The 72,089-nt window shown below is 39.4% G+C and overlaps 3 protein-coding genes across 3 annotated transcripts; 2 read left to right on the top strand and 1 right to left on the bottom strand.

Annotated features, from left to right (window-relative positions):
* Positions 1–10,278: 10,278 nt before the first annotated feature.
* Positions 10,279–19,767, top strand: LOC140229003 (protein NDNF-like). The gene is made up of 4 exons (XM_072309265.1): positions 10,279–10,411; positions 14,811–15,038; positions 17,336–17,454; positions 18,214–19,767. Exons 2-4 carry the CDS (start codon positions 14,848–14,850, stop codon positions 19,602–19,604), a joined length of 1,701 nt encoding a protein of 566 aa, XP_072165366.1. The 5' UTR covers positions 10,279–10,411; positions 14,811–14,847; the 3' UTR covers positions 19,605–19,767.
* A 23,801-nt stretch (positions 19,768–43,568) lies between these two features.
* LOC140228428 (deoxyribose-phosphate aldolase-like) lies at positions 43,569–54,602 on the top strand. The gene is made up of 8 exons (XM_072308647.1): positions 43,569–43,599; positions 45,551–45,648; positions 46,531–46,678; positions 47,134–47,232; positions 47,919–48,053; positions 48,902–49,030; positions 49,876–49,988; positions 51,532–54,602. Exons 1-8 carry the CDS (start codon positions 43,569–43,571, stop codon positions 51,736–51,738), a joined length of 960 nt encoding a protein of 319 aa, XP_072164748.1. The 3' UTR covers positions 51,739–54,602.
* A 5,736-nt stretch (positions 54,603–60,338) lies between these two features.
* Positions 60,339–67,067, bottom strand: LOC140228427 (tetraspanin-14-like). The gene is made up of 4 exons (XM_072308646.1): positions 66,909–67,067; positions 62,338–62,581; positions 61,203–61,293; positions 60,339–60,744 (listed from the first exon to the last, which is right to left on the bottom strand). Exons 1-4 carry the CDS (start codon positions 67,065–67,067, stop codon positions 60,339–60,341), a joined length of 900 nt encoding a protein of 299 aa, XP_072164747.1.
* Positions 67,068–72,089: the final 5,022 nt, after the last annotated feature.

Here is a 72,089-nt window from a genome sequence, read left to right as displayed (position 1 = left end):
AACGAGGAAATTGGGGCAGGTGGTCCATAAATTGAAATCAGATTTTTTTTTTTTTTGAACGCAAAGAAATGCATGCATGTTGTTTATTCGTACACTTACCAACTTTATCCAGTCGTCTTAGATCGTTCCTGTAATCTGCAAAGCGACACTCCTCACATCACCATTCAAGAATTTCTGTCCAACTGGAGCTCGCTATGTTTCGATCTAACGCGGACGGCGCGAATCAAAACAAAAACTCGAACGTATATATTGTATATAGTTAACGTTCTCTTCGACCACCACATGAAATTATGACGTCATTGTAGTCAACGAGACGGTTCGACCAGTCAATGAGAGTATGTGGATTAGTGTACGACCGTCTGTTGTGTTCCTCCATCACACGGCGGTCCGCGTTGTGCTATGTGACGGAACTGACAAAAAAAAAATCCATCGAGGAATGTGAGCATTTGATGATAGAGGCCTTGGAAAACTCGAGCCGAATGTAACCGGCGTTGATAGCTTCACCAGTTGAACACTGAATTTTGTACCTTCATTGATCCTTCGCCTGATCAATTATAGGCTTGTTTGTCTCGCGGCAGATAGTGATAGACGCGAGAAGCATTACTGAACAAAAGTAAAATAATGTAGTTTAAAATTTCATTTCGCCAAACAATGCCATTGAAGATAAGCAATCTTCTAGACCCCAAGTTGTCATCTTCACGATGTTTCTTTTGAATTTTACAATCTTTCGAAACGAAGGACCGCTATACTTCCTTTTCTTCTTTAAGCCAACTGCTCAGTGAAAATGACGCTTCATGCAGCGTTACAAGATGAGCGGTCGTCGCAGACAGCTCGCAGACGACACCCCAGTCGAACCTGTTTAGGGCGGGAAGTTATTTCCCGCCATGGCGCTCAATTTTCCGATGCACTCCAATTAAGTTTGGATAATGTTCGAGCGGAAGGCAATCTTAAGCGGAACTGTCATAATTTTGCTGCTGCCGGCGCGAGCTGAAAGGGATAACTAAAAGGAACGATGCGATCTGCACTTCCGATCATGAAAACCTCTCACAGAAAGATGGGCGCATCCGGAAGTATTTCTACCGGTTAGACCAGGGTCATTTCCTGCGTTATCATTAGAAGGCATTTTCATGCTCTCTCTTTGTCATTTTTTTTTTTTTACTGCACTTTAACTGTGATGGTGATGAGGACCAACACATGCAATTAGAAATGTCCTTAAGGTAGCTAAATAAGGGAATTTTCTCCCTACTGTTTTTAATTGAGGGGGATGTCATCCCACTTCCTTTGGTACTCCCAAGCAATTGGTGAGTAGTGATGACAATGCGAAATCTTTCACTCTTCCGGTCACCATATTATTGATGAAAAAGTTTGTAGTGATGCGGATATCGTTTGCAATTACATGTAAGACGGATTTTTTCTTTTAATGGATTTCCCGTGGTTCAAGTTTGGCAGAACCGTCGGCCTCTATTTGCATTTCCTCTTTCTATTTCATCCTCCCCCTCCTCTCTCTCTACCTCTCTCTCTCTCTTTGAGTTTGAGAAGTCGCTTGAACATGACAGTTCTTTATTTCCTTCTGTATATCTTTTGTCTTCTCTGATTGCCTGGGTTTCTAGTGTCAATTTAGGACAAATTATCATTTGATACTATACATGAGCAGAGAAATAATGTCTACATGTCTTTTTATCTAATTTTAATGAGATAGCTGCTCCAATTTGATTTCGAGCAGTTGATTTAAAAAAAAAACACACATATCAGCAACTATATCTGCCAAGACTGGCGACATCACCACAAATGGCATGTTACACCTCATGTCCAGTCTGGGAATATTCATTTTTGTGTCTCAAACACTTTGAATCTGTGTTGGTAATTCTACTTTAGTATTAAATTATACCAGACGGTGTTGCGACTGTGAGACACGACCAGACTATTATTTTTCGATTTTCATCAATCTCGTTTCTGCGCTCCTTTGATGGCTCAGTCTCCGGAATCCTGACGAATCTTGGTTCCGACCGGACCGCCGTACGTCGAGACACAGTCTCCATCGATAGCTCCACCGGACGCCCCGATTTGAACCCTGACATTTCCGGTATCGACACCGACCAAACCCATCAATACGAATGTTGTATCCCTAATCGATAATTTGTGAGGCGGGAAGATATGTGGGTGACGTCACTAGATGGTCTTCCCTGCCGGGTTTTTGGATAATTGGCAGAACTGTCAGTAGCAGAATGGCAAATAATTTCCATGTAAATTAGTCGCACTGACTCGGCTGAGTGTTGTAGAAGGTCATTGGTAACGCCTATGAGGACCATTAACTGGTGTTGCGTAATTATGGCGGTAATGAGATAGATGCGTGAATATATCGGGACTATTAATAGACGACAAGAGACCCAAAATATCCTGAAAGGCGCTCTATAAAATCCAGCCGTGCAAGTGCGCCGATTCACAAATGTGTATCATCACATACCAATCACATCCGATCGAATGTGAAAGATGCGCCAACAGTGGAGTCAACTTCATGTCTCAACAAGATCAATCGGCCCGTTGGTAAACTGACGGGAAAAGTACGTCTCTTTTCCCTACTTTTTTTTTATCAAGCTACTTACTCCTCTTTCTGCCGTCAAGGAAGCGATAGTGCAAACCATCTCTTGCTCCGGGCAATGTGTGCCTTGCTGACTGGTGTAGACTTTCTCGACTGTCGCTTCAAATCGCTCCGCAGTCTCGTGATCTTAGCCTCATCACTGATAGGGTGTTTAACAACACCTCTCGATAATCAGCCGCTATTATTGCGCCCCCGGGAGGTGGAGATTGAAAACAATTGCCGCGAGCAGGAGTCATTCAGAACATTTACAGTGCCGCGAAACTGATGAATCTGGCACCAATTTTCTCGAGAATGTCGAACTCTGGAAATACATCGTAGACAAACGAGAGGGAAAAACGAGAGAGACAAGGTTCAACTGTTCCAAGTATTCTTTCAGGCTTACGATAAAGAGAGGAGCAATTTCTTTAGACAATAATTGCGGCCGGAGCTGCAGAGCCATAGAGCAATTTCATGCTCATTTCATGAAGGTTATCTCTATTCTTGTACAACAGTGCACAGAGCCGGCTGTGACGAAGCCAAAGTGGATCATTTAAATTTATTCTATTGCTCAATTGACACTCACTGATCTCCTCGGTCTTGCTCAGCTATTTGTGATCAATGCTTCGCGCCGACTACTCGTCCAAGTTCGCCAAGGATTTTACTCTCCACTACATCGACGTTTAGAAGAGGCGCTAACCACTCCGGACAGAAAAAACAGAGTTCGTTCCGGACACTGTCATGTAAGTTGGTCAAGTGGTCAGTCAGTTCTAGTTATTTCTAATCGGCAATGATTAAACTCTAGATGTCATGTATAAATACAAATATTCCATATGCAGACATTAAGGGTGTTCACTTGTTAATTATACAGGAACTTGCGTGTCATGGCTTTCGTTTATTTGGTACTGTCGTATGGTGGATAATACTCTTGACTTTAAATGGAAAGTCTCGAGTTCGAATCAACTGCCTAAGTCCTCAGACGAGATGTTTTTAACCACCTTGCCTCTCTCGACCCAGGTGTATAAATGGGTACGTGGTATAACTAGGGTAATAATAATGGGCCCTCTGGAAGAGACGAACCTGGATAAAGAAGACCACATTATCATCATCATCATCATCATCATCAATTGCCAGAGCTAGGATGCAAGACGTGCCACTGAAGAGAAGCAATGGGTAAAAGTTTCCTTCTTTCTCACAAAAGCGAGTATACTCGAGATGAAGTCTTTGAATCAATTCATAAGGGAGATTTTCTAACAAAGCGAAAAATACGCATCAAGGGATGAAAACATTTTTTTTTCTTAATTTCCATCGTGAAATTTGATGTTCTACAAACGTAAAAGTAAATACTGTATTTCGGATAGAGATTATTGCCTTGGGTAGCCCAAGCAGATCTACTTTGGTGATGGAGGAAAGCCAACATTTTCGACTCTCTTCGAGTTTTAAGTATTTGGGCCATTTAAAAGTTCAGTGATGTAACGGTGATTCATGCTCTTCACTTGTTCGCCTTTGACTGACTTGAAAGATATATTGCATGTCATTCAATTTCTTTCTACCCTTTCTGCCTTTGCTCCGCTTTCTGAATACCTCCGTAAGAGATGCTCTCAAGTACACATACGTTACATGTGTCCAGCACAATTTGTTTCAAATGCTCACAACAAGGACAAGTTACGGCAGAAAGTAGGTGGCCGCTGAAAGTCGACGAGGCTTGAATTAATGCGCCCTAGCGAGGAATCGGGGTTATTCTTCAATGAGCAAGGAGAAGTCAATAACCGCTGCGAAATAGATTTGACAGTGAAAGTCTCGCGACATCTTAACTGGTGTCGTGAATGGTCAAAATGATGCGTCAACACGGGTGTTTTTCCAGGCAACCTGAATTCAACAACACTTCACTTTCCTCATTTTGCCGTGGTGCTGCTTCGGATGTTACAAAATACCCTTACAATGTTTGATTTTTGTTTCCATGAATAATGTATAGCCCCTCTCAACCCTTTCCAGCTTCCGTTTTTGCCGGCTTCACCACCGTGCCAACGGCGCATCTCCCCCTTTCTTTCCATTGAGATGGATGAAATCCAAAATGGCTGCCAGACCACTCACTGATATGGGTCCAGACGACATGCACGGTCAAGGCACGGTATTGGCTTCTTGGCGACATGTCGCCACCACTTCGCAGGGCTGAAGTGGCCGGATGCGTCGCGGGGAAAAAACAAGGAGGATGTTATCCTCTCCCCATCCCCATTTTTCTTTAGTTTGCCATTAACTTGAATCACTCATGTCACGTCCCAATATGAAAGCCGAGAGGTGACAGTAGTACTAGTCCGCGGGCGTTAATGTGAAGCATTTTTCGTGTTTGTTTGTGATGTGATAGCCAGGGTCAATTCCATTTGGTCACACACACACACACAAACACACAGCAAATCCCCGAAATTACGCATTCTGCTGTGAGTTGTGAAACTAAAATAAATAAGGCCTGTTCAGAGGAATGTGACTTGTGATCAAAATCAGTCAAAGTGTATGCTGTACTTTTACCCTTTTGAACAGAAAAAAAAGGTGTTTATCTTTAGATTAGCATATATGATAATATAAACGTTTGTTATTATTTGTTACAGTCTTCCATCCAAAAGCTCCACTTTAAATACACGATGATGATACCATTAGATACTGCGGGGAAGAGAGGAAGGACCATAACTAGGTTAGTTTATAAAGTGTACTGCGTGACATCTAAACAAAAATCGGAGAAACAAGGATGTGGCGATGAGGTTTGTATTTTCAGTCACTCTTAAACTCGCCATTTATGGCTCCCACGCTAAATCCATCAACTGCAGTGTTTCTGTAAAGGCTGTTATGATTATGAACAGTAAAGGACCTTCAAAATGTCGGTTCAACACCCTGATCTACAGTCCTGATAATGGATAACTTTATTTATTTTCAGAACCGTTAATGCCACTACCTTCATCAAATCTGTTTACTCTTCTCGGCTTCAAATGCGGCATCATCTTTGCCAGTGGAACCACTTCATCCTCTTGTATCTCTGGTCTCCCTGGGTCATTCTCCCCTCATGTTACCCCCCCCCCCCCCCTCCCCCCGCCACCTGAGATTCTGGATTCTTCAAGTGTTAACCCTCTAATCTTTGCGATGGTTTATCCAGTGTGGCGGGTACATCTCGCTCTTTTTTTTTTTATTTTTTTTATTTTACAGTCAGCACCACCACCATTAAGGCTACCAAATATTACTTTAGACCCCCATCTACTACTTCTACTACTATCACCACCACGACGATTACAATTACTGCTCCTTTTAAAAACTACTTCTACTTCTACTCTTGATAGCTTCCCTTCACTGCGTTTACTTCCGCTATCTCTCTCAGTATTGCTGCAGTCAGATTTTCCGTAGATAGGGCAATCAAGGATTCTGTACTGTATTTGTCATAATCCTCCCGCAGATTTTATCCCAGTCCTCCGTAATGATAAGGTCCTCTTTTTTTATGGATTGTGCATCACACACCATTCCATCATCTCGCTATCCTGTAAAATAAAGCAGCAGTAGCAATAGCAACAACAACGACCAAATTCTCATCTTGGGGGAAATCCCCGAGGCATCATTAATGGGTCATCGTACATTTCTCATGGCTGAGGCTGATTCCAGCCGCTGCGGATGACTTCCCATCCGAACTGTGACGTCATCATCCGCACGGCGTTGTCGGAGGGAGAAAGGAGCTAGCTTGCCCAGTAATTAGTACTGCTGGAATGCCTTATGTGTATGTTATACCGAGCACGCATGTGTATTGTTTTGCGAATTACTATGCAGCGCAAATATGATTAATAAACAGGGTGCTTGATGTCTGTTGACCGACCTCTCAGACAGATTCTGGTTCGTGGCGACCCTTTTCGTGCGGAAGACCACCAGTCTGAGATGCGTGGTATGTAATGGCTGGATACCGTTATCTTATAATTTTTCTTCATGAATGTGGTGTTGTGTAATGTTATGCCTTGCTGTGCAATTCATGTATTGTCTTCCCATGATATCTTATCACACGTCGAAGCTCTTAACCTTTTGTGTCAAGTTGGTATCGATGGTATGTGATTTCGCCTGTATCTGTAGAAGATGCAATGGGCTATTGTGCGGAAGGTCGTTGCCATTCACGGGACCTAAATGACGTTTTCTTCACGGGGTGTGTTGTCTTGCTCCTGCGTGATCCTAGGTCTGGTAGTTCCGCTAAATAGGGAGGGCACTGCTCAAATGTCTTAAATTAGTGATTTCACAGCTTTCAAGAATATACCTAAAAAATCACTTCATTAATAAAATGAGAGGAATTCGTATGTAGCATACTAGGACACGGAGATGACACGGAGATACGGTACATTTTCAAATTGATATGTTTCAATCTGCTCCGGCGTGAGCAGATGACTGTGCAGAATAGGTTTGATGTGTCATCGGATCGATCAAGAAATGATTGTGTAGATTTCGTTGTGGGTATGTGTGAGTGTGCGTGTGTGGCATCATCCACACAGTACGATTATCATTTTGTGGACCCCTCCGGAAAACAAATATGCCATGTCTTCATGGCCTAGTATAAGTCCCTCCACCAGTATCTTACTGAATTATCGAAGTGTTATCATTATTTCCTAAATACATTTTGTTCACTGTTTTTATTTTGAAATAGATTACCTAACCGTACCATTTTCAATCTGCTTGCAAACGATATGCGAATGGCGTGTTGAGGTGGTATCCCCGAACGGGTTAATGATAGGAATCTGGGTAATGATATCGAGTCACAAAACCTAATAGGTGATTTGCGTTCAACATGGGTAAGAGTATTTATGAAAGAGGATCTGTATCAGATAGTACCCCATGCAATTCTTTAAGAATGCTTCGGACAATAACTGTGTTATCAAACTTTAGCTGAGACATAACTTGTCGTGTCAACCGAAACGCCTCATGCTAACAGTTTATTTTGATTCGCTCTCGCGCCGACATGTGTACGTCGTGTGGATTTAACGCGAGAAATCCCTTACCGTTTTAAAGCCACAATCAGACTACGATCGCTTGAGGGCGAACTAGCTGTTCAAGTGCCCCTTTTTCCCCTCCATACAGGCCTATGAAGTGCAAATGATGAAGCCTTAACCGCGTGTAATTGCCAACAGCTCATAAAGATAAATATCAAAACACGCCTTGCCATGAAGCCGTCACTCACTGTGTGGTGTGTGCTGGGCCCAGTAGTACGGTCTACCATGTAGGTCCCCTCTGTACTATCACTCGTGCCGTCCACACGATAGATACTCACCGCTTGTCGTGCCGTCCACACGATAGATACTCACCGCTTGTCTGTATTATCCCGTACGCAGAAATCAACCTTTCGGCCAGTCAATTTCTCGAGAAAGCGCTGACCACAGTTCCATCAGCGGCGAATGAAGTTTGAGTTAACGAGCGATAAGCGATGCCAGTGATATGATAATTCGTCCGGTCCCGCGTGTGTATGTCTTGGCGCGGTGTTACTTGACGTAACTGTTCAAGCTCCCGTTCACATTTTTGCCAGGCGAATATCCTTGGAGAAATATTCTAATTTTTCCCTTAAAGGGGAATTCGGACCTTTTCAAAATCAAATCAAAACTATAGAAGTTATAAAACTTCAAAGAGTTTTACAAAGCAGTTCTCAAACGATTGATACGAATAAGCAATGAGTGAGCTGATAATGTCATGACCTCGCAGCTTTCCATTGACCTTGTACAGACAAAGTATAAAAGTAAAGTGAAAAGTGGAAAGTGTAAACGTATAAAACGCAATGTTATTTCTGGATGAATAACTTGAATATATTGAACAGTCATGAGCATAACTGAGTTTGAACAAAAATTATACAGACAATCAAACAAACAAAAAACCTGAAATGTCATAATCTTATGTACAAACTGCATAGCAAGTTGTCATCATCAAAAGCTCATTCTCAGCATACTGCTCAAGAACTGTTTGTGTGAAAATAAGCGAAATTCAACAATTCATAACTTCCACAACATTTATCCGATTTTGATCAAATTATCATTTAGTTTGCACTTCAATGAATCCCCACAGATTGTGGGTGAGGATGTAATGTTTAAAACGCCCGTAAACAGAGATATGTCATACCTTGATAATGATATTGGGCAGGAGGTGTCTTTTCAAATCTTTGAGCAGATTCTAAGAACTTCCTCCTCATCTGTCGAAACCAAGGTCTATTTTTAGGAATAGTAAGTGAAGATCTAGGGTTTAGAGACTCAATTTCAAGATGCTATGATTTCAGTAGTTGCTAAGTCGACAGTTCCCGTTACATTTGTGTTAATACTGACACTAGACAGGTTAATTTCCTTTAATGAAAAAAAAAAAACATTAATGATAAAAACATCGACATACAACAGTATCTATGAACACTCAAAAGATTAAAAAAAAAGTCATGACTTTACATTCTTATTTTGCTTATTCAAAAATGAAACGACTAAAACTGGAAAGAAAGGACCGAAATTGTGCGGAAAAGTGTAAAATTATGAATTAAGTCCCCAGTGATAAAGCGAGAAATTTTCTACCTGCTTTTCTTCTCTTGAAAGAAAAGGATTTTGACGATCAAATTAATCAAAGACTTGATGATCAAATCAATTAAAGACAGTGCACTGGTTTGTTCTCAATAAGGCAGACGCAACGGCTCTTGAGTCTTTCTGGCATCATCTGCAGCCTTGTGGCTTGCTGGAAGCGCTTCCATCCCGTATCTTGCGTTTATGCAGACGGGGCGAGAGTGCGGCACTGTTTGTTGCTTTAGTAGACATTGCGTAAAGTCGATGATGACATGTTAGTATAATAATTTGTGCGCCCGTGCCAGGTAGATGATCTTGATATACACACACGCACATTGCTTGCTCGCCCCTCTTTCTCTCCGAGACCACTCGCCTGACGGTGTGCTCGGCGCACTGTCTCTTAACCACCGCATCTTCGCCGTACTCTCAAACACAACCAAAACAAGTGCAACTGTCTGCACAAGAGTGTTAGGTGCTTTGCCCCTCCATTCTAGTAGCCATTTTTTGTCCTGTTTGATCACCTTTGGATATAAAATATTCATTTTCACGAAAGGGGAGAGCGGAAGTGCAAGGTGACGAAGCTGAAGCCAAAGCGAAGCGAGATGGAGGTGGAGAGAAAAAGAGCACGCAGATGAAGGAAGACATCACCGGGCTAGCGTCCGAGCAAGAAACAGCATCATCACGGGTGCTGGAGAAGTAGCATTAAGCTGAAGAGAACATGATCTTAATGAATGCACTGACACGAATTCCGGACTAGAAAAGAAATTACTGCATCTGTCTTCCTTCTGACTGCCCTTCGGTTGATCGCCTACCTGGATCAATCCTCCGCTCCTCTTTTGAACAGAATGGACGTCCAATCGTTCATTGGTATTCCGTTTCTAATAGGAATGTGATTTACTTTTTTTTTCTCTCCATAATTATGAGAGGCGGACGGTCCAGTTAGTCTGCTGTGAAATTAAGGATATTATGTTCGTGACCATGGAAACCAACACTCAGTAGGATGAGTGTATCACAGTCGTATGTCAGAGGTGTCTGTATAGAGCTGAGCGCACGACGCTACAAATCTGTAATTATGGTCAATAAGCTCAGATTCGGATTTCATATTTGATGTGGCGCGGCTGTGGCTAACAACTGACCTGCATTTGTACCATCCCTCCATCCATGTAAATGTCGACTGTGAATTCAATTGTTGGATTTGGATCGCAGCCGATCATCTAACCAGGGTTCTACCACGGAATACGCCAACTGCATCCCCTTGCCTTACAATTCAATAAACAAAGAGCAAATCTGCACTGGTTCTGTAAGTATAGCACGAGGAAATATGTAGGTACATGTGGGTTGATATCTGATTGATGTTCGTGTCTTCCGCAATACAGAACATTATTACTACTCCCAGTGCAATGCTACCATTAACACTACTACTCGTGCTAGTTTTCACCTTTGCTTCTGTCACCTTTACTACTTCCGACGGGGCATATTCCAGATCTACTGTCTCCCTCTTCTTCTCTTGTCGTTATTACTGCCAATGTCATTACCGCAAAACTCACCCTTCTGCTACTTCTATTGCATATCTTATGTACTCTATGGTATACTACATCTGACTACTTTCTAGGTACTGCTGCTACTTCTACTTCTACTACTACTACTACTACCACCACTAATACTACTGCCGCTGCTGTTGCTATTGCTGCCGTTATAACAACTGCCACTGCTTCTACTACTACTACTACTACTACTACTACTACTACGATACTACTACTACTACTACTACTACGATACTACTATCATGCTAATACTACTCATAACAATATTACCAATACTACGACTGCTCATGATACTGTGAAAGCTGCTGTTATTTGATCGAGGGCTGTGTTGTCTATCTACCGTACACCTGTTGAGGACAATTGAGAATCCAGGTGTTTACATAGTAATAGTATACCTACTTTTATTTGACCGTGTCTTCTGCCATCATGTTGCGTGTAGAGTGACTCTTGATCTGTGATGAGAGCAATGGAGTTAAGATGTTATCAGAATCAGTGCCTGAGGTTACCCTTACGTGATTCAATTGTCCTTTTATACTTCGGAAAGACACTTTCATTCAGTAACATTAGCAGTTGACAATTTGAACTGTCTTTGTAAAGTCCGCAGCTTGGGTTTAAATCTGACCGGCTTGAGCTGAGGCTACGGTATCTTTTCAACAGCGTGCATGGTATTGGTAAATTGATGTCGGATACTTGGCCGGGAAGATCTCAGGAAGTGAAACATTCCATTCTTTTACTGCGTTTTGTCCTCTCCAAACTTTGGAGCAGTCCTTCCGGGGACACTAAGTTACATCAAGTTACTATGGTTTCGTTTCAATCAGTAAAGATACCTCAGTTTTTGGCAATTATCGTGAAATAATTTGTATGACTCGTTTCCAAGGTTCTTGGAGCAGGAAGAACGTTGATGATAGCAGAGGGACGGGATTATACGACAGAAATGTCTTGGTCTCAACCAGCCGTTTGAAGCGTGACGAAGAGGTTTTTCTTTGTCGTTTTTATTTCTCAGTGCCACAATCCGTCTGATATTAATGCACTCATTAACCAGATATGTATATTAAATACACACACGCACACACACACACACACACACACACGTGTGTGTTCTACGAATGACAGCAAACTGCACCATTGTGTATCGTAGTAGATGTGCATGGGTGTGCGTTTGCGCATGCGTGAGCGTAAAATCACTCGTACCGAGGAGGTATGTACCTCCTTGATAGTAGGCCTACATCATTCGTTCGTGCTATTGTAATGCAAGCCTGGTGACGTGTTGTTAGTTTTTCCCCTCTCAGGCTCTCCCTATATTGCTGATGTTTGTTTCTTTGTCTGAGATGCACACAGCTACAATTCTTCAGGGAATTTTATCTCTAAAATTGGCTGCGATGATGTCTCTATCGTTCGGAAGCGCGGGATATGAACACGATGAATCGATGGACTTTAGTTTCGACTTCATACATGCTCCCAATAGTCCCCTGGACGAATTCACCCACAACTCATCTGCTTTCTATATGCGCTTAGTCGGTGCTAATTATTAGCCACAGACGAAAATGAGTTTATTCGAGGAACTTTCGCTTCTCCGCACAAAACCTCTGTAAAGTACAATTAGCGTCGAGAGGAGATGCGCTATGTATGACATCAAGCATCCGTCATTGGGGGTAGTGGAAAATTGAATTATTTTCTGCAGTGCCCTATTCTATCTTAACATGCCTGAAAACATCGCCTAGTCTCCTTCAAAATTATAATCTCTCCCCGAAATGTTTGATGTGAAAGTTGCCGCACTATATGACCAAAGATTTATACTGTGAAAGCCTTATACAAGGCAAGTAGTCATTCCACTATCGAGTCTCCTCAGGTTCTAACCTGCTTTTGTGGTTGTCTTCGTGCATAAATCATGGAGAAAACCTAGAGGGAGATATTCCTTCAGTTGTCCAGAAACGTGGCATTGGTAAGCACTGGATTTTGAAGACAACCCGACATACACTTGCATGCACTGCTGTCGTTTTTAAGTATTATTTTCTGTTTTATTTTTGATTGACGTAAAGAAGAAAAATAATATGTCATGATTTTGAAAGTATGGAATATCTTTTAGGAAGAGTAAGTCCGCGCACGCTCATACCATGGAGCTACTAACAGAGAGCTCCATGCTCATACTAGTACTCTCTCAGGTACGTGCAAAAATTGAAACCGTGGGTGAGCGCCGCTGTGAATAGATTGTGCCACATTACGCAGCTAAGCAACGAGCCGTGGGTGATTTCATGATCGTCTGTCCCACGCTCATAATCATCATCCCCCATCGTGGAATTGCTCATACCGATGTTTCTTTCCCCTTGGCAAAGGAACACGCGAGAAGTGACATCCCCCCCCCCTTTTCCTTGCTTGTTTGTTTGTTTTTGGGAAGACATTAAATCGCGAGAGAACGTTTTGAATGAGAAATGATTTTCTAGAGATGTCAGTCTGATGCACACCTGGTCAATGACCTGCACGTTCGTGATTCTCCTCCCTCCCATCTCCTTTGCCCGAACCCCCCCTCCTCCCCTCCCCTCCCCCTCCCCTCCCCTCTCCCTCATCCCGCTCTTCCTCGGCAGCCCGCTGCCCCTGCTTTCGATGACCAATAGATAATGACGCGCTAATGTGTGCCTTATCACTTATTCACGACTCTCTCTCTCTCTCTCTCCATCGCTCTCCGCCTATACTGTATCTTCAAGGAGTTTCGGATGCAGACCGATCGCAAGTACTCGCTCAGCGACATCTTTGCCTTGTTTCCATTACTCTAAAAAGAAAAGACGTTTGTCCTGCTTTCAATCTCCTCGCTCTCTTTTGGTCTTCTCTACCGCTCTTCCCCCTTCCCCCTCTCTCTTTCCCATATTATGATATACTCTTAGATGCCGAAGGTGCAGAAAAGGGGATTATACTTTCCATTAGTCTCCAGAGCAACATTTTCTTGTCTCCCCCCCCCCCCCATCCTTCTCTCTTCTTGCTCTCGATTATTCTTCTCTCGAATTGGACGAAGATGGTTACGCGCATTCGCGAAGTCAAGATTGTAATAATCATACTTTGCTTTTGATTATATTTTCCCTTTTTTTTTGGGGGGGGGTTGCTGATGTCTATCCTATGACGAGATTCCGATAATGCTGGGACGTACCCGTCTCGTATCTCGTGTTTCTGCTGCTGAATAGATTTCTATAGACACAATGGTTTTTATCAAACCACCTATGACATGGCATTGTTTGAACTCATTCCCGTGCATTGATGTATTTACATTTGATGTTCTTAGCGTAATTAACCCTTCACTTCAGCTCATCGGGCGCACCTTTACATAAATTTTATGAACATTGATTCATTTCGGACGCAGTGGGTTAATCCATTTTTGTGTGATCGGGGGCATCGCAATGTTTATTGTATGGTATCTGTGCCGTATTTTCATCACATATCATGGGAATGCTTGTATGTGTATGTTCTGCTCGATTACTGAATGTGGGTGTTGAAGGGAGTGAGTCATCTGTGCGCAGTGCTCTGTGCGTGTGTGTGTGTGTGTGTGTGTGTGCGAGATAGGGCGGGAGAGAGAAGGTATCGAGTGTGCTTACTGGTCAAGAAATCGGTGATGATGAGCAATGCAAATGACGAGGTCTTCTAAAGTCGTGCTACACTGGAACTAGGGGAGCGTATTTTTGTCTTCATTCCCATAGTAGAATATGTTACATTTTCTTTCCTGCTGTGAAAGGTAATCGCCCTCTCTTGCAAGTGATCCGGTCTACTACACTATCGTCGACGACTACGTCTTGGTGACGAAGCAGCAGTCGTGACGAAGTTTTACCAAAATTGGACAAGCGTTTGACCATGAAAAATGCAAAGTTGTCCCGCAATTCTCCTTGATTTTTCCTTTACTGATTGACTCATTTTCCAATTGCGGACGATTAATCATCCACTCTAGACATTATTACTCTTATCATGACCATAAATCTGCTGTCGTGATGTGTCTATACTATCCAATGAAAAAGGGCATAGTATTAGAGATTCAATGGATTTCACTAATATCCTGTGTTGCTGAATAGTTAAGATATCATTGTTTGATGTTACCAAACCCGCGAACCAAGTTTTTCTCATTGTAATCACTGATAACGAAAGCTTATTTCTTCGCCGATTGTTTCTTTCCTCCAGACTCGTGTTCATCATCCTCTCCATCCCAGCCGCCGTCATGAACTCACTCCTCAAACCGCCGCTCACCTTCTTCCTCCCCCTCCTCCTCCTTGTCTCCCGCGCCAAGCTGTCGCCCTCGCAACGGTTGCCTAGCAACATCTTCGACGACCCGGAGCTGTTCCACGAGAACGGTATCATCCCCAACGGAAGGGAAATGACGGACTACGCTTTCCCTGACAGATCGAAAAGGTGAACCTCCAGACTATCAAATTCAAAAATGTGATCCAAAAACATGTATAGAAAATATGGTGTTACTTTTATCAAGTGCTCTTGTAACCCCCCCCCAAAAAAAAAAAAAAAGTGAAATTGACAGGTTAAAACGTATGTTGAATGATCTGTGAGATCGACAGCTTTTGTTCTTTAAGTAGAAAATTTAAAGGAAGATTCTTTCCCAGTGCGATGCTTGTCTGAATGAAAGCAGGAATTTGAGATCGACGTCGAGGTTAAGATTAGGATTGAATCAAAGCAATTCTAGGATCAATTTGGAAGTATGAATATCAGTGCGTCTACTAGCAGTCAGCACGTTTTCTGGAAAGGGACACTGGGCAAAGGCGACTCAGTCGCAACGATAGCAGTGGCTATAATAACATAATAATTATATCGGCATAGGTTTCCAAGCTCAAATACATTTTTGCTTCAATTGACCCTCAATTTTCACGAAGGATCGCTTTCATTGCGTGTCACTTTATTCCATTTCATTTATTCATTTCATTACGGATGAAAGTGTCTTTGTAACTTTCAAGTTGGGGTCTCGTGCACAGTGAAACATACAGAGGGTAGGGCAAAGATTTATATTGTCTTGGATAACAGTAGAGATGCTAATTGGTGATGATAATATTTCATACGCGAACATAGATCATGCACGTGCAATACTCATTGACACGTGATGACTAAACCCCAATCCACGATCCAATTAGGGTGGCGTTGTGGCTGAACCAGTTTTATGGGATACATGGCGTATATAGAGCCATCGCGTTCTTCGGAGAAAAAGACACAACAATGGCCGATCATCCCTCCTGGCTCGATCCAGGGCCGAGAGGAGGTTTATTTGTCTTGGGCCATATTGCAATATCACTCCAAAAATTGTCATCCCATTAAACAGTCGTTGTTGGTAATGCTTACACCGTCGCCGACCTTTGACCTTACCCTCCTTCTCTTCCCCTGCCTCAGCGATGGTGGTGACGACACCCTGTTCTTGGTCGAGATCATCTTGTGCTCCACTTTCTTTTTTTGTTTTTCTCTCTCTGTTTTTCTATTCCTTCGTCTGGATTTTTTTTTTTACTTGTCGACACAGGAGTTGGCGCGACTCCAGGGGAACCTGTGCGCTTTGCAGCTGTGGGATTAGTGATTCAGTGTCCTAAATTGGCCCCTAGAATTATGGAGACTTCAAAGAAAAACGATGTCAAATATGTATGATATCAGAACAGTTTTCCATGACAAGGAATATGCTTGACATTGAGGCATTCAGCATAAGATCAAGAGCCCATTGAAAATGTGGCAATAACACGTAGGTTGCGACGGCGTTGATTTAGAAAAAAATGTTGTCCAACCTTTGATAGGTGCACTTCAAAATTGCTGTCTCGGTCGGGTGATTACAATATCTATTTGGTTCAATCCCTACGAGGCATATAAATCTCTGTAACGCATACAGTAAGGCTTTGACATATCTGTACTAGACGCATAAAGAAATGTTTATTTTTTCTAAAATTGGTGAGGATGCACGGGTACCTCTTTCTAACTTCTTTGCAAAGAGTGGTCTCACGCAAGATAGATCCCAATAACGTTGCCAAGACCAAGAAGAATCTTTTGTTGTCTTCCAAATCCAATATGATTGTTGGATCACTGCCATTTGAATCACTATACAATGTTCTTAACCGTCTGGTTTGTTTCATTATTTCCGTCGAATATTTCTCTTCATAACGTTCACATTTGAATGAAATTATATACGTGCTAGAGCATATTGTTCGAAAGAGATTCTCGACAAACTTTAAGTAGAAGGTCCTCCATGCATTCGATGATCAGGTCATAATATTCTATTGGATAAGTTATCTATTATGTGTTGCGTAATTCATATGACGTTTTATTGATGGAGTAGGCCTATCAGATTGTACGTGGATCGATGGCTGGGGAGTAAGCGCCTTACGCATCTATAATACATATTTGTTTTGTTTTGTATCCGCGTTTTCTGATCTCACTCAAATTCAGTCGAATCACGTCATGGTGAGAATCTTTTGAAGAGACGAAAACAAACCCTCATGATAAATTGAACGAGAACCAGCAATGTGAATATCTATCAGGTCTAACCTTCCCATGACTGCAATGTCCAAACCTCCACCATATTCCATGCAATATGGTTATCAACGGTATAGCAAGAGGCTTAAATGGAGCAAACATAATTGACGCAATAAGCGACAGGTTTGTAAGAACACGAATGGATTGGACACTCATGGATTTCGATGTTCTTCTTTTTTTCTTCTTTCTCTCAGATATTTCTTCTCTGTGGAAGAGGACAACACACCAGTGGTCATAGTTGTAACCCCATGCTCAGCCCGCATCGAATGGAACCTATCCCTGCTCGATCCCCCGGAGGATGGTAGTGGATCCAGTGAGTAGCCCTCCGTCTCCTTTCAGATTATCGGATCAGATCGAAACTTAGACACCACATCAGGTTTTAATTACTTGTAATTTCCAGAGTAGAATCATACCAACAGAACAGCAATAGTCGCACTAAAATCGGACATTGAATAGGAAGGTTTGCCATCTTAAATTGATAACTCGTTTTTCCAACAAAGCAATGCTATTTGTTTCAATTGCAGACGTAAGACGTTGTAAGATAGACACGTTAGATAACTTGAACATGTCCTATTGATTTGGACAAGACATTTGATGCAACTTACGTTTCAATACAGAACAATCTTAAGACTAGCAAAAGAGTTGTAGCTGTGACTGATATTGCGGAGGAGAGATTCAGGTTGTTCAGTTGTCCACTGAAGAATGATTAGGTATAGGTACCAACCGTCTGGAGGTTTGGGTGGCGATGACGTCATCACCTCATCTCATTGGTATCCATGGGGTTTTTTTTTTCTCCATTGTAAACAAGTCACATCTGCCCCTGACCAACCCATGCCGACAGTCCACCCATTTCTTTGAGGAGACGCTGGATGTGGTTAGAGACGAGGGAATCCTCGTCAATACGTCAAAAGTGAAGGATTTAAAAAGAAAACGGATTTTCTTGCCGAATTTCACATCCAATATTAACTGTACACAAACAGATGCAAATTTATGTACCATTGTAAATACTTGTATTGGTTACTATCTAGTTTATCGTTTCCTTCTCCGCTCATTTCGATTTACCGCTTCCCAGGTGCTGCCGATCAACTAAGTGAACAGCGCCCTCGACGACAATCAAACACGAGAATCGGCACCAACGTGAAGAGCTTTTCGGGGTACGAGGTCGGCAAGTACGTCACTTACTCCTCTCCGGCTGGTATCTACGTTCTGGAAGTACGCAGCGTGGAGCGGGGATGTGCCTTTCAGGTCTATGCAACACTATCACCAGATTCGGATTACTTCTTTCCAGAACTGCCCAGTGATCCGCGTCTGGACGTGACTTCTGGATTCAGCAAGAATCGAGTATCCCTGGCTTGGAAGCCAAGTCCTTCCGACTCCGTACATCATCAGCCAGTCCGATATTGCCTTGCCATCAACACGAGATTACACTACCACACGTGGTGCGGAGTGCAAGCCAGTGTGAGCGGGGGTCAGCTTCCCCTCCTTACCTCCCCATCGGGCTTTGGCTTCGCATCAGAGCGCGCACTCCGAAAGGCCAGAAAGCGAATCCAGCGGAAACAAGCCCTCTTGAATTCCTCGGAGGAAGCTTCTGACCTTGTTGTCGAGTGCGTGGGTCGGAAGACCCTGCACACAGTCACAAACCTCGAGCCTGGTGTCAAGTATTTCTTCGACCTCTTTGCTGTCGATGAAAATACCAATCGCAGCGTCGCCTACACCGGTACGACCCTCACCACCCAAGCAGAGAACGCCGATCCCAAGGTACTGAGATTAAAAGACGGGCGTTACAGAACGGCCTCTGTCAGGAGGATGAGCTCAGTGAAACTGTTCAGGTTCCCAGTGAGTGAAAAGACGGAAGGGCAGGATGTAGTGATTAGCGTGCATTCATGCTCCAAGCCAGTTATGGTCGAGATTTGGAGGGAGGAGGTGAAAATAAGAGAATCGTCTGTTAAATCCTTGAAAAAGTTCAACATACGAAATGTTCGAAGCGAACTCATTATCAAGGTCAGGAACAAAAGGCGATCGCGCACGTCGTCCTTTTTCAAAATTTTCGCAACGACGAATCCGTCAAAGTACTCATTCCCTGTCTTGCCGAAGGACAGCAGGATAAAAGTTTTCAGAAACTTAAGACAGTGCACGTCGGTTACCTTGGCGTGGAAAAGTACGAGTGACGCGTCAAAATACTGTTTATACATGCGTGAGGAGTCACGAGATAGAAGAACGACAGATAACCGCTGTCATGAACCTAGTATGCACAAAAGGAACGAAAAGGTTATTTGTCGTGACGTGGACGGTGCTGCAGAAGACCGGGAAGTTTTAACAGAAATGGTTACCGGCTTACGGCCGGAAACAACCTACATTTTCGACGTCTATGTGACGAGCGGGATTGCGCAGCCGCCTCTGGCCACCGGTGCTGTAGCGTACAAGAGCAAACGCGTGAAGACAAAACGGTCTTGCGAAGACTGATGATATCGCCGAGTCGCATGGCATGCTCTCTTCAGTGAGGACAACTCGGCAATCTTCGGGTGGTGCGTTTGCCTCCGGAACAGCCCGAATCCCGGCGTGGTGAGATCCTGCCTGCGCCTCGTGTGTTCTGGAGTGCGTTCGGACAGAAGAAACGGGAGGGACTGCGGAGATATTAGTCGCTACTACATACTTTGCTGGTGCTGCTATTTTTTGCTCGAAATCAATAAGTTGTCATGTAATATGCCAGTGTGTTTCGGAGCAACCAATCAACGCCATTGATGTGATGTGTTCAGACGGTGGTGTCTCTTGACTCGTAGTATTGGTGGCGCCCAGTTGAGAACTTACACAATTTTGAGTCACGCCAACTTTTATTCGTTTTCCATTGTCAACATCTTCGCTTTCTATCTACTTACTCTATTTACCTATCTGTCTGTCTATCTATCTATCTATCTATCTATCTATCTATCTTTCTATCTGTCTATTCAGTCATCTACCTATCTATCTATCTGTATATCTATCTATCTATCTATCTATCTATGTATCTATCTATATCTTGGTTTCATTCTTTCTTTCTCTGGATTCTCTCTATATCGTCTGTGTTTTACTGTCGATCATCTACATTTCTTCTCTACATCAATGCCTCTACGTTCGTCATCCGAGTCAAGCAGTCACGAACCCGGCACTGCTGTCAGCCAGTGCTCCGGTCAGTCTGCGTCATTGACCAGCGTCCGTCAGACCTTTGTCCCACCATGTCGTGGGCAGAGCTGAAGAAGTATTACTGCTCGTAAGTTGCAAAAAGCCCCTACGACAGTTCAGGGAAAGATCGATCACGAGACTAGACCGAATGAGAAATGCTTATGAAATGATTGTACATAATTCATTACGATTGCCGTCGGTAAGGGACTCAACTGATGTTGATGCTTGTTCATGATTGTATTCGTTATGACGAGAAATTGTAAATCTCTTCAAAATGGAGTCATATCCTGTGAATCATATTAGGATATAATTGGTGGCCTTCAAGATTGTATCACTATGGTTTCCACTGCCAAGTTTGTTTGTCGTCTAGTGCAAGTTTTCATAAAGTCCCCGCTGCAGAAGTCATTTTAAATGTATGTATTTCAACCAGTTGCTTGTGTGATTATTTTTTTTTCCTTGTGTGTAAATATTGCAATCGTGAGTAGCTTGAGTCTTTTCACAGTCTTGCCTCGTAATGCAATCTTTTCATGATCTAAAATAGCCAGAAGTAAATTTGACAGGCACTTACAATAACTATACTTGTGGGAGGTCAGTTGGGGTATTTGATGAGACGGAATCAGGAGCCAGGGGCTTGAATTCCATAGACAAAATGTTTTACCCCAAACGTCACTTTTCACCCTCGCGTAAAGATAGGGACATTGCGATGCTGGCGTACTGGTAACTAACCGTTATTACAATGAGGAGGCTTCCTCTGAAAATTATGACCGGACTATTATTGTCTATAGCATATTCGTACACACAGTTCAATTCAATTCACTTCAGTTCAATTCAATTCATTTCAATTCAATTCAATTCACTTCAGTTCAATTCACCAAATTGAATTGAATTGAATTGAATTTAATTGAACTGAACTGAATTGAAATGAATTGCAATGAGAAAACTTCCTTTAATAAATATGACCCCGCTATTATTGTCGATATGCAGATCAATTCAATTCAATTTATTTGAATTGATTCAAAATTGAATTGAATTGAACTGAATTGAATTGTATTGCAATGAGAAAGCTTCCTCTGATAAATATGACCCCCTACTATTGACATTTTATGTTGTCGATATACAATTATTTACTCTTATTCCTGTTATCATCATTATTATCATTATTTTTGTTAAATTTGAAACTATGTTATTATCATTTTGAGAAGGATCCGTCATGAATGCCTTCTTATGATCTAATGCTCAATAAAGTACTCAACAAAACGATTGAATATTTACAGTCAGAGTCGAAGTTTAGTTTCTTTTTCTACACATACGCCAGCAAAAAGGAAAAAATCTGATTTTGAAAGCACATGAATTTTAAACATAGGATATTATAAACAAACATATCCGTATTTCTAGATTATATGTGTACAAGAAATTACTTATATCTCAACACATTTATACACATTGGTTAGGGAAATAGATGTAAAGAATTGAAATATGTGCGGAACTTCGATGACATAATTATTGTCTTGACAGGTAGTCTATAGGTAGTATTTGAAACTATTAGTAGTCTTGAAGACCATCAATCGATGTACCCATTTGGGTGTACTACGCAGTCCTGATTTTTTAAAGCGATATTTCCCCGATTTATTTAGTTCTCTGTGTAACTGAAATGCCTTAACATAAGGTTTTAAGTCATAAAGCAATGCACGAAAAAATACAAACATTACACTTAATCGTATTACGGGGTGCCAAGATCATTGTATCGGCAAGTTGTGATTATTTTTTTTTTCGGAAAATCTAACCTTTGTGTATTGTCCAAGTGACTATGTTCAGTATTTTTTTACGTGATATGCATTACGAGTTTGTCATAGTAAGCGAATGATATGATGTGAAATTACATTGTTTGTATCTTGCAGATATGTAGAACTATATATTTATTTATATTTGTCAAAAATGTACAATTTTCTGCGATCTTATATAGATGACACGAAACTCGATATTGTGAATGTAATGTTTATGGTTGTATCCTAATGCTGGTTTTTATCCAAGAGAATGTCTAAAGGTTGGTGATGTATGAAATAACTTTCTCTTGTAAATTAAGAATTGTATAGAAGAACTGATATTTTGTGCCATATGTTTCTGTCCATTTCCTGACAATACTATCACGCACTGTATGATACTGTATTGTGTAATGTAAATGGACACATTGGGCAACTGAAAGCCACATCGACGCCATTAATCATACTTGTGGTGAAAATTCATCGGCATTGACTGTTAGATGGGTCGTCGTAGCCTTCGTTTCAGACCGCACGATTTTTTTCTGTTTATGGCGTAACAGCACAATGTGGCACGACTCTTAAAAGCTCGTCAATGGATTGTTTATGTTGGTTAGGATAACACTAGGGAATGTTTTTATTTACACTATCTTTTTTTTTGTCTCCAGAATTGCTTCACAAATTTTCATGACTGTGTGTATAATTTACAACTTTACATATGACAAAACCAAACCCTATCAGTAACATGTGCTAATTGCATCCAAGGGACAAAACCTAGCCGTTCTCAAGACATCGCCAGTGGGCTTTGGTAAAACACTAAATGTATTTTAAATCAAACATTAATTTCGTAGTTTCTTTGACGAAAAAAAAAGAGACGAGAAATATGTTTTCCATCAACGTACATGTAGGTTGCCATTAATGTGAAGGATTGTTCATTCAACCTCATTGTGTTACTACGTAATAATATGACGATTTTTTTATTATTATTATTATTATTATTATTATTATTATTATTAATTTCCCTAGGTTCTATGCAATGTTTGGATAACTATGTCTCTTCACGTGTGTATGGTCTTTCGTAAGAAATTGTCTGCTATCGTTAAAGTGTACACAAGAGTATAAATTCAACGATTCCCATGATGTAGCAATGAATGTATCGTCTTTACCTGTCGTAGTTTTAACTTGTTATCCACACACGGTAATGGACGCCGTACATTGCCGCAACAGACGACGAGCACCGTGTCCGCTGGGGTTGCAGTAAGGTTAGCTCTATCATTACCACGGCCAACCTGTCTGTACGTACTGCCAATGACATTCTCTAGCGGTGGTTCCAAGAAGGTTAAAAAGTACATCTGCTTTTTTTTTTTTTTTTCTTCACGAATTTTCAGTGAAAGGGTTGGACGCTGGGGGCGGTATTGGCACTGACACTGCACTGTTGTGACCCCTCCTAGCAAGCTAGGTCATGCACAACTGTATGTTTTATGTATGTTTGTGGACTTTGGAAGTCATGAACATTAAGTCCGTATAAAGCACATCAAGGCGATCGTTTCGTTTTGTATCTCTTCTGTGTGTTTTACAGTAGACTATCTCTGTCAAACCTATCTAGTGATTGTGACTGGGCGATTATTGTGCTATTGTAAACATTACTACTATTATCCACTTGGTATAGTTACGGTGTGAACATCACTGCGGTGAAGCCGTCATATTCTTTACGATATTAGACCGACCAAATAAAAAAAAAAGAATAATGATGATGTTTCTTTACGTTTGGGCTGAAATATTTCTATTTATTATAGATGTAGATGTTTTAGGGTAGAGGATTTTAGCGTGCTCCTGTTAAAATGCATTCTATGAAGTGAATTTAATGTAAATAACATCGTTTTAACATGAATTCATTTGTCGTGCAAAGGGTACAAACAGACAATTCTGTTCAGGATCCTGCGGCGATGGTTACACCCATATTAGGTCTCTAACGAGTCATTCTTCTTGTCATTGTATAAGCATAGTCAATCACTTTTGTAAACGCCTATTGGTCGTGTGACAAATGGCCAGGCATTTCAAAGTAGTTGTAATATTTTGATTTTTCTTTTAACTCGAGGGAAATGTATGTTGTAAGTTATTTTTTCACCGTCCCATTGTTATTTTGCCTTGATTACATTTTGTCTTATCATACGTTCTTTCTGAAAAATAAACCTATCATTATGCAGTCTGTTTCATCAGAAAAAATACAAAATAAAAAGAAAATAAAGTAGTAAACTCAAGTAAATGATAAAATGGCTGACACGTTGGCAGTTTTTATTCATATCGTTGCTCCTCGGTGTACTAATTGGATTCATTGACAACACGCTAAAGAAACACATTGTGAATGTGATGATTCAACCACTAATGTCCTGCACATTTCCTCTGTATAAGCCTGATGGTCCAACAAACGAATTTAAGGCTGCGCCTAGGTTCGCACATTTCTTAAGGAGGTTGTTGTTGTTGTTGTTGGTGGTGGTGGTGGTGGTGTGCGTTTGCGTGTGTGTGTGTGTTTCGCTTTGATACAGATTGCAGGGTCTCAGAAATATGAATAATCTTCATCATAATCAGCTTCAACGTGACATATTATTATGTATATATATATATATATATATATATATATACAGACAAAAATATCAAAATATAATAAAATATATAATGTGTGTGTGTGTGTGTGTGTGTGTGTGTGTGTCTGTTGTACGAGTAGGTAGAGGAATTTGAACAAAAACACTCATGACACAGTATGCATGACATATATTATGCGATAGTACCAAATGTCGTTATCAACATTACGTCAATGATGGTATTTTCATCACGATCATCATAGAATTTTTAGCATGAGGGTTAAACAACAGCATATAATGCAACTACAACATATTTGGCGATCCACGTGGGTGAGGTGTTGGGAAAATAAATAAACTTCTTGCACAAACTGCTCATGACATCAATGACCATGTCTGTAAGTTACAATCATCATTAGATGTTAGTAGGGGAATACAAGATGCTATGGACAAAGTAAGTTTTGCATGAGTCTTATTGACTATGAAGTTTGATGATGATTTCAGCGGGCCACTCCATCTTGCTAATAATGTTTAAGTTTGGGCATTATACACCTAGGCCCGAATCCTCAAAGCTGGAATAACTATTCCACGAAATAGTTATTCCGGGGAATAAGTTATTCCACCTTAGATTCCACAATAGATTCCGGGAAAGAAACTGCGTCATTTTACGTCACGAGGGCCTGATTTGCATAAGAGGCGTAATAAATCGGCGGAATGAGCGTTATAATAAAATTATTCCACCTTTGAGAATTCGGGCCCATAAGTATATATCACGAAAATAGGAAATTTCTTGCAAATACAGTACCAAAAATGCTCAAATCAAATTGCCACGCTGGAGAAACACGTGATGTAATGACAGATAGCTAATTTTACCAACATCTAGTGAAAATAAAGAAGACTGCCGGAGAGGCGGGACAGCTGAAGAGGGTTCGGTGTGTTTGTTGTCAATTTTGCTTGAGCATCTTTGTGGCATTATTCCTGTTGGGTACATCAATGTTGAGAATCGCAAATTACCTGTGGACGCCATCTAGCGGTGAATGAGAAATAATGTCAAAAGGTGGTGTCGATTTTCCCCTTTCTTCAGCTAAAGAGAACGTTTGATTGTCTTTTTTGCCTGATCAAAGAGAATATCTATCACACACACACACACACACATATACACACATACACACACGCACACACACACACAGACACACATACATAACATGGGCATTACAAGGCAAATGAAGAAGTTTTCACCCTATTAAACCACTCTAGTTTTAAAGTTGTCTGATATCTGATAATGATTATCAGATATCAGGCAATATCATTTAGAATAATATTTCAATGTTTTAACTTCGTTAAATATCCCATTGTTTAAGAGATCATTGTGATTTCTTATTGATCTGCCTCACAAAATGTTTTGTAGTGTTTTTTTATCATTCTAATGATCTTTAATTCTTGAAATTAAATCTTTGATTTTCAAATTTTTGTTGAGGTAAATTTTTTTGATGATTTAAATATTTTTTAACTTTTTAAATCAATCTTTTGATTCCACAGAACATTTTGTGTTAAAGTGTTTGATTGATTTGTGCAGAGGTGCTATTTTAGAAGATTTATATTATTACTGAATTATACGATATTAAATGGCACAATATTATGTCATCTAGACAATTATTGTAATGTGTGTTCTGTTGGTAGATCCTAACGAAGGATATGGCAGGCTAAAAGCTCGATTAAAAGGGAAAAGTAGAGAGCAAAGTCCGCCTCAAACTTGATTTCTTCCACATGCATATAGATAATCGTGACAAATGAAGACAAGGTGATTATGTCGTATAGGATGCCAGCTGGATCGGTTGAAGCTTTCGAAACTTTCTTTAGCTTTATAGTCCTTACACAATCTGTACACAACACACGGTGTGATAAAGAAAATTACCATTTACCGAGGTGCATGCGTGGAATAGAAATATTGAGCGTAAAATATGTTAATAAGCTATCGAATAAAATAAGATGAACATAATGGATTGAACGTGATTCCAACATAACTGTTTCAGAACAACTTGGCGATTATAATACAATATATGGACAGATGGAAGAAGAGTAAACATGAATATGATTGGCATACCTGTACAAAGTATCCATAGCGGGAGAGCTAGAAGTTGTAGCAAACAGACATGAATAAACGTATAACTATAGTTGAGTGAAATTACCTGAAATGTCCGAAATTGGATGATGCAACTTTTGCATCTTTGAGGATTGCGATAATATTCAGGATGGCCCCAAAAGTTGAAATTCTCAAAATGTTTCCTTGTAGATGGTTTCTACAAGTAGGCTTAACTACTCACCATGTTTGTGTACGGACAATAAAGCTGAAGAAGACCAAGTGTACGAGTGTATACAGGGGCTACTGATCTGTTGTAGTGCGTTTCCATAGAACTCTCAAAACGCGAAATCTGTCTTTTCTAAAAATGCGAGGTTATTTTAGAAGGGTTACGTAAGGGGAGAATTGCCGACTGCACACTTTACACTTGATAGATAATCCGTTCCTTTCTGTAACGCTATGCGGAAACCCCCTCCCTCATCTTCCTATGAAAGTGATTACATATGTACTTTAAAGTACGCACACACCCTTGTTATTCATTGACATCTTCAAGACTCGCTTAAAAAAAAAAAAAAACCACCCACACATTCCAAGGTGAATGCAGGCCCCTCCTGATGAATGGGTGCAGGAGCACAATCAGGTGGGCGCGGTGAAACGGAAAACGGGGGGTGGCCTCTGTGCTTGAAGTTTCTGCACTGCCACTCAGCGGTTACGGTAGAACAAGTAGTCCAAGAGAGCTTCGGGCACGATTTCGTACAAGTTGTCGGCCCTGACAAGTTGTCAGTCTCTGACAATGTCAGTAAATTCCTTTGTTTTGATTAACCAAGAAACCCTGGTCACTGACTGTTACTATGGTGATTGTCAGAGACCGACAACTTATCAGGGCTGTAGGACAACTTTCACGAAACTGTGACTAGCAGCCCTGGCCCCCGACCGACCCATGCTTCTTGAACACACACACACACACACATAAATACACACACAAACACACAAACAAACAAACATTTTGTTACTTTTAGTAACTGTTTATCTTTCTTCATCCAATTTACATAATACAAACAAACATTAATACACGCATACATTCACACATACGCACTCACACACCATGCACCTGCATGCATAGATATCTGTATTGTAATGCTAATGTTCATGTTTTGTTGTATGATTTTTCTCACTACTTACTTGAACAGTTCACTGCGTCTGATGGTTACATCTTCTCTCTATCACTCCCTTCTTTCTTTCTTTCTCTCTCCCTTCCTATTTATCTCTCTTGTCTCTCTCTCCCTTTCTCCTTCTCTCCCCCCTAGTCTTTTGCACCCCCTCCGTTTCTTAAAGGAAGGGGGGTGGTTGCGGTGAATAGTGAGGGGAAACCATGACGAAGAAACCAACAGCCCTCTTCATCTCCCATCTATTCTCCCTCATCCTCCTGTTGTCAGTCTTGAACTTAAAGGAACTATTCATTACCAAGTGGAACCATGGGGGGAAAGTCCTTTCAAAACCCAGGATGTAAGGAATGAATAATGCACGACTATTATGTCTCTAATCTCTGGCCAGAAATCTGATTGAGCTGACCTTTTTCTTCTTTCCTTGACCTTAAGACAATAAATCTATTTTTTTTTTTTACCTTCCCTTTGGCAGTTCATTTCCTCCTACTCCTCCCATCGTTTTCTAAAGTCTTGTTAGTAAATATTACTTTCTTTTCAGTTTAATTTCATTTTTGTATCAATGGAGACAAAGTAAAGATTCTTGACGCTGGTACATAGTGTTACGAAAACCCCTTTTAAAAAAGTTTTTTTTTTTTTTTTTCAAGAACATCTCGTTGTAGGTTTAGAATCCCCTATATGCTGCAGTGGTGGATATAACATATCGATATCAAATACATACACATAAAGTGATTTTAAAAATTGATGTGAGCAATGGTAAGTGTTTGTTTGTTTGTGCGCGTGCGTATGTGTGTGGGTGTGTGAGTGTTTCAATACAAAAATTACTATTTCATCATCTTTCTTGATTTAAGTTATAGTGTACGTGGTCTCAATCTGCCATGGAAGATAAGTGCGATCTCGTGGACAACAACTGAGACTAGCAACGTTTATGATCGATGCAATGCGATGAGAACTGCGACAAATCCCTCTTAGTGATCATGATGATGTCACAGTTAAAAGTGTATGACGTCGCAGCAGCTCTTTTCACACACACATGAGACTCAGTTCCTAATGGTTGACGCTTCCGCAATTGTTCAATGTTCATCAGTAGCTATCTGTCTGAGACGACCCCTGAACGTCACGTTAAGCAAATGTGATAAATTTTAGACAAGCAAGTACTAGCTCTTCAACCACGGAGCTGTAGCTGCTTGCTTTGATAGTATCATTCTTCTCTTTCTCCCAAATTCGCTTCTGTTTCACTAGTTTTGTTTTTATATTTTTTTCTTGAAAACGAACTTATCTTGGTTTTCTGTAACACCAACATTTTGGGCGCCTTTCATTTTTTTTTTCGAGAAAATAACCTTCAAACAACCTGTTACTAATAGTAACATCAAGAAGCACTATTTTTTTTTTTCATGAGGACATAATTATTCGGAATAGTCTGATCAGTAATAAGTGATTGAAAATTATCACTACCCTCTCTGAAAAACAAAACAACAACCCCCCCCCCCCAAAAAAAAGGAATGGTTTCTTGTGTTTGTCGACAAATGAACAGAGACATGCAACTGATTGAAAAATTGCTCTACATTGACGTAAATAAGCACTGAATTTATTCAGTGATTTTTACGTCGATGTATAAAGCAATTTGTCATTCAGTTGCATAAAAACCTCTCGACGGAAGAATTTCATGAATTCGAATGAACAGAGACATGTTGAATATAATGACTCCGTCTTCTGCCATATCTACAAAAGCAGTCTCCCTCGTCAGTGGCAGCTAGACAAACTCTCACCAGCTCACTCTCGACATCCAAATGTTGTTCTTTGTGCAAACGAATTTGCTTAGACTTTTGACAGAGATAGTGAACACATTGCCTAAAATGTTTAACGAAGAGATTGTACACAAGTACCGAGAGCTACATAATCCGTTATCAATCAATATTGTAAATTCTGTGACACAAAATACCCCTTCACGGAGCCAGATCCCATGAAGCATTGACTATCAGGAGCATGGTTATTACGCCCATTAATCTTGCTTTTATAAGTTCTGATTTCATCAGTGTATTAATTTGCCTATGTATGATATTGACTTGTCCATAATATACAAGCTCTCATTTTTTTTTTGGACATCTCGGTTTTTTTTTTCCCCTGGGAGCATGGATAATGTAACAAGTTTGGTTTGAAACTATGTATATTGTGATGATTGTGATGATTGTTATTATGATTTCACTTATTATTTTTTTTTCGCTAGAGAACATGTCATTCTCTTTCTTGGAAGACCTCCCTTTGCTTAATGGCGCCCTGTTTACCGATTCAAACGTCACCGCCTTGAGCTCCGTTTGACTGGGCGAGTCCAATTGGTGTACTCTTCTTCCTTGATACATTGGTATTAAAGCGCCCTTCACAAATTGACAGAGGGGTGAGGTGGATAGTGAACAAAAGCACCTATTCACTCTCACACTACCGTCTTTACCCCATCGGAACAATAAACGCTCCTTAAGCACACTTTGTCGCCCAAGTTTCATCATGGGTGGGGTAGGCTTCTCTTTCATTGGTAGGCATCAGAGTGCTTCATGCCCGACCAAGAGAGGCGCACACTAGCTCTCCACAATGGGTAGTAGGTCGGTAGTGTAGCTAGCGGGTGGATAAGGCTCGCTCAGAAAGTCGTTTCCTGCATAGCTGGGACACCTCGGTCATATCGGGATAGTACATTCAATCACATTTTCCGGTATACGTGCGATTTCACCGAGGTTTGCTGACCCGCCATTTTCCCCTGCTATATAACTGCACACTGGAACTGCTCTAGAATACGTAAGTACTGTGTATAAAACGATAATTAGAGATTGTTTATCACTAAGTTTTTGTTGGAAGGCGTCTATGTTTTTAAACATTCCCAAACTTTACCCGAATTTTACCGTATTCTAAAAGCCCGTTCAGTGTTTTTCGAGTAGTCACAATATGCACCTGCATGCGTCTCACTTTATTCGTCATAATTATCTTTATGATTTATCCGCAGATTAATCCTACGTGACATGTACCTTGCAGATTTGTCTAATGTTGTACGTTTTACTTCGCGTGTGTTCGCGAGTACATTTTGTACGTGTGCATTGGTGTGTTTGTGTGCAGGAGGGCCTATGCCTCGCTTTCATGGTAACTTTTCCACACAACGTAAAAATCAAGAAATGTTGAACTTTGTGTGTGTGTGTGTGTGTGTGACCAGTCATCTCCAGGTACAGGACTTTAATGAAATTTGAAGAATCTACATGTATGGGCCAGCATAATCAGCCATATTAGTGTATATCTTAATGACATCATCGTAAGAACGATTTTCAATAGAAATACATACATTTGTTTACATATATGTATATATATATACTATATATGCCTACATATAGTTAGATATAGATACAGGTTATACAAAAGATAAAAAGAGAGATTGTAATGCAATATTTGCGTTCTCTGTTGTCCGAAACCCTGAAGACATGTGATGCATTGAAAAAGGTGTTGGACAGTATCCAAGAGGAAGAAAAATTACGGCGCAACCGTTAAAAGTTGTTGAAGGGTAATAATGCATTACAATCTCTTAATTCCTTTTTCATCTTTTGTGTACTGGAACCAACACACGGGAAAAAATCCTCATATGACATAAATATACATCGATTGATTGCGTGATTGTCAAGAGAAAATGGTCGATACATTTTTGCCAACAAGTTATCTTTATCTATTTATTCATTTACACGTAGATTTATTGTTGGCAAAGATGCATTAACCGTTTTTCTCTTGACAAGTGTGTGACTGTCGATACTTTGCTAAATCAATAATACATACACCGTGCACATATTTATGTCTCTCTCTCTCTCTGTCTCTCTCTCTCTATCGATATATTCTTATGTAGGCCCTATATATGTATAATATGTAATCAAAATGTGAAAGTTCTGCGTCGGTGTGTAATAAATAGATATCAAGAGTAAAAACAGTCGTATAAACACCACAGGAGCCAAAAAAATACTATAAATTAATCCATTTTTTTTTTGTGCTCCTGCGGTGTTTATACGACTGTTTTCACTCTTGATATCTATGTAGGCCTATGTATATATATATATATATATATATATATATATATATATATATACATACATATATATGTGTGTGTGCGTGTGTGTTTCACGTATAATTTGAATGAAATCAATAAATATCAAGGAAAAACAAAAAAGTGTGTGTATGTATATGTCATATTATACAAAAGATAAGTACAGGATATTGTGACTGTGTATAGAAATAAGTGCGGGATGTAACCTATGAAGGGCAGGTCCACCCAAGAGAAACCGCAGAAGAAGTTTTATTTTAGCTATTCACGACTACATAGGTGCAGAATGAAATCTCACAGCCCAAGATTTGTGTGAGTTGTACAAGTGGGTTTACGCATTTAAGTTAACCCGCCATTATGGAATTTCCTCTACACAGATGAGTGATATTGTCTCACCGGGGGGCTCTCCGCGTCACAGCAGGCAGCTGAGATGGCGTTGAGATTCTCAATCACTAGGGTAAGAAGATCTGACAATTATTAATACCACCATATACGCGACACCTTTTCTGTGACGACCACGCCCTTTACACACAGGGACAACTATGTGACACACCCTTCTTTACATTCACATGACTGTATTAATGCAAGGCACAAGATGACCACCTCAGTGGGGGGGGGGGGGGGCTTACAGGTGTGAAAATTATGTTAGGACGTGTTTGAAAAGCTGAAAATGTGTTGTCATTCCGATGTATGTATTCATATATAGCAACGACTGCAAAGGTCGATTAATGCAGAAGATTAGTGGGTTGTTATTGTGTTTGTTTGTTTTTTTCGCTTGAGCATCTATCCCCTTAACATGACTCTGTACACTGAACACTGCCGAACAAAGTAACGAGATCTGACAACGCAAGATGCGAACGGGAAGCTTGTGAAATGACTTCCAAAACCGGTTCATTAACCCTGGTATTCCCAGGAGGCAAGATGATGGTATGTAATAACGGTGAGACTTCGAGACATTTGCTCCGAGAAGGGTTACTGGACAAGAGTGGACACAAAACCTTATTGGTGTCGTTCGCTAAGGCGTGGCTCGTTTCGAATGAAGAGTAAACTCATCGGACCATGAAAGCCCTGTGTAACGAAGAGAACGCGTCTTTAGACTGTAACTGTATTACGTAATAACTCATCTCCTTCGTTAGCATTCATTGGAGCTAAAAGGACACTCGCGAACAATCAGCGGTCACAGGAGAGATACGGCTACTGACAGTCTTTAGGTTTCTTCTGCCTTCCTCGGGAAATCTAGCTTTGGTATCCCAAGCATTATTCAACATGAATACTAAGCATAATGAAAGTAGCCGACCCTTGCAAGACCCTTCTGAATTGGATGCTTAAATAAGACTCAGCAATGCGATATGTAGTGTAGATTAGAAAGCAGGCTCGCTTCAGATTTCGTCTTTAGAGTTATATTCCCCTACACACACACATAACATTAATTAGGTAGGACACTCTTGATAAGAAGTCTCCACACTTGCGTTTTTCAATGTTTTTTATAGCTCATGGATTAGCTGTATTTTGTATTGTGCTTATCATGCTTCAGATGAGACACCCTAACAGTATTAGATTATAGCTACGTAATAAAGCTATGATGCAACTGGACCTGAGCTACGTACACATTCATTCGGAAGAAAAATCCAGAAAATGCAGAAAATCCAGAACGTGGTCATCTCATCTGCATGTCTGTATCGTCAACGACATTTAGTATGTATATTGAAACTCACAATGAAACAAGATGTAGGTTTACACGAGAACAGGGTCAGTGGTGTTCATCAGTTTGATTTCTGTTTTTGTTATTTGGAGGTTAAGTTCCTCATGAACTGCCTCAGAGCGAGTCATGCCTACACCAGTAAAACTGGGCACTACGTACTCTTCCGATCTGTTTGTAATAGAGTTTGTGAAGATTCACAACAGTGACTCTTTAACCCCGACTCGAAATAAGAAAAGAAGAAAGTGTTAATACCAGGGTGCACTTCCTGCTGTCATACCTCAAGTTTGGAAAATTGGTGATGACAGTGCCTATCGTTTTCAAAATTGTTATCAAAATAGACACTTTTGAACACGTGTTGTACTATGAAAGACGAAAAAATTTAACAATAACTATATGTAAGCAATTAACTTACATTTTACTTTCGTTGAGTAATGTTTTTTTTTTTCTTTTCCTCTAAAGATACAATTTGGATAGAGCAGCGGGATTTTCAAATCTTGCAGTTAGGAGTACTGTGATCTGGTGTTGAAGGCGCTAGAGTTTTGGATCTTGGGTTTGATTCCTGCCTTTGATTCTACTTTATAATGACGTTTATATTTGCCAAATTGTGAAATTTGCCAACATGAGAAATGCAGGCCTGGCAGTGCTCTGTAGAAATAATGATATTAGTGCTTACACTGACAAGGCTACTTGGATGAAGAAAATTATACCATTTTCACCATTTTCAAAATGAAAATTACAAACGGAACAATACTAGTAGTGACGGAAATGTTAAGTAGGATCATATCAAAAGGGTCACCAGTTTTATTCGTAACAAAGTCGTATTGGGATATCTTGCCAGCGTGTGTCTAAATAACAAATAACATGTATATGTACCTAAATGCCTCTGCACGAAAGCCAATGCTTCATCAAGACCAGAATTTCGTATATTTCTTTTATATTTTCCTCCCTCCCTCGCCCCCCCCCCCCAACAAACACATTCTCTCTCGCGTATGTTTTGGGTTGTTGACTATGACAACGGATACTCGTGCTGTATCAGGTGGACAATCTAAAGGAGATTTGGAATGATCCTTACGTCGGATTTCACCGAGTTTCCATCACGCCAGGGTGTTTGTACGGTATTTGCCTACTTCGAAAGATTAATGCCCTGGAGGCAGAATAGGCTAACATTATGTCTGACTTTCTTCACGGCATTCCGCTTAACAAAAGACAAGTCGTTCGACCCAATGACATGAGAGGTTTACGCTACGAGAATAATAAACATTCCGGATTTGTCAATAATGACGGAGACTGGACTCAGATCCCCTTTCCTGGTTTCCATCTCTTTGGACTGCTGGTTTCCACCTTTGTAGACTATATATGCCCTATCGACTTGCGCAGAAATGACTAACGTCTAAAACACGGACTCCTTTGCATTTCAGAACATGATACACGGAGCTGAGCTCATGGCTATTCTTGAACAATGCCTTGTATCAGCAATTTAGTGGACAAAGCCAATGTTGGGGAGTTTTTTATTTGGAAAGAGATAGGGGTTGAGCTTAAACAGAACATGAGTATAAGCAAATAAATCTTTGATAGAATCAGATGAGAAATAAAAGTAGGAAAACAAGAAAACAAAGCAACCGGTACAGCCACAAACCTAATAGAAACAAACCGCTGGAGACATTTATAATTGTCTTCATACGAAAATAGAGCGAAGGGATACTACATAGGAAAGCAATGCAACTTTTTAATAGATATTATTTCTTTTATTCTTCCCATAAGAATTTTGTAGTGGGCAGCTCTTTATTTTATCTATTCCTACTCAGATACGTTTCCATCTTTGGAATCCAGGACCCTGTTTTATCAAAAGATATAATCCATTTTAAATTGCCTTAACACACAGGTTGCCATAGACTTGTGATCGAAATCAACTTTTTAATCAATTTCAACTCTTCATAAAACAGGGCCCAGGTTTCATGCATTGGCTGTTGCTGTGTCGGGCAGGTCTCTGGTAGTAAGGAACACCTTTTGTTGTTATGGTATACAAACAGTGTTGAAAAACCTGCCGGCAATAAGGAAATAGGGAGGACACTCCTTTTCCACCCATTGATGAAGCTACTCCCCATCTCCCACAGACAACAAGAGAAATCGGGATGACCCTAACATGGCCTGTAACTTTGATTCTCCCTTCAAGATATTTCTGGTTGTGTTCGTATATTATCAAAGCTTCTACTTTCTATCTCCTCATCCACTTATAAATTATATTATTCATCCTTCGCATACACCACGCAAAACTAGGACTGTTTGCCCTTGATTACCATACTGTCTTTCCCATCATTTTTCTGAATATTTTACCAATCAATGTTCAATAATTTGTTTCTCTCGTCAGATGCTCTTCAACTTGGTTGCGTTCAGCTTTGGGTTCACAATCAGCTGGCTTGTGGCGTCAGAATTCCAAGTTGCAGGTAATCACTTTATCCTGAACAGTGCTTATTCGAGAAAAATATACATACATTGTGTGTATATATCATTGTACACCAACAAATCGATTTTGTTGTTTAATGCCCTTCATTCTTATGTTGAACTACCTTGTTCTGATTGTAACAAAATTTAGAGTGCCGCTACTATATCGTCCTTCCTGATGGGTTTGTATTCATCATTAGATTCCATTAAAGGTGACAGGGATATCTTTTTATAAGAAAGTGTATTTTTCAAAGGGATGCACTTTATTATGCACTTGTTCTTTGAAAGGCAGAGAGATTATGTGTTTCGAATGAGGCTGTCCCAGTGTCTGTCAGGACTCACTTGAGATGTACATTAATCTCTCTCTCTCTCTCCACTCGCGCGCGCGTGCACACACACACACACACACTCGCGATACTTTACAACATTACTCTTCTTTAATTCATAACGACTGAGGGTCAAAGTGATTATGAATTCTTTAAAAGTTGCGCTTTGAGCGTTACTCATTGTTCTGTTCTCTTACCATCCAGAAATACACCAGTATTCCCGACGCGATTACGTAACAGACGCTCGGTCGAATCTACCACCACGAAGTCTCGGAGTGTTCCAGTTCTTGGGGAAAGCAAACCCCGAAGGTCACATTATAGACACCCGATCGCAACCGATTCCAACCGAGAAACCACGAAACAGGGTGGTCGTGACGACTACGAACCGCCAAATCTTGAATGTCACCAAGAACTGGCTCGAGAGTTTAAAAAGAAGCCGTGTCAATGATCACGTGTTCATTATAGCGGAGGATAAAAGCTCGTTCGCAACTCTTCGCGCTCTTCGCCAACGGAAGGTGACCGTTGAATACGCAAATACTAGAAAGTCGTCGTTTAACAGAGCTTTCACGATCAGGCGAATCGTTTACATCCTCCGATTCCTTTTGAATGGCGTAGACGTTCTCTTCTCAGTTAGCGAGTCGGTGTGGCTAAGAGAACCGACGCCAGTGTTCACACCATTGAGCCACGATGTCTACTTCTCCAGTGCTAGAGAATCGAGTTTGTGTGATGGGTTTGCATACTATGCGGCGACAGAACCAACAATGAAGCTTCTCAATGAGTTTGTTTTCCTCATGAAAAAGGAGTCTACAACCGAAGCGAAGGAAGCCTTAACGCAGGCGCTGGCAAAAGTGGACCGCCTAAAATGGAAAGTTTTCGATGAGAAGTTGATATCTAATGGACGTTTCTTCGAAGATGACGTATGGAGGACTATTTTCAGAAATACAAAGCCCTACGTCATTCGAACAGATGACATCACTGACGTTTCATCCAGAGAAGATTACCTCCGAGCCTTCGATCTATGGTACTTGTGACGATAATCTATCGTGTATTGAACGTTCAGTGTAGAAGAAGGACGATGGGGATGACAAGGATATTGGAAAAGCAAATCATCGTGAGAGCTGGGACTCAAAGTGAACGACTGACAAAGAATCTCTTCAGTGTTGCTGAAATGCTTTCATTATACTATCTATGCAGCAACTCAACCACAATAAATAAAAAAAGGCATAGATCAGCTTGTTTTTTCTTACTCCAACTCAAAGTGGTGAACTCAACATCTTCATTACCTGTTGTTTATTAGGGGTCATCCCACGAGCTAGACACCAAAGAGTCATACCACCCATGAGCCATAGACATTGTATGCCTAGTGACTAGCTCGTGGGATATTATTATGACTCATGGATGTCTAGCTCGTGCCGTGGACCCGATTATTTTGTCTACGTCCAACTGACTCCACGGAGTTCGTAGTATAATTAAATCTGATGACAAAGTCCACTCATTTTCTAGGAATACTCAATGAATAAACAGGAATAGACTGCTGCAGCGCCTAGACAATTTCAACTTCTCCCAAGCAGAACATGGATACGTTCGAATATGTTTGTTGCTAAATTACAACCAGCTTAACTGATTGATGTTGAAACTTGTGTTGTCCTAATGCTCTGTCACTATACTTACCAACAGTAAATGATGGTCCGTAACAAACCCAAAGTGATACAACGTCTGATTCATCCAGAACTTCGGTTTTATTTGAAAAACTGCATCTGCTGATGTAATTGCTTATTTTCAGTCACCTTTGCTGACAATTTTCCTGTCTCATTTGATTTCAAAAGCCGTCCAGTTGAGTGTAGATGATTAATGCAAAAGCAACAGTTTTGAATAGAAAAGCTGAATCTGGTTAATGATGTAGTTACAAGTTTGTGATGGGTTAAGGGAACTGCAATTTACGAGGTATCAACAAAGTGCCTTGTGCCCACTGTGTTTGAAAATGATTATTCGTGGTATGTGATGATTTATGAAGTGTTATGTTGATCATGGGCCTTGACGGGGTAACAATGGTGTTGAAACAAGGAATACATTAACGTTCATGGAAAACCTCGGTCTTCGGTAGATGCAAACTTTGCCAGGCGTTTTCGTCGCACGAAGATTATGAGGAAAGATTCCACTGTGTCTTACTGTACATATATTTGCTTAACGGTAAGATTCAATTATGATTTTGATTGTTTTCCTTGAACCCCTGAGTAACCATGCATTTTATTCAGGCATCTCATTTACGCTTTCGAATGAAAGTGTGTAAATTGTACCTTGATGTGAAAGAGAATACCGGAGTAAAAACGTTCGTAATTTTATGCAAAGCGATCGAGGGTCGTTATAAAGTGTACCAATGCTGCAAAAACTTACGCAAAGCTTGTTCCTTATGCCATGATAACGCATCATGGTGACAAAATTTTATTATATTACCAATTCAATGTAAAGTGTGATATCGTCCGATCACCGTGCATTTTTCCCACATCCAGATTTGCTATAAACTAGTCTTGTAAGATTACTAGTCATGATTTCAAATCTTATTTTCTAACGATCACAATTTCTGCATCTTCATTTACATCGGCATATACAAAGAGAAATGTACTCATTCATTTTTTAAGAATACTTTGTTATTTGCATAATGCAAAACAGATTGTGTTCATTCAGTGTGAAAGAACCAAGTAATATCACAAACGCGTTTCTTGTAACAGCTTTACCACTGATTTAAACAGTGAAAGCAAAATGTTGTTTTCAAAGCGGTTTAGTTTCGTCTGATTTCACATTTCCCTAGATCTTGATATGTTTGTAAATGATAATTGGTATCTTCGATGCTTAACTTCAGTTTAAAAATCTAGGCCATTTTGTACCTTGCCATGCATTAATTTTGAATAGAGTAAACGCAACTAAAGCTCTTGTCGCGCGCTCGTAAAGGCCTATTAATTGATAAAATACTGGGTTTTGTCTCGACGAAATAACGGCTAATCTTGAAAAAAAAAATGTGTTATGATTTGGTAAGAATCCAAACTCTTCATTACTACAAATTTCACATACAATAAATTTTGACCTAAAAACCAAACAAACATGTAAATTACTACCATTCAAATCAGTCCTGTAAGGAGCTTCTCTACATCGGTAGGCCTATGATAGTACAGCGTATATGCTTCATTATTTACTAGTATTTTCTTTAGAGTCAATGTCTGCGTTGAGACTAATTTCTTCTCCTGTATTCATAATAATGTGCTCTCAGTTTATTTTAGCCTATTATAACCGAATTCTCTGGCTTAAATATAAAATTTCGTGCAATATTAAAGCTTACCGTTAAGTACCTGATGAAAGACTGTAACTGAATTGCAACGTCTCACATAATCTTAATGCTTTTGATGTAATCTGTGTTATAATCATGTGGCGTCAAGCAGTGTCATTTTCATCTCAATAATTATAATCGTAATGAATACATGGATATCTCCTGTCTTTTTTCTTTTTTAACACTCTTACCTTCGATGAATAAAACCTTTGATTTAAACAATTTCATATTCGTTTTTGGAAACAGTGTGTCAATGTCCTTTTGACGTATAAATATTGCAGTTTTATTTTCATGTCTAAATTATAAACAAAGAATATGTGACATTCTTGTCTCCCAAAAAGGTATTATTGACTGCATGGCTGTTGCATTGTCTACATAAAATTATGAACTCTTTGAGCAATCAACGCGAAATAACAGACTAGGAAACAACATTTTCAAATGTTTTTTTTTTTATTATTATTATTCACAGGGTGTATACAATTTGTTATTTCGAAGGTTCGTTGTACTGGTAGTATTATGCACCTTTTTTTTCAATTTCGGATTGACGAAGTTTGCTTCATTTTCGGATTTTCGAACCTCATGAGTAACGAAGCGTATATTTCGTTTTCGAATTACGAACCTTCAGAATAACGAGCCTCATCTCATCTTCAGACTAACGAACCTTCGGAAATACCTCTGAAGTGAACTACCTAAGTTGGTTTAAAACTTTGGTTTTATCTTGATGGGCAAGCCTACACATAATATTATAGGTTCGTGTGTTCTGTGACGTGGTGTGAATGTGTGTGTGTGGTATGTGTGTGTGTGTGTGTGTGTGTGTGTGTGTGTGTGTATTTGTGGGTTTATGGTATTCATTTTTCATGAAGTCTATAGTCTATGTATTCGTAGGGCCCCACTCACAAGCTTTGCTTCCCAAAGGGGACCTATAGAAAGCCATGCGTATGTAATTTGTGTATTTTTATGCATTGATAAGTTGTGTACTGCAGATGTATGTCTTTTGGTGTGTTTTTTTTTTTTGTTTTGTTATTTGTTTGATTGGTTGTTTTTGGTGTTAGATAAACCGACCTTAACTGAATAATGCCACAAATGATTAATGAACACTTTTTCATTTTCGGATAAACGCAACCATTTGGCATGCAAAATTTGTGTGTTTCGGAATAACGGACGCCCGGAGTATAACGAACATCACTCCACAGGGTTTGGGTAGCTCTCTTATATAGTTCGGAGAAATAAGTTACAAAAGGGCTCTGCATACATATATATATAAATAAAGAATCTTACAAAATTACATACAATACAATAACATGAGACAGTTTTACAACTTGAAGAGTAATATCACACCAAAGTATGTACTGTATGATTATGTATTATTGAATAAACAGAAAAAAGGGAGCATGGGCATGACTGTAGCTGTTTGGATAGGTCATAATTATAATATTGCCACAAAGAAATATGATTATGATAACCCTTTCAATGGTGGATTTGATTGTGCATGATAATGATACTGCACTTTTAACACAAAGTAAGATAATAAGGTTATACCAAAGTACGTTGTACTGAAATGACTTTTGAATATTCACAGTTCTGGGTTGCTACGATGGACAAGATAACAAGCCAAGCTGTTATTTAACTCTATGAGACACAGACTTAATTCCCTTATTCTGTATTCAATACCAAGCTTACACATAACTATTTCAAAGATATTAAGTTCAAACATGAAGTACTGAGAAGATATAAAGAGACCATCATATATATACAGCATCATACTCGAGACCTCTCTTGATATCGTCCTATATATATATACATATATATATACATATATATATATATATATATATATATATATATAATTTATAATTGTATATAATATATATATATAATATATATATATGTATATACATATATATATATATAATATATATATATGTATATACATATATATATATATATATATATATATATATATATATATATATAATTTATAATTGTATATAATATACATATGTATATATATATAATTATGCCTTGTATAACCAGTGGCTTTTGAGATGATTATAACAAGTCTTGTTTTTTCAATTTCATTGTGTTTGTTAAACCTGAGATTAAAAAAGAATATAGCAGATAGATGATTTCGCATATACATTTGTTATTAAGGGATGACAAAGAGCAACTGACCAAGTTTTGGCCAATTGAAGTATATGTATTGACAAAAATTCACTTATCTAGCATAATGAAAGAGCACTTGACTAAACGCACCTGTCAGTATCAAGTTGATGGAATGTGCAGTTTTCATGAAAAAATTTGTTTTTGCGGAATTCCCTTTATACGATTTTCATTCATATACTATTGTTGTCCACACATGACGTCATAACTTCTTGCAGTCTCCTCATTCAGCGGTTCAAACACCAAAATTTTACAAATCTTTTGCATCGATTGTCCGATTTTCCTCAAACTTTCAGTGATGTGTTCTACTAATGTTGCTGCTTTCACTCAATCCACATTTCTCTTTTGGTTTTGGTTTTCTCCCCTTTCAGCTATAGGCTATAGTGCAGTGGCGGTTGCAAATTATGGTCGGCAATCAGACTGCTATGATGGCGTTCGCTTAATTACCCATTAGATATTCATTATGATAGTTAATTATGACACAACGATTATGTATTGTCTGTAATTGATAATAAGTTTTTTTTTTCTTTCTTCAGCTCCAGAAATAGAGGTGACTTTCTCTCTTAAAATATCGAGTGAAGATGCTCATTTTTAAAGGAGTGAATAACAGAAAAGAGTGAATTTAAAGTGAAATTGGAGCCAATTTTTGAATGAAAATTTTTATTTTCACTTATTTTGGAGTGACCTCAGGGATCGCTTCAAAATCTTCGAGTGATCCCTGAAGTCACTCTAAAAGGAGTGAAAATTAAAAAATGTTCACTCAAAATTAGTCACTCCAGTTTCACTCTAAACTCATTCTTTTTTGTTATTCACTCCTTCAAGAGTGAACTTTTTTTTTTTTTTTTTTTTTAAGAGGATTGTCTTTTCCCAGTCTACTATTGTAATCCCTGGTTGCAACTGATGTATGAAGTTTAGGCCCTATTAATGGTTTGCTTCTATAAGTCAAGTGCTGATTAAGGCCTTATTATTACCGCGCTGGTACGGATCGGAAGAGGAAGTTCTTGAGGATCATTTTACTGTAAGTGCAGATCACATTATTAGGTAATCCGTATAGCACTATGGCTATGATTATGACGTTCCTTCTTCATTCTGTCTCCTAAATTAATTCAAAAGATTATTGCAGACGAGGAGAGAGAGGGAGATCACCCCAGATTTGGGTCTTTTTTGTTTTTAATCGAGTTTGTTTGTGGGTATAATTGTTTGTTGTTGTTGTTGTTGTTGTTGCTGATGACCATTAATTGACACACTTAAAATACCCCTCTTTAATTGCTACATCCTACTAGACATCTGCCTAACCCAAATATTGTGGGTATGTTTTGTTTGTTTTATGACCTTCAATTGACGCACTTATACCTATCTTTAATTTCTACATCCTATACGATAGACATCTACCTGACCCAAATATTTGCATTCATCCAACTGATGGAGTTGCGAATAAATTAGACGAAAATGAAACGTACAAGTAAGTTCTAGAAGTATGTCAACAAATTAAGCGTTTATAGCTTTTACAAATGAATCAGCAACGGCATCGATTTTCTCGTACATTCACACTGATGGCATGTGACTGATACTGGATACCGCACGGGTAAAAGGTCCATTATATAACAAAAGCTTCAGGTAGAGAAGTAAAAAGATAGAGAGAGAAAATCCAATAACAACAACAACGATCTCATCATGGCCGCGCGAAATCCGGGCACCGAGCTGGGTAATGAACCGACTTTCTCCTGTTCTGTGAACAATATAATATGAAGTTGTGTATCTCACTGATATACTGACCGTAAATGCCTTTAGCTTGATCTCAAATAATACTTTCAATGAGTAAATTTCTGTTCTTGACTGTTATCAATCGTCAAATGTGTGTTCATCGTAATGCAGTGTGACGCGCGTTGCGATTCTTCAGTCCCGTACGTCAGTTAACACGTTGGCTGTTGAGACGTGATATTTTGTGCGCGATCACGATTGAGATCTAGACGGACCTAACGTTACTAAATTTAATTGTACTAGATCTCGAATTTACAACAGAAAGGAAAACACGTGACCTGCATCATGTAGAACTCTACGAATCACGATACTGACATTACTGTATTTTTTTACTACCGGTACTAACGTTACAATTGTAGTAATAATAAATTTGCTAGTGTTTCTATAGCCTAGGCAAGATTACCAAGAAAAACAAATACTGAAACTTTCTATAGCCACTATATCTAACATGTGAGTAATAGTATCCTAGTATAGGTATCTATCTAACTTAGGGGTCTCTAGAGACAGTGTAACAAACTAGATCTACTAAATTACTGTCTATTCTAGTTCCTACATTCAAATTCAAATTCAAATTCAAATTTAATTCACACGCTAAAAAGAAAACATCACGTTCACAATAAAACAAGGAGAGAAAAGTATGTACAAACAGCACGTGTACGTGAGGGATCAGTAAAGGCCGTATGAAGCCTATCGAGGCAGATTCCCTCACAAACAATAAATGAGACACAATTTCCATCAAATATACATTAACGAACAAAAACAAAGAAACATCACAACAATGAAAAAGGGGAAAAAGTGGCAAAATTAGTAGAATAGTACAAATATTACTCAATTGCACTTTGGATTAAAAACATTTTGTATTTATGTTTAAAAGATGACAGTCTTGGACTCTCTTTAATAAAAGTTGGTAACTCATTCCAGTATTTTGCTCCAGTGTATCTAATTGTAGTCTTTGAGAACTTATATCTGTAAAAAGGTAAACATATCTCATTGGCACGTCTAGTGTTGTAGGCATGGATTGCACTATTTGGAGTAAACGAATTATGGAACGTGACGGGTACAGACTGTAAGACACCTTTAAAGTATGAAAACATAAACGTAGCCACTTGTAATTGCACAATTTGATCAATTTTCAAAATTTTCAATTTCTTAAACAGTACTGCAGTGTGTGCAAACGGATTTAACTTACAGAGTATTCTTATTGCACGCTTTTGTAACATCAAAACACGATTCAATAAATATAACGAACCATGACCTAAACCTTCCTACGCACTGCAGCTGCACTAGCTCTGCGGACTTGGATTGAACTCACTGCCCCTGACATCATATCAGCCCCATCAGTGGAAGCCTTCGGGCTTAAGCTGATGGCAAGCTATGCAGTGTAGACTGCTAATTGATTTTACTTGCACCCTGAGATATTATATACTGCATATATTATAAACTGCACTTTCACACAAGCACAACACGCACAGCACGAATCACGCCTGTAATAATAATCTTCAAGTATGAAGAACACAGGACTATCAGAAGAAAGAAAAAAGAAGGAGAACTTGCTCTGTTCCCATAACATTTAATAATATTATGTTCAGCCCTATTCAGTCTTGGGTCTTTGGCATTGGCCCTTTTTGCGCTTTAGGTTGTGTAAGTTTGAAAATTCTAAGCAGTCATGTATGGTACCAGAATAAATATTTAAAGCCAGGAGTGCAGTTGAATGTGTGTGTGTATGTTTGCTTTTTTTTTTAACACAAAAGCATGAATTACACTGCAACACTTCTTACAACTAATGTCCGTATGTCCATACATTTGAAACATGAACAACAATGATATTGCTGTATTAATGTGAGCCATTCTTTTTTTGCTACTTCTGTTTGCGTAATTTACTACACACATTCTAGACCTTGCATGGGTTGATGCAGTGAGGATCAACAAGCCAGCTGTATTCAAGCGGGCTGCTGAACTACGGACTCGCAGAGCAGTCAAGAAAAATTATCAGGTAAAAAAAGAATATGGAATCTGGAATATCATTATACCAGTTAGAAATATCATCATACAGGTGTGTAAGAAATAGTTCACATCATATGAAGATACTGGCTATTATGACCAAGGTTCCTGGCGTTTTTGTAAACCTTTACTGCCGCAGGCAGTTCAGCTTTGTATTTATTTATAATTTTTTTTTTTTTAAGTACTTTGATTCCAGCACTAGCTATACTTGTCATGGAAAAAAAAATGCATTGTGTGTCGTACAAGATGACTGGTATTATCAAGAAAGTTTAGTTGTGAATTTTTATTTCTAAGTCTCACTGTAAATCGGTTATCGTCAAAGTGGAAGATAAGTTGCTGTATTAGTTAAAAGATTCATACTTTCAATAGGGAATTACAAAAAAAAAAAAAAAAAATGGAACTCCCCTTACAGAAATAATGATTACTTTAGGAAGCCCCATTAAGAACCAATTGGTGTTATAACTTCACCCTATATTTCTGTGTATAAAGTGTTCCTACACACAATTATTGTCACTGTCATCACCATTGCCATTATGTTCCATTGATTAGTCTTATTTTGTTTTGCCTTGATATGTTTTCATAGTCATTGTTATGACTGTTTCTGGTGTTGAAATCATGGCAATTAACATAATTGACTAGAAAGTATTGTTCCTGGGTAGTATGTGTTTGTGTAGCACTAACCACTATTTTACAGAGCAATTTGGGTAATGTTGCATAAGGTTAAACATGGGATCAAAATTGATCAGTGGATTTGCTCGCTTTAGCTATCGGTCAGATGAGAAGAAGAATTCATGCACACATTTAGAATCATATTTTGCCATGATAGTGAGAGTTGCAACTAACAGTCCCATTTCTTGTTCATGTCTGTTGGAAGGTTGCATGGCTCTTGAAGGCAGCTACATGCATTGATCTAACCACCCTGTCTGGAGATGACACCTTCACAAATGTCCAGCGGCTCTGTTTCAAGGCCAAGAACCCTATCAGGAGGGATCTCGTAGAAGCTGTCAAGATGGAACACAGGCGTAAGTACCAATCTAGAGTGTAATGTTATTACCCCCCCCCCCCCCCTTTCTCAGGAAGTAACATGAAAAAGATGACGACAAGTGGTTTATGAAAAATATCCAGAACTAGAGGGTTACACTGGAAACTGGAAAGAACTTTTTTTATTTGACTTTTGACAAGACATTTCAAAAGGCCATGTATGCCTACACATCTGACCTAGTGCTGGTAAATAGAGTGCATACATGAGTGGAAACCCCAACCAAATACCAGCTAGCATCAGTTTGACAATGATGCAGTCATTAACATTTTTTATAATCTGTGAACGGTTGTGAATACCATGTTGTTTGATTCGGCGGGTTTTTTCCTTTTTTTTTTCACACTGAGCAATTTCTCCTGAGTATTTATATGCCATTGATTTTAAAATTTGGATAATAGCTTTACAATTTCTTTCTGTTATTTTCTTCATTTGACATAGAACTGACGGTTGGGGCTGTTTGTGTGTATTTGTCGAGAGTTCCCGATGCTGTCAAGATTCTGAAGCAAGCTGGAGCCTCCCACATTCCTGTAGCATCAGGTACCAGTGTACATTTCATCCGCTCTACTTAGGACAGAAAAATACCATTCATTTTCCATCACTGGAGTAATGTAGCCTTTGCAATATTTAAATTTTTCCCACCATGTAAAGAATTTTGAATTTGTAATGTGATGTTCAAATATACCTTGTAGTAATGAATATTTATGGAGGCCTGAACTGTGAGACTAAGAGCTTGTGACAAAACATGTTTGTCTTTTTTTTTTTTTTTTTTTTTTTTTTTTTTTTGTTTCCTGACAGTTTCCAGGACTGCAAAAGTGGCAGGTCTCAAATCTGATATTAATTAATTTCCTTGTTATAGTAGTCATGTCACTCGCATGATGTGGCTGACGTAAAAAGGCAATGTCAAAATGAAAAGCCACTTCATATTCAAGTTGACTGTGATGGGTAAAATCAAACAAAAAATTAAAATCAGATTAAATTCAGATGTTGAGAAACTTATAAAATTTTATGGTATTACAATTTTACCTCCTCGAAATAGCAATAGTGGTCACAGTCATATTGATACTGTAAAAATTGATTTTTTTCGCCTGATTACTTTTCAGTTTTGAGTAAAGATGTTTTGTATTTTTCAGTGTACAAATGCTCTCTTCAGAGTATTCTTTGTGTTACAGAGCAATTTTGTAAATGGAATTCTCTTTTCTTTCTGTCACAATATGATACTCAAGTTGCCACTGGCTTCCCAGCTGGCCAGACTCCATTCAAGATACGGCTGGCAGAAATCAAGCAGGCAGTTGAAGATGGCGCAACAGAAATTGATGTTGTCATCAACAGAGCATATGCACTGGCAGGCAACTGGAAAGGTTTGCCTTATGTTTACAAGTCCGTTTTCGTTATTACAATGTCAAACTACTGGCAATGCAGGAAGCAGTTAAAGGGAACATATTGTTTTGGTTGAGACTTATCTTCAGGTTTATAACATTTTTTTGTGAGATAATGAGAAACCTCTTATGAAATATGAAGCATGTAATTTCAAGAAGGATTCAACGTTTATATGATGAAAATTGGTTTTGAAATGGCTGAGATATCCAAAAAAGTGATCCTAATAGAATCGACAGGCCATGGCTTTTATTGGGATCTCTTTGTTTTACCATGTTTTTGGATATCTTGGTCATTTCAAAACAAATTTTCATCAAACAAACTTTTGATTCCCCGTAGAATTGTATGCTCTTTAACATTTCATAGAGTGGTTTCTAAATAACTCGCATAGTGTTACAAGCTGAATCCTCACCTCAACCAGTACTGTACAGTCCCTTTAATTGCAGACTGTCTTTGGAGAATGAATTGCATAATAGGGTGATTTAGGATGATGCCAGCCAGGCATAAGAATGAATGGAGTTCAGACACCAATTGGTGGAGATTACAGAATACCACAGGTGTACATTAAGTAAGGTATGTGCCAGTGCTGTACACATGGTTCCACACTCCCTACCGTTTGTCCTAACTTACTCATCATTTCGCTTATGTTGAATATCATTAATTTTTGTTACAGTCAAATGAGTCATTGTTAGTAAGGTAACATTGGAGTGATTTGCAATGTGTAGGAAAATTCTCAGAGCAGTTATAGAACAATGTGCCATGTCTCGTAAGCTTTGGCAAATTTGTGGATGTGAAGAGAATTATCCAGAACACATCAACCCTTCCTTTTCAGGGGTCTACGATGAGGTGCGTGCTTTCCGCGAGGCATGTGGGGAAGCTCACCTAAAGACAATTCTTGCGACCGGAGAACTGGGTTCATTGGTCAATGTTTACAAGGCCAGCCTTGTAGCTATGATGGCAGGTTAGTCCAGTGCAGTCTTCTATTTTGTCTTTGCCAGCCAGGCATGCAGCAGCGGCCACTTAGATAATTGAGATTGTACAGGTAGAGATACACAAAACTGAAGATTAAAATTATCAGAAGTTTAAATACACTGTTAGAGATACACAAAACTGAAGATTAAAATTATCAGAAGTTTAAATACACTGTTCTGCATCACTGAGATAGATGGAGGCTTCAAAACATCAAAACTGATCAGGAGAGATGTGAATTTGAACAGATATAGACAAAAAGTGGACACTCAATTCACTGATTAAAATGATATGATGATATATAAATGGTATAAAATAATCATTGAAGTGGCAAAGAGTTGGGAGAGCAAGATATGTCAACAACAACAAAAAAAAAAAAAAAATGGCATACAGGTTGAGTTGGAAAACAGAAAACCAGGGATTAGAGTGTCATGCAGTTTGAGTTTTTTGAAAACGCACACAGTTTGCAGGTCAGTTTGTCTTCTGATGTGAGATTTAAATTGTAGATTCTTTTACCATGTTATCTTAATAAAGCAAATGCATTTCCAAATAAAATGGCAAATGTTTGAATACAATGACAAAGTAGTTTTCACTTTTGTGATATTTCAGATTTCAGAAATTGCTTATTACAGGTTAAGATGATGATAGTAAGAAGATCTGAGTATCCTTAAACAGTTAGATGATGCTTCTGTCACCAGTTTCCTCGTTATCTTTAGTAAACCAGTCCCCACACCATATGACAGACATTTAAAAAGAGTGAAGCAGCTCTTTATGATGCAAAAACATATATTCTTGCCTATGTATCAAGTATAGATTAATTTCTCAATTCTCTCACAGGGTCTGATTTCATCAAGACTTCCACGGGCAAGGAAGGGGTCAATGCCATCCTCCCAGTCGGCCTTGTGATGGTCCGTGCTATCAGAGAGTACTACCAAAAGACAGGTTACAAGGTAAGGCTTGAGTACTACCAAAAGACAGGTTACAAGGTAAGGCTTATGACAATCCCTTTTCTTCCTAAACCTGGGTCAGAGAATGTTATTATGGAAATGCTTGCAAGGCGAGGTTTACCATGTTCCCTATTCTAGTCTAAATACATGCTTACCACATCATCGGCTGTTGTTCAAAAGGAGAATGTGAGCCAAAGGCTGGTTTCAAAGGCCAGGCCTGCCACATTTCCTATTCTTGCTGCGATGAATCACCAAAGAATACAGTTGCAGAACCGGGTCCAAGGGTAGACGTACCACATTCAATACCCATTTGTATGAAAATCTATGGTCAGAGAGTATTTCTAGTAGATGGCTTCAAAGATTAGGCTAGCCATCGTACTCATTTGTACTCAAAATGTGTGTTTGCTTAAAGGGCAAGTTACACTGTTGATACTCATTACCCATACATACTCTGATCAGAGAGTGCCATTTCTTTCACAACTGCCCCGAAAATGTATCACTTCAATGATACAGTAATTTTCAATGATAAGATACTGCATGTCTAGTTGAAGTGCTAAAGTAGTGGGCTGCTTGAACTTTGCTTTCTAGCAAAATATGAGAGTTGGTATATCTAGGTTTGTTTTAGGACTATATATCAGAATTAACCGTACTCTAGTTGTAAATGTTGTGTCACTAGTGTTGATACTGTTACAAAATATGGGAACAAAACATATAATAATTATGATGAGTATCACATCGTGAATGTCAAATCTTCCACGGCTAATCGCATTCTCTGCTTAATATGCAAAGAAGACTGATCATTTGGGGAGTGATTAAACATGAAAACACATGTACCAGTACCAACTTGCCACACGTAAACGAACATTACACATGTAGTTGGCACTCACAACTGCATAGACAGACAGGTGTTGAACACACTTGCGCTCCTCCCTTGCTCCGCAACAACATTCACCATACGAGAAGTTTGCAACGAAAATCAGTTCATGCACCAGCTCCATAATTTCGCTTTTCCCCAGTCACTTCTTGAAAAGTAACTCAACGTTCTACGTGACTAGTGCACGCAAAGAGACGTGTTCATTTTGGAAAACGCCTGCATGTTGGCGAGGAGTCTATAGTCAAACGACAAAGGTTTCTGAAGACATTTTTGTCCATAAAAAGAGTGTAAATTATTGCTCGTGACTGAGCAAGTGTAAGGTATGTATAATGTGCCGTGCAAGCATGCGTGTTAAGCATACAGTGTAGATGTTTGGTGCAGTGTACCGGTACAATGCATGTACATGCACATTGTGTGTGTCAATTGTGAGTGAGACGTGTTCTTCTGTAAATCGGGAACTCCGCTTAATCGGGTAAGAAACGCTCTGCCTGAGCCTACCCGATTATGCGGACAGTTCTGTAATGTATTACTTTTGTAGACTTTGCCAATAGTGTATTCATTGAAACTGCACTTTTTAAGTGGGATTCTCACTGTGTATTTGCGTACGCTGTTGCATTCTGCGTAAACTTTTCTAGCAAATATTAAACCACTGTTCCTTCATGCTGACTGCAGGTTGGTTTCAAGCCAGCTGGAGGCATACGCACTGCCAAGGACTCCTGCACCTGGCTGGCCCTCATGAAGGAGGAACTGGGCAACGAGTGGCTGACTCCGGCACTGTTCCGCATCGGGGCCAGCTCCCTCCTGGGTGACATCGAACGCCAGATCTACCACAACGTGACTGGCCGCTACGCCGCTGCCAATGAGCTGGCAATGGCATGATGTGAGAGGCTTAACTTGTGATGTGTGCTGGCTGGATCAGGGTCAGTGAGACTGTTGTTTGAACCTACCATGTCTTCCGGTTGTGTGTGAACCAGGATGTCTACTGACCCCCTACATTGTTGTCACCGTAACTTTGTGGGGAAACAAAATAATAAGCTGTTCTTTGTTATCAACACCACTTGTTGAAGTTGCAAAGAGCTAATCACTATTCTCAAACGGCATTACCAGACAATGATTTCACTTTTTTAGAAAAAATATATATGAATTTGGGAATTTCTTATTTTAGAGCCTCAGTGAACAAATTTTGTCCTTGCCACAAGACAGAGCTTGCAGATTTTGTCATCTCTGTCAACAGCAGATTTTTTTTTTTTTTTAACTGCACAAAGTGTATACCAGACTTGAAGTGAAGAAATGTAAATTTCTAACTTGCAATTGTGAAAGTAGTGATTAGATCTTAATGCAGACAATCAAGATTCTACAAAGAAATGACATGACACATTTACGCCTGTACTGGTGGAGATAGCCAGCATTTTCTGAGTGTGATGATTCAAAGTTAGATAGGGAGATAATTCACACATCTGCTAACTTTGTTCAGATGGGATATGCCAACAATTTTTTTTGACTGCCCTGTTGAGATCATTAGTGGTATTTTGGGAGGATTAAGACTGTGTTTCTTTTTACAGTGTTCTGACTGCCTGTCTTATCTATGAGATATCAAAATTTTATGGACCAACAAAGTTGGCTAAATAATAGAAGTGAAAATTTGAAGAGGAGTTCATAACAGGAATTTGTTGTGATCACACACTGTGAATAGAAGCACAATGTGAAAGGATATATGTTATCAAAGGATATGCACAGCGAGGGTTCTGTAAAAGCTGGTATTTTTTTTTACAGTAATAAATATAAAGGAAGCAATAGGGACCGTGAGGTAAGAAGACAGGAAGCTGCAGGCCTCCACCGTGTTTCTTTACCAGGTGATTAGATTACTTCTTTAGGTACCTGTCTGCCAAGCATAATCTGTAATGTACCTCCAATTCTGTGTTTTTAGTTCCCTCATTTTATCAGATTTTGCACAAGAAAACCCCCAAAGTGTGTGATCTGGTGTGAATTGTCTGTTTTAATTATGCAGTTTCCAGTATTCTCTCAGTATCACATACTGGTTTTTATAAGGAAATGAATACATTGAAAAACAAGAAAAGCGCTCTGAGAGCGCATACCTCTGCCAAGCAGGGTTTTTCCACCACTGACCAGTGATTTCCACTCATATATGTGCTGAAAATAGCCCATTCTCCCAATATAGAAGCCTTTTATTATGTCATCAAGTTCCAACTGCGCAGCACGCCTCGCCCTATCAGAAACTAGAGCATGCACTTTAGTGCGCATAGGAAAACATAAAAAATGGGCAGCTTGAGCTCCCAAGTTGTTGACCCTACCTGCCAAATTATTGAAAATCCTGCATAAGATCTGTAAAAAATTTCAGGATCACTACCAAAATTCAATCATCCGTTCCTTGTGTCGTTCTCAAGCTTTCCTGCAAGTTTCATCCAAATCCGTTCACAGCTTCTTGAGTTATTTTGCACATAGACAAACCAACGGTAATGAAAACATAACCTCCCTTGGCGGAGGTGAAAAAAAAAAAGGAAGTCAAATGATATTGACAAAGAATGAGAAGAATGCAGTAACTCTCAAGAGATGGAGGAGTGAAATGAATTTCATATCTAAGTAGTACTTCCTGATTAGTACTCCAACATCACAGTAACTAGATATGGAGAGATTTTTCAGGTGTGATAGATTTGTTGGTTATTAAAACTTGATGAAATGCTTCCGCAGTAATTGTCAATCATGTGGCTATGGTAAAAGTTCAGAATTATGTTGAAATTAAATTCCAGTTGTTGATCAGCTCTCATTTGCAACAGAGAAGCCATGTCATCAAAAGTAAAATATATGAAGAAGTACCGGTATGCAGGAAGTAACCTCTCAGACCAAACATCCAAAGCATTTCAAAGAGAAAAGAGAGAGAGAAAGAGAAGCCAGAGTCTTAACGCTTTGCAGACAGTAATCGGATGTGCTCTGTAACTCTTTTTGGAATTGCTAGGTAGCAGAGGCTATGGGTTAATTGGCAGAAACTTGCGATCATCATGCTGGGGGTCAATTCCTTTAGGGAAATTACTGCAGATGTTTATCCATGTGCTGATATAGTTTTCTTCTTGTATGCCATTTTGTACAGCTGCTGTCAAATCATCTGTGGAAAAATGGCCATCCATGCGATACAGGGTTCTTGTCAGTATCTCTGTGAAAAGCTACAACACTGTATATAAAGGAGCTGTATCTAATGTCACCTATACTAGCCATTTATGTAACAATGTTTACATGCATGTTTATAACATGTATCAGCACATAGGACTTTGGGAGCATGTGAACAATAAGCCACATACGCATGCATATACATGTATACACGAAGACATTCGTGTGTATGCACTCATACATACATGCATAAACATACACCAGCTGATTAGAATCACACATACTGAGGTACATGTTTCTTTATATTGCACACACAAAACGATGGAATTAGGCCTATATTATAGGTAGGGTTGTCATCCATGATATTATGCTGTTGTTTATGCTTACATTCAATGACTCTATACAGCAATGTTTATGATGAAATGTAATTGTACACAATGCCAACTGGTGCGTGAGTTGGAGTACATAATCATAGACTTTAATTTGTACTGAGTTTCCCACACTGGTCATATAGTCTGTAAGGAATGTGAACTGTATTATAGCAGAAAAAGAGAAAAAATCTCACATGAATGTCACATGTGAGATATCAAGCGAGAATAAACTTATTTTCATCAGGGAAAGTCATTGAATGTGTTGTGTGATGCATATTTTGGACTTTGTTTGCGTTGATCATGCCTTTGGCCTGGATGGAGGAACGATCCCATTTACCTAATGTAGTTATTGTAGTGGGGAGATTATCTGAGCTTTTACAAGAACTTGGCACCACGCTTATCGTTTTTTCAGTAGAGAACTTGATTGCATTAGCGCAGCTTATGAAGAACTCGACTCAATGCGAGTCGGTTCAATTTTTCTTACATGTAGTTCAAGTACTGGAATGCTCACTGGAGAGAGTGCTTGTGTGCAGATGTGTGTGACTGTAATATCTCAACTTGTGCAGGAATTTGACTCCTTGTGAGTCGGTTGTATCTCACTTGGTAGAGAGCTTGATTTCATGCAGGAATAAAATGCTTGTGAGAATGTGTGAGAGTGTAATATCTCGGCTTGTGCAAGAATATGACGTCATTTGAGACGGTTGGATTTTTCTTGGTACACGTGTACTTATATGTCAAACGCAAGCAGGAGAAACTACAGTGTACTTGTGTGCATGTATGTAAGTGTAATACGTGTATTCCGGTTAGTTCAAACTTAACTATGTGTGAGTCAGCTGGAATTTTCTTGGGAGAAGGCTTGCACTGAAATAGAAGAAAATGCCTGTGTGCAGGTGTGTGTGTGTGTGTGTGTGTGTGTGCTTAATACCTCAATTTGTGCAAGAACTTAAGTCCTTCCGAGTTGACGGGTTTCTTCTTGGTGGAGAACTTGGAACGCAAACAGGAGAAAATACCTCTCTGCATGTGTGTGAGTGTCGATTATTATTTAGGATTCATGTTGGGAGTTTCTGAATGGCCTGATCAAGGGTAAGGTCTTGTATTATGCCTTGCATGAAATGAGAATGATTCACATGTTCGTGCTTATTCCATTTCATTCGTCTTGTTATTTTCATATCCCATGTAGTCACAGGATGTTTGTCTGAGTGTTAAGCAGCTTCCTGACACATCATTTGAAATAAAGAATGAGGAAAGGATACACACGGACGTATACAAATGATTAAAACAATTTAATCTAGATTTACATATTTGCAAGTAAGGCATTCATGAGAAAGTGTCTTGCGACCAAATCACTGCTCCATTCAAAATCGTTGAAATGTTTAATACATGTACATGCATGTAGCTGTGTGTTCCATCGTGATGTCATACCATTGGACACTCAAGTTTATCATTTTATTCAGATTCGACCATTAGAAATCTGACTCGCCAAATATTACCGTCATTTCTGGATACTCTTTCACACGGAGGAGAACTGTAAGGTTACCTATAGGCTTTTAAACCACCAATACTAATACCAATACCATACTGAGGTTGAAGTTAAGTGTTGGATAATGCGTTTAATATTACGCGTGGAATATAACCATGATGATGAAATAATCTAAGCACTCGAAGAGCATAGACCTCTGCCAAGCAGCTCACTTCCACCCTATATTTTAGTCCTTCATCTATATAGACCATTCCCTCTGTGTAATAAAAGTTGATTAACGGTCATCATCATAAGTACAGTGTACAAAAGAGCATTGACGATGCTAAGTTATCTGGCTATTTACTGTGGAGTTGTATACACATATGCTGAAAATAGCACCATTTCCCAATAATAAAGAATTCTTTTTTAGCTCACCTGAGCCAAAGGCTCAAGTGAGCTATTGCGATCGCCCTTCGTCCGGCGTCCGTCGAGCGTCGTCCGTCGTGCCTCGTCCGTCGTGCGTCGTGCGTCGTGCATAAAGTTTTTACATTTTCATCTTCTTCTTGAAAATCCCAAGACCGATTTTCATCAAACTTGGCAGGTAGCATCCCTAGGGGGTTAGGAACTCAATTGTTAAAATGGGCACCATGCCCCACCCAGGGGGCCCCCCTGGGGGCCCCAACCCCCCCCCCCCAAAAAAAAAAAAAAAAAAAATTAAGGAATCTGTAAAAATCTTCTTCTCTAGAACCAGAAGTGATAGAGCTAAGTTAATACAATGAGTTAGTACATTGATGACTATAGTTTCAAGTTTGTTCATAGCAAAATCAGGGGTGCCCCCCTTGGGACCCAGGGGAGGGGGGTGGGGAGGGGTTCTAATGGGGCCTAAATTGTACATTTTCATCTTCTTCTTGAGAACCCCATGACCCATTTTCACCAAACTTGGCAGGTAGCATCCCTAGGGGGTTAGGAACTCAATTTGTTAAAATGGGCACCATGCCCCACCCAGGGGGCCCCAGGGGGCCCAAACGCCCCAAAATTAAGGAATCTGTAAAAATCTTCTTCTCCAGAACCAAAAGTGATAGAGTTAAGTTAATACTATGAGTTTGTACATTGATGACTGTAGTTTCAAGTTTGTTCATGGCAGAATCAGGGGTGCCCCCCTTGGGACCCAGGGGAGGGGGGGGGGGGGGGTGAGGAGGGGTCCTAATGGGGCCTAAATTGTACATTTTTATCTTCTTCTTGAGAACCCCATGACCCATTTTCACCAAACTTGGCAGGTAGCATCCCTAGGGGGTTAGGAACTCAATTTGTTAAAATGGGCACCATACCCCACCCAGGGGGCCCCCAGGGGGACCCAAACCCCCAAAATGAAGGAATCTTTAAAAATCTTCTCTAGAATCAGAAGTTATAGAGGTAAGATAATACTATGAGTGAGTACATTAATGACTTATTTTCAAGTTTGTTCATAGGAGATCAAGGGGTGCCCCTCTTGGGGGCGGGGGGGGGGGGTGGTTGGTTGGGAAGGTCCAAATAAGGACCTGAATTGTACATTTTCATCTTCTTCCTGAAAACCTCATGATGTATTTTCGTCAAACTTGGCAGGTATGTAGCATCCCTAGGGGGTCAGGATCTCAATTTATAAAAATGGGCCCCAATCCCCCCAAATTAAGGAATCTTAAAAAATTTGGGCCCTTATTGTACAGTTTCATCTTCTACTTGAGAATGCCTGGTCAAATTTTGGTAGAGCTGTGAATAAATTAGATTAGTGACTGCGTGACAGGTGAACTTGCGATACTCAGGTGAGCGCTAGACCCGCGGGTCTCTTGTTTTTTTAAGTCTTTAAAAATCCTGGATCCACAGACGGTGATCCAGGTCACTACTGAAATTTAATCATCTTTTTCTTTCATGTCTGTCAACTTTTCCTGAAAATTGAATCCAAATCCGTTCATAACTTTTGAGTTATTTTGCAAACAGACAGACAAACCAACCAACGCCGACAAAATACATAACCTCCTTGGCGGAGGTGAAATCTCTATCCATCTTGTCACTTCTTCATAATGTCACACTTCAACACATTCACGTTATATGTCTTGTTCGCCGTATGAGTTTATGTACTCGTTGATCTCTGAAATAACTTTTCTTTTTGATAAAGAAAAATACAGTAAAGTCAGGATAAATCATATAGCATGGAAGAGCCAAATCCTAGACAGCGGTGAGATAAACATCAACAAACACTTGTACAAAAAATAAAAACGCACCACCCACTATTTGCTACGCATACAAGAGTCAAAGAACCTGAGTAAAATTGCACATCTAAAGTTCTAAATAGTACTTGGACTGATCCATCACTACCGAGTACTGTAAATGACTTCTCTTTCGGGAACATAAAGAATCTAGTAATATCCAAGGGTACGAAATGCTATTCAACCTCCCTACGTAGCATTCCAAACCTTTTGGATGGAAATTTCTGTATGTTCTCTTCAGCTGCATGTCTTTAAAACATGCTACAGTGAAACCCTGTTATAACGAGGTCCGTGGGATCGGCGATATTGCGATGTCTTTTTGCCATGTCTTTTGTTAGTCACATTAATATGACAGAAACATGCAAGTTATGCTGAGTCGAGAGGAAGGTGCATTCCAATGTCTTTTGTTAAATATTTCAGTACTTAAGCAATGATTGACAAATGAGGTCATCTCAAGAATATTGATATTGATTGGTTTGGAAGGATTTTTTTTTTTTTGTGGGCGTTCCCAAGTAATCTGAAGAAAAATAGAAGAAAAAAAAAATCGTTAAAAATATATGAAGTGTTTCTAAATATTTGTTTTACCGCAAAAGTGATGTTGAGGGTATCATAAATCAACACTAATCAACATGCATTTGGATTTCAGGGCCCCTTTAAGAACATCATTTGCGTTGTTATTACACAATTATGGATCATTATTATTGAGAGAATAAAGGGAAATTATTTGTGAAATGATACCCAAAAAAAAGACGAAAAAAAAAAAGATAGGGGTTGAAATGCGTTCTTTATTTTTCTTCCAAAAATCTCTTCGCATAATAGTTGCACATTATGTTCTCGCGTGGTACGTGTAAGCCTACTCGGCGGGATCACATTCGTGATTCTTTCTAAACCGATCTCTTCCTCTTGTATTGAACCATTCTGAGAGAATGATGTTTTTCGTTTTTGAAATACAAAATGTACAGTGTAAAATGACAAGAACAAAATCAGTATGCGACAGGGTAGAATTTGGAAAGTTGTGATCCATTTTACGCAAATCTGTACCTCATAGACCATTCTGAAAGAAAGAAAAATCTTCATCGTGAAATGCAGTGTTAAATGATAATGAACAAACCCAGATCCATTCAAACTGGTAAATGCGTTTGCTTCTTTTTCTTAACACCGACTCAATTAAGTAAATTAACATGCATTATTCAACTATCTTTACGGAACTGTTACCCGGCTGGATCGCTATGATTTCATTAAATATACACTAATTTTTACTAGCCAGCAAAACAACTGGAAGTCGGAACTAAAAATGGAAAGGATATAGAATGATGAGTTGCACACGCATTCCAATGATTACATGTATTGTCCATTTTTGGCCACGAGTGCCGCTATATGAAAAGTTTTTGAATGCGTTATTTTTTTTTCTCTTTGCGGTGTGGTCTGAACTAATATCACGCACGCGTAGGGTCGTGAAAAAGAAAATCGAATAATCTTATTTAATAACTTATCGGAACATAACATCGGAAGGTATTTCTGTGTCTTATCGCGTGGTTTAGAAGAAAACATGAAAGGAACGGTATTCTGCAAAACGGGAAAGAGACATGGATTGCGAGAATTTTGTTTTCAATGTTTCGTTTGTCGCGAAAAAGAAAATCGAATGATTTTATTCAATAACCTAGGAACATCGGAAGGTATTTCTGTGTCTTATCGCGTGGTTTAGAAGAAAACATGGAAGAGACGGTACTCTGCAAAACGGGAAAGAGACATGGAAAGCGTGAATTCGGTATTCAACGTTTCGTTTGTCGCATGTTTGAAAGCGGTATATATGCAGAAATGGAACCTGGTTAAATCCGATCAAATTGCTAATTCGGTTTTCAATGTTTCGTTTGTCGCGAAAAAAAAATGGAATGCTTTTATTCAATAACTTCGTAGGAACTCGGAAGGTATTTCTGTGTATTATCGCGTGGTTTAGAAGAAAACATGGAAGGGACGGTATACTCTGCTAAAAGGGAAAAAGACATGGAAAGCGTGAATTCGGTTTTCAATGTTTCGTTTGTCGCGAGTTTGAAAGTGGCAAGTGAAGAAATGGAACCTCGTTATATCCTATCAAATTGCTTATGATTTTCTTTATCATGATGCACCGAAATTGTCCTCGTTATAACCGGAATCTCGTTATAACCGAACTCGTTGTAACCGATTCGTTCTGCCATAGGTTTACACGCAAAGGAAAACGGGACCGACGCGATCACCTCGTTATAAGCGGTTCCTCGTTATAACCGAACTCGTTATAACGAGGTTTCACTGTACATAATTATTATGCACCGGATTATCAGTGCCAGTGTCAGTGTCAGTTTCAGTGTCAGTGCCAGTGTAATTTCGCTGGGCATTGGAAGTGGGCCAGTTTGCCCGCACACTCTCTACATTCCGTACGAGCGACACGGCCATAAAGGTGGCCATCAACTGCAGGAGTATCAGCGCCCCGCCAAGGCAGGCAAACCAGGGGGCGTTGCTTAGGAACCAGTCTGGCAGTGCTTGGGCGCAGCCGGTGGTGTAAATGTTGAGGTACCAGTTTTCGGCCGGTTGGGCCAGGACGCCGTAGCCGCACTGGCTGTTTTCAACGCCGATGGGATCGGCCGGGTCGGGCGTGCAGCAGGAGAAGGGTACGCCGCACCGCGAATGCGCCCTGGATGAGCAGTTGAAATATCTGAAGGGACAGAAATGAAACGACGTGTTGGGATAACAGGGGAGAAAAAAGACGAGATATGTTCTTTCGATGATGATAAAAGCATCTCGTCCAAGGACTTAAGCTCTGGGCGGAAATCGAACTCGGGTCCTCCGATTGGGAGTCGGGAATCTTATCCAATATGCCACACCAACCCCATAATATATATATATATATATATATATATATATATATATATATATATATATATATATATATATATATCTTCGTGACAAAGCAATATGTGTAGGCCCTAAGTGATTTTTCTCATCTCATCTTGACAGAGTTGAAAGAAAAGAAATATTATAAGTTAAATATTTTTTTTTCCACAAATCTAATGTTTGTGTTCTTTATATAAAGAAAGGTCACAGGTTCTAATGGCTGATTGATCAATTGTTCGTATCTTTTGAAAATGTCGACGATATCGTTTGGATACTCACATATTAAACTGCCAGTCCATTGGCGAGTCTATACCACAGCATTGGAGCCCCTCCTGCATGTTGTCCATCAGGAACTGACTGTCGGGGTCATCTGTCAATTTGACATGATGAAACACAGTGTGTAAGTCAGGTCAGAATGACGGAAGTCAGATGTCTGATCTTACACAGCATACTCGTCAGTGGAAATCATTATGCGTCAGTCCCATGTGAAGATATACAAATATAGCAAGAAAATCCTGTACAAAGTTACTTTACAGGATATTTGTATCTTTTTATTACGATTGAAAAACTAATCAGGATTGTCCATGCCATCTCAAAAGATGACATAAAGTGTAGGCGTTGCCTTGCTTCCACGATTATCGTTCTCTCGGGACTAATTCCTTCAACAATACTTCTCCTTAAAGAGGATGGCTCACTGGTCAGAGGGAATAAGTGGGAATGCTGGGGATGATTGTTCCAATCCTTGTGGGATTCATTAAAGAGTACATTATTATATCTATTGTTGTGTGAAAATTATTTGCTTCAGAATGGCCTCATATTCAAGTAATGTGCAGTTTAATGTTTCCAGGTTAGCATGCCTGTACAGAGACGGGGCATTAAGCTGCATATTACTTGAGTATGAGACCGTTCTGAAGCAAATAATTTTCACACAACAATAGATATATAATGTACTCTTAAATGAATCCCACAAGGATTGGAACAATCATCCCCCAGCATTCCCACTGATTCCTGCTATTTCCCTCTGATCACTCAGTTACTAGCCATACCCTTTAAAGCTTACTCTGTACTCTCCTCTCTGTTATATATACAGTATACAGTATATATATATATATATATATATATATATATATATATATATATACATTATATATATATATATATATATATATATATATATATATATATATATATATATATATATATATTGTTCTCTCAGCATTACCCTACGATGCGTACTTTATTCATTCTCAACACCATAAAGAAAAACGAAACAGAACCAAAACTACAATCCATTGCTTTATGTTCGCAAAGGATATTGCGTCACTTTCGGAGATTTACCGGCCTAACCAGTTAATTTGTATGGGGGATCATTTACTGCATTTACGCACGAGACACCACTCGTTGTGTAACTCACCGAAGTAGTTGACTAGAGTTTTTTGGACCCATGTATCCGTGAGCTTCGAGAAGTTGTCCTGGAAGATGTAAGCTAGGATGCCAACTGCGATTTCCGCCAGGAAGATGGTGAGAAGGAGCGCGACGTAGAACTTGAGTAGACAGGTGTTCTCCCGCAGTGAACCGATGCAGCCCAGGAAGGCCAGGAGGAAGATAATACCACCGACGATGATGAAGGCGTACATCGGGTCCACGTGGATACCAACCTAGAATTCGAAATTTAACACCGTCACCAACAAAACTAACGCCTTCAATACGAAACTAAATGGTGAATAGTTTGTTTGTTTTTTCGGCAGTAGTGTATTGCTATATGTGGCTGTTGATACCACAAGGGTTCGACGGGGGATTAATAATAATAATAATAATAATAAGGTCTTATTTACCCAGGGTAGCCTCTTCAGTGTTGCCACTGCTCTACCAGAGGGCCCTGCTATTATTATTATTACCCTAGCGTTGCCAGGTACCCATTTATACACCTGGGTCGAGAGGGACACAGTGGGTAAAAACATCTTGTCCAAGGACGTAAGCACTGGGCGGGATTCGAACTCGGGTCCTCCGATCGGGAGTCGGGAGTCTTATCCACTATGCCACAGCGCCCCCATATTCGAAAGAGTATTGCGGTACTGATGTAGTGTTCTTCAAGACCTCAAGAGTAAGAAATTGTCACTCCGTAGCACGTAAATTTGAAATCGATTACTACATTACTTAATTTTTACTTGTACAGTTTAAACACTAAACGGGTATAGTATACGATCACTTCAAAACACACGGGAGCAATCAATATTGGACGGAATGCTCCCATGCTGATAGCTTGTCAAGGCGTGGCACGACATATGCTCCTGCGACAATTGCTCCGGTCTTATTTTCTCCAAGAACTGAGGTTAGGATAAGGGTTGTAATAGGGTTTTAGGTTTACTTTGATATGAGGATAAGGATTAGGGTTGTAATAGGGTTCTAGGTGTAGTTTGATGTGAGGATTATGATTAGAGTTAGGGTTATGTTTATGGGTATAATTTATGTTTGGCTTAGCGCGCAGAATCACGGGTGCAATTGTCGCAGGAACAAACAACAAACGTCATGGAACCTATCAAGGAGTCCCTTCCAGTCAAAAGACAATTCTAATGGGTGCACGTCACGAGACCGACACCCACGAGTCATACAGCCCAAGAGTCATACAGCTCACAAGTCGTGCAACCCATGAGTTATACAGCTCACGAGTTATACAGCCCATTAGTTCGACACTAAGCTAACAAGGCCCATGAGACCGACACATTACGCGCCGTGTTATATCTGTCGAACCCGTGGGCTGTTTTTACCTAGAGTCGAACTCCTGGGCTTTATTTGCCTAGTGTCGAACTCATGGGCTGTATGACTCGTGAGCTGTGTGAAAGTATGTTACTCATGAACCTGTTTTCAATGTCGAATTCGTGGGCTGTATGACTCGTGGATGTCGGTCTAGTGGGATGACCCCTTCTAATGTTGTGACCTTTCCAAAACAAGGTTATATTCAGTGGCATCGTAGGCTCTTTATCTTGAGATCCCGACTTAAAATCTTAAAAAGTTCTATCACACATGGAAAAGGTTAAGATCCCAAACCCACAACATCTCTCTCAGCTCTGGACCCACATGTGGCAATGTGTGTAGGAAAGACCTACTCTGGGAAACAGGAAGAGACTACCTTACTTTAGTGAAGTTATCTGACTTGTCATCGTCACTTTAACCAATATCACAAATTCTATGTTGATTAATTTTCAATGTAATTACTTCGAGTAAGGACATTATGACATCTCTTTTTCCCCTGTTCTTTGCATGAATTATGTTATAAATGTTTGTAATACTGTATGAATAATGCTTGTATTTTTCATCTGTATGTGTGGACCCTTCTGAAAACCAGTCTTTGGCTGACAAGGGAGTTCCACCACACGAGTGGGAAACAAAATTGAATTGAATTGACTTGACTTGACTTGACTTGACTTGACTTGACTTGACTTGAATGACTCCGTGAAGATAGGATGATATGACACTTATCATCATATCATACATTCGAACCTATTGAATCTAATCAAAGAAGGAAATAAAGAACGTTCTATACAATATGCACACTTGAAGAAGAAGAAGACAAAAAACCTGAACAACGTCAATAGTTGCCATCCCTTTGCTTGCCAGGTTCAGCGTTGTTTTATCACTTTTTTTTTTTGTGATAGGTTTTCATGTCGATGTTAGACCGTATGCGAGCAGTATGTAGACAGTCCACGTAAATGATTATGAATGATATGAATTAGTTCTTCTTATTCAAGTAGTTAGACCTATACATATCCAGCATAATTGTGCTCAAAATATTATCAAACTACAACCAAAGCAACTCAAGCTTTGAAAGCTTATCGCCTAAAATGAATTCACCCCAGTCCTTTCCTTCTCATTGTAAGAAAGCTGCAATAGTGGTGCAACTCATTATCATGGTGACAGGCAATCGTCCCTCCTGTCAGCTCAGGTGATATCATGACTCATGACCAGGAATGACCCGGCTACCCAACTTACAACATCCTCAGTCCAGTGCATCTCATACACTTGTAGCTGCTGGAAGTTGATTGAGCCTATTAAGTCAGTATAGCCTTGTATCCAATCGCGTACTCGGCATCGAACAAGATATATCCAATGTCCAAACATGAATTTAGTAGCCACAGCTATCAGTCTGTCAACCAGCAGTCGACCCTCACAAGTAGTTCCCTTTGTAGTAAGTGCCTCGACACCCCACGTCAACCTTTATTACTCGGGTGAACCAGGGAGGTGTCTCACCTATCCCTGGTTGAACATAGTAGTGACATTTTACTCGGACTGAAGGCTGAAGTCATTGACGGCTCCCAGTCTTCATGAATAGATATTTCACAATAAGGGGTGTCCCCCCCCCCCCCACTGACCCCACGCAGACTCTGTCATTTACATTAGACTTTTAATGTCTTCGTCAACAACACAGATCACGTCCAGTACGTACAATGCAGGTGAATGGTAATGATAATAATATCCTTGTGTTATTTACAGAGGGCCCGTGATCAGCACGCCTGACATCGAGGGGAGTCTAATCTGCAAATTTCTCGTCAAGATGTGCTCTATCTGTACTATCATACTCTGTACTCCTTTTCAAAGAAAGTTAATTTAAATTCTACAGTAATTATTCTGGGCCTACAATATCAAGGATTATATAGTACAAAAGGACACTGCGATGGAATGCAACGGGCGTAAAGCAAGACTGAGACTCATTCATTGACATTTTGTTGCCATACTCTCTAAAAAAATCGAGTGAAAATATTCACTCTTGAAGGAGTGAATACAAAAAAGAGTGAATTTAGAGTGAAATTGGAGTGAATTTTGAGTGAAAATATTCATTTTCACTCATTTTGGAGTGACCTCAGGGATCACACGAAGATTTTGGAGCGATCCCTGAGGTCACTCTAAAAGGAGTGAAAATGAACATTTTCACTAGAAATTCACTCCAATTTCACTCTAAATTCACTCTTTTTTTTTGTATTTACTCTCCTTCAAGAGTGAATATTTTCACTCGATTTTTTTTTAGAGAGAACAAAATGGCGTTGAAGTCCAGGGCCTACACCCTTTGCCATAGTTCCCAACTGAGTACATTATAATGTCTATGATAATAGGCATGGAACAGGCACATTATAGATATCAACTCTCTGTCGAGTAAAGAACTCGGCGATACGCTGCGTCTTCATGTATAACACATATTCGTTTAGCCCTGGTCTCTGCTCTCAAAAGGGGTAGTCTATCCATACACACATGTTGACCGCTTCTTGAACAAAATAATCTGGTGTTTGCTCTTTTTTTCACTAAATTCACTGGTCTGTCTGCGCCTCTCCCATTTGCCACCACACCGACAGCTTATTTCGAGGGGCATTGTAATGACACTCTCAAAGACGCCGTACAGATATCAACTACAGACTACAAGTACTCAATAGTTCTACAAACAATAATAAGACTGTGGCTATAGTCGACCGGATCCGCATCACCAACCAAACGACATAACCACATTGAAATGGGCCGCACTACTCATATACTCTGCACTATAAAGCGATGGAGCGTCTAGCATAGTTCGAACTGCTGATGTAAAGGAACCATGACTATTTTCGCGTATATCTACCACTTGACCACACAAACTCTACCCGCAAATAGATGTTTACGATCTCGGACAAAATTAGCCGCTCATTGGAACATGGGTATCCCATAATGATGTCAACTGCATTTGGGATTACGGTAAAACAGCTAGAACTATATACCAACACGCAGCTTCGTTTATCTCTGATATTGATTGATGAAGGTGCAAGATTGAGGTCATGGAATTTCTTTTAAAAGACTCAGAATATCCGACATAATAGTCTCAAAGGGAGATAAAAGTGTGCTAAATGGCACAGTTCCTTTCAGTTCTAGTATCTTGTATTACCGTAGAAAAGTTTAAAGATTTGGCGCGCTATACCTATACATATGTGTTACAAAGCCGATCGTGCTGTTGGCCTTATATACCTGTTGAACGATGACCCCCACGTTGGCCACGCTCTTGGAGACGAGTCCCCATACTCCAAAGCCTAGGATGGCGGCCCCGCACAGCCAGAAGACGACGTTGGAGAAGAAAATGGTGTACTTCAAGCAGGCGCTGACCGTGGTTTGCCGATCTGTAGACATTTTCGCGCTTCGCAGTTCAGTTGGTGCAATCTGAGAGAACACTTCATTTACGGCAACTGATATACTCTCCTTCGGAACCACGATGTTTTGCTTCCGTGCTTCACTCTTTTGGAATAGTTAAAAGGGACAACGAGGGAGGGGACCTTCTAAATCACAAAAAACGGATTATCAGAGAAGCCAGACATTGAACGAGAACAATTCCGAAAAAAGGGTACAACTGAACATTGTGATATAAGACCGCCCGGGAAGCAAACTTCGAACAATAAAAAAAAAAAGAAGTATCTCGGCGGAAAATGTATGAACAATACTTTGGATGAATTTTATGAAGCAATGTGTTTCGTAATACGTACTAGGCATCACATTTGGTACTAAGAATAGTTGTGAAAGAAATTTGCACACAACACCTTTGATTTCAAAGACCCAAACGTTGAAAAGAAAAATTTGGGAACTCCCGCTGAACTCCCCGAACAATGCATGTCTAATTCACTGGTACTTCATGGTACTTCAATGTACTATGCTGCACTGAATTTAACAACTTTGATTTATGAACTATGATTTGACAACTATAATCCCAGACTTGTTCAAGATTTTCATTCTCTGTCTTAAAAGGCAATTGAAAAGGCACATATTTTGCGGAATGATTTATGGAATAATTTGAATACAATGTATATAGTTTTCAGGATCAGTAAGCCCCGCAAGACAATTTTAGAAGATTATATAAACAACACCTTTTTGATGCAAGTAAGTTACAACTTAATGAACAGCTAAATGTGGAATTTTCTTCTTTCTTCTTTTCTCATATAATGTACACGTATTCGGGTTTTTTTTTTTTTTTTACTTGATTTCAAGTTGTGAATTTGATCGCATTTTGTATTCATATTTGTTTCAATCCAATTACGAATGATTATAAATGATTACACATATTTACATTGTGATATTTGTTTAAATAGGGATAATTTTCAATAAGCCTACTTTGTGCTTCTCATGATTCCGCCACTGTAGATACCATGCATTCTTGTTTGTTTGTTTGTATGTTTTTTATGCATATTTTGTAAACCAATTATGAAAGTGGAAATAAAAATAGAATGAAATTTTAATCTGCGTTGGTGACCTCAACAATTTTTTTATGGATCTCTCCCTCTCTCTCTCTCTCTCTCTCCCTTTCTCTCTCTCTCTCTCTCTCTCCTTCTCTCTCTCTCTCTCTCCCTGTCTTTCACAAGAGGACCGTTGTGCCATTTTTATTCGCTTTTTGTAACATCAGATTCGAATTTTCATTTTCGTAAAACCGTGTCCGTTTTTGACAGAACATAGTACACTTTGCACATCAGAATCTAGTCTATCATGATTCGATATGTACTTCCTCATCCTACAATCGATACATTTTATTTCTCGCTAGTTACTTGTAAGTGCAAATCTGTTGCATTTTTAAAGCTGATTGCGTGTGTTTCTCATATTATTTTTAAGTCGCTTCTCCCCTCCCCACGTTAACAAACTAAATTTGGAATGACAGGCCCGTAGCCAGGGGGGGTGCGTCGGGTGCGTACGCACCCCCCCAAATTCTGAAAGGTCCACTTTTTCATAATAACGGTTTTTAGCAATTCTCAAGATAACAATCCAAATGAATATAAAGACATATTATATGCTACGTAAATGTGGAAGAGTACGTTTAACAATGTTAAAAATAATTGTACGAAACCCTTTTGTTGTATGAACCATCGGATCGTCCCCATGCACACAAACACAAATGTTATGTATCAATTTGTGCGAGCTATTACATATTGAAAACTTTCGGTCATCTGCGAAGCCGCGCTTCCGCGCGAACGCTATATACAACACGTAAAACGGGTCAAAAATCGACGCATTTTTCCACAAAATCTGCCATAACTTTTAAACTGTTTAAGAAGCAAACTTGGGGCGCCCGGATTCTGAAAGTGGACACTTTAGGGATTATTTATGTATATATATCTTTATTGTAACATTTGTAGCAGTGATGCAAATTAGATCAGAAAAGTACCTTATGAGTAGAATTGTCTATGGCGAACAGTCCAAATTTGACGAATTTGAGCATATTTTGCCGTCTTGCAATTCTTCCAGACGGGATATCTCGAGAACGGAAGATCGCACAAACTTGGGGCGCACGGTTTCAGAAAGTAGAGGTTCTGCCCATTTTTGTGACATAAGAATCTTGTCCATTGGTTGAGCAGTCCTGACGAAAATTTGCAGTAAAGCTAGACTACCCATTCACAATTGCTGTCATAGGGAACATGTACAATCCATACAGAACTATCACGTGACGAGACTACCAACGAAAATTTGAGCCGTTGACCTTCACTGTCTGCCGTTGTCAGCAGTGTGACAGTTCTATTGGTTCTCATTTTAAAGTGAGCCAAAACCTAAGAACATTCTCACTTATAATTTCCAAAGAGTATTATGTAGGCACGCAAACTCATTTTAGTTGTATTTCATTTAAATGTATGGGTAAGAGGGTATGAGAGAGCATGGAAAGTGCTGAGCTATGAAGTAAAATGGTAAAGTAAAAAGTTTGTCAGATAGTATAACAAAAGCCTGAATATTGCAAGAGCTCCGGAGTAAAAACAGTCAGTGAAAAACCCTATGTATGATAGCATTGTGAGAGCGTTAGACTGCATTGTGACGCATCGTTATTTAATTTACATTCTTTATTGATATATTTTCATAAATATCTCAGGTAATGAGTCGGATTGGATTACAATTCTCACTTACAGCTTTGTAGAAGTCTGAGTCAACAGTATCACACAGTACTTCAAGACGTATTATAGTACAAACGATTTCTTGAGCCTGCACCGTTTCAGGCTCTGTTCTGGATACGGCGGTAGAAACTCATTCTTTTTTTTTTTTTTTTGTTTATTTTATCATTATTTACTAATCTCTTTTCTAACTTACAGGTAGCGGATTTCTTTGCAGGCCAAATTCGGAAATGTAGTGTTGATTATTACTTATACATTTTCTCATGTTGTGACAGTTCTATTGGTTCTCATTTTAAAGTGAGCCAAAACCTAAGAACATTTTCACTTATAATTTCCAAAGAGTATTATGCAGGCACGCAAACTCATTTTAGTTGTATTTCATTTAAATGTAATGGGTAAGAGGCAGTGGCGTATCTAGGGGGGGGGGGCAAGGGGGGCACGTGCCCCGGCGCCACTCCTTGGGGGCGCAAAAAAAAACGAAAAAAAAAAAACGAAGAAGAAGAAGAAAAAAAAAGGGGAAAAAACGAAAAAGAAGAAGAAAAAAAGAAAAGGAGAAGAAGAAGGAAAAAAAGAAGAAGGAAAAAATCGCTCGGAAGGGGGGAGGGAGAATGGTGGGGGGGGGCAGAAAACCAAATCACACAAGATAAAAACAAAACATGATGATAACGCGGACAAAATGACAATGTTTATTGTGTTCACACAAAAATTCCATGTTCTGTGATCTGAAATACAAAAATTTTTGGCTCGCTCGCTGCGCTCCCTCGCCAAAATGTATATAAAAAAGATAAGAACAAAACGTGATGATGACAAAATGACAGTGTCATTGTGTTCACACATGTCATTTTATATTTAGCAGGCAAAATGTTTTCACGGAGCAGCGGCTGCAATTTCTTTCGTTCTGAAGCGATGGCCAATTGGGGGAGGGGGGGGGGGCGCAAAAAACCCGAATCAAACAAGATAACAACAAATCGTAATGATGACGCGGAAATATACAAATTTCGGCTCACTCGCTCGTACTAATTTAGAGTATTTTTTCAAGTCCTCAGTTTGTTGGTATAAATCGTTATCTATAAGGCCGTCACTATATCTTGATTAGAATTGTAAGATTTAATAAGCAAAAAATGACAAGAGTTTCATGATTGTAAGCTGAAATACAAAAATTTTCGGCTCGCTCGCTGCGCTCGCTCGCCAAAATTTGTATAAAAAAAGAGAAGAAGATAAGAACAAAACGTGACGATGACGCGGACAAAATGATTAAGTCTATTGTGTTCACTCATGTCATTTTATATTTAGCAGGAAAAATGTTACACGGAGCAGCGACTGCAATTTCATTCGTTCTGAAGCGATCGCCGATTGGATCAAAAGAGGACGCCAACGATTTCGAACATACAGGGAGGGGGGCGCAAAAAAAAATCAAAAAAGATAAGAAAAAAACGTAATGATGACGCAGAAATATACAAATTTCGGCTCACTCGCTCGTACTGATTAAGAGTATTTTTTCAAGTCCTCAGTTTGTTGGTATAAATCGTTATCTATAAGGTCGTCAATATAATTGTGAGATTTGATAAGCAAAAAATGACAAGAATTCCATGTTTTGTAAGCTGAATTACAAAAATTTTCGGCTCGGTCGCTGCGCTCGCTTGCCAAAATTTATATAAAAAAAAAGATAAGAACAATACATCATGATGACGAGGACATATACAAATTTCAGCTCAGTCGCACGCACTAATTTAGAGTATTTTTTAAAGTCCTCATACGTACTGCAGTTTTTGGGTATAAATCGTTATCTATAAGGCCGTCACTATATCTTGATTAGATTTTGTAAGATTTGGTAAGCAAAAAATGACAAGAATTCCATGTTTTGTAAGCTGAAATACAAAAATTTTCGGCTCGCTCGCTGCGCTCGCTCGCCAAAATCTATCAAAATTCATTACATTTAAATCACCCTCAAAAGATTCTTTTTAAGTGCTTGAAAAAGCATCATGTGGACTTTGTTTAAAGTCCCGACTGGGATGGTGTTGGGGTTGAACACTTTTTCAGAAATTAGGGGCGCAATTTTCGTGCTTGCCCCGGGCGCCGTTTTCCCTAGATACGCCACTGGTAAGAGGGTATGAGAGAGAATAGAAAGTGCTGAGCTATGAAGTAAAATGGTAAAGTAAAAAGTTTGTCAGATAGTATCTAGCTATTACAAAAGAAACTCATTCTTTTTTGTTTGTTTATTTTATCATTATTTACTTATCTCTCTTCTAACTTAAAGGTAGTGGATCTCTTTGCAGCCCAAATTCGAAAAAGCCTA

The sequence above is a fragment of the Diadema setosum genome, chromosome 5 (assembly GCF_964275005.1).
Source record: "Diadema setosum chromosome 5, eeDiaSeto1, whole genome shotgun sequence".
In the NCBI taxonomy this organism is placed as follows: Eukaryota; Metazoa; Echinodermata; class Echinoidea; order Diadematoida; family Diadematidae; genus Diadema; species Diadema setosum.
Note: the sequence above shows the minus strand (reverse complement) of the source record. Positions and strands in the feature narration are given on the sequence as shown.

Coding starts and splice junctions, on each gene's coding strand:
- LOC140229003 (XM_072309265.1), top strand. CDS start 14,848: ATGAACTCACTCCTCAAACCGCCGCTCACCTTCTTCCTCCCCCTCCTC. Junction 15,039..17,335: donor TTCCCTGACAGATCGAAAAG/GTGAACCTCCAG, acceptor TCTTTCTCTCAG/ATATTTCTTCTCTGTGGAAG. Junction 17,455..18,213: donor GGAGGATGGTAGTGGATCCA/GTGAGTAGCCCT, acceptor ACCGCTTCCCAG/GTGCTGCCGATCAACTAAGT.
- LOC140228427 (XM_072308646.1), bottom strand. CDS start 67,067: ATGTCTACAGATCGGCAAACCACGGTCAGCGCCTGCTTGAAGTACACC. Junction 62,582..66,908: donor TGGGGGTCATCGTTCAACAG/GTATATAAGGCC, acceptor TTCGAATTCTAG/GTTGGTATCCACGTGGACCC. Junction 60,745..61,202: donor ATGGACTGGCAGTTTAATAT/GTGAGTATCCAA, acceptor CTGTCCCTTCAG/ATATTTCAACTGCTCATCCA.
- LOC140228428 (XM_072308647.1), top strand. CDS start 43,569: ATGGCCGCGCGAAATCCGGGCACCGAGCTGG. Junction 49,031..49,875: donor CCTTGTAGCTATGATGGCAG/GTTAGTCCAGTG, acceptor ATTCTCTCACAG/GGTCTGATTTCATCAAGACT. Junction 49,989..51,531: donor ACCAAAAGACAGGTTACAAG/GTAAGGCTTGAG, acceptor TGCTGACTGCAG/GTTGGTTTCAAGCCAGCTGG.